Below are 72,089 nucleotides of genomic sequence, written 5' to 3' on the forward strand. Positions count from 1 at the left end.
TAACTGTTTTCTTAGCCTGATTATCCTTTTAAGAGGCATGAAAGGAGACCCATCAAGCCAACTCTTCTTGAAATTCTCTTTTGTTCTATGTGCATCTAAACATTTATGTGATAAATATAATGTTTGGCTTGAAAACAGACGTCAGCTTTCTGCCTGACATCCCTTTGTTAAATGCCACCACTTAAACCATCTCCACCTGTCCCTCCCATTTTTCCTTGTGTTCTTTACATCCATTACAGGGAAAAAGAATTTTAAGTGTTATCACCCTGACCTTGATCATATTTTCTCTGATCTTTTTAAGTGGGACATCAACACTTTTTCCTAGTGACCTGACTTAGCATCATGAAAGATTATTTTCTCATTTAATATCTTTTCTATGCTAAATGCAGGTGATTTCCATCTAAACTCTAGTTAAGTACATGAGTGCTGTACTGGAAATACAGCAGGCTCCAAATGAGTATTTGAGTGCATCTGAGTGCCTAAAAATACTAAAGGGACTTGCCTAATGGCATTCTTTCAGAAGTGAAACCTTCCAGTTTTTCAGCTGGTAATTTGTTGCAGACCGACCATTGAGGAACATACAAGGAGTGAACACAGTTACCATCTTCCAGGAGCATGAACAACTTCTCTAAGATTTATTTGAATGCTGTGTGGCGCACCAACCTTGGTTTGAATGAAGAAAGAGACATTTTAGAAGGATCTTTTTGGAAGAATAATTTTGGATTGAACGTAAGTAAAGAGGTGTTCTGGGTTGAGCTGCCTCCTATCCCATATATCCATCCCATATCTTGGATATGTTGTTATGTCTCGCAGCTGAATCCCGCCCTCTTGGGCAGGAGCCTGCAGTTCCTGCCTCCTTTTGGCTGCTTGGCTGCTTTTCGGCTCTTGCTTCAGCTAGCTCAGCTGCTTTTGCCTTCTTCGCTTCGCTTTGCCTCGCTCTGCTCTCCGGCTGCCCCTGCCGCCGTTTTTCTTCCCCCCGCTGCTTCTGTTTGTTTTTTTTCTCCTCCTTTCTTTCTCTCCCCCCCCCCCCCCCCCAAGGTTTGAACCGGCTCCGGACCTGACCTGACCTGACAAGTTGGAGAAGACCCGGGCCAGACAGAGACGCGTCAGCACCCTCCCCATCGACACAGTAACCCGTCCTTTCCCACTATTCGGTGTTGGGGAGTGTATTTTTGTCAATAAACCGGTTTTTCCACTTTCCTCCGAGGTATTTTCCTTCCCGAACCCAGGGCTGGGGGGCGGAAGGGGTGGTGGAGGTTTGGTTTAGGGGACTCCTTTTGGAGGTTCTTCCCTAATTTACTCCAAACCAGGACAAGAGGAAAGGCTTGGGTAAAGAAAAAGCAAAGAAATCTCCCCAAATAAACCCACTCACAAATGCAGGAAAGATTATTCAGCCACGTCCATTCTCTTTCCTTAAGATTATACCATATTTTCTTTGGAATATTATACCTTTATTTTATATTCTTTTGAACCCGTATTAAAGCAGTACCACTTTTTAACTCACTTGAAACTTTATTCTGAGCCAATTAAACTTGACTCCAAGTCAATTAAAAAGTGTGCCACACTTTTCATGTGACTGGAAAAACAAGTTTTATTTCCCATAATGTGCTGCATCTGTACTCTATAGAAAATGTGATGACTCATATCTTCAGATCTAATGTGTAAAATGCATTTTGATCTCCAAATCTGAGGTGAGAACAAAGCTGAGAACATTTGAACCTCAAACTACATCTTGCCTTTCCTGTGACACCACATTACTGCACAATGTCTCCACTCTTCTAAAATGAATTGTTACTTCAGTCCAAAAAGTCAAGAAGTTTCTTTCCTGTTTATTTTTTTTTTTTACTGCTTGATAACTAATTTATAAACAAGGCCAAAACTATATCCTGGTTTCCATCAAAAAGGTATTCAGAATTTTGTAGGGTTTTTTTTGAAATATACAAATTCCCTGTAGACATAATATTGTTCTTTTAACTCACTTCTTAATCCCATTTTATTGTAAAATGTATGAAAATAGTATGGAAGGTATGCCAAGTACAAGTAAGAAAAAATTAATAACTGTTCTGCCTGTACATAAAGAAATTAATGTTTTCCTCTGTCTTCTTTTCCATGGCTTTTACAATGACTTCTCTCATGGATTTCATGATGACTGCCCTTGGACACAAATCAGCTCACCCAAGCTATTTTTGCATTGATATTTACAGTGATTTTCTTACTCTATTTCCTTCACACTGTACTAATATTTTCCCATCACATGCATGGCTAAAATAGGAGCATAGGATCTCATTACACTTTATATTTCTCATTGTCTTTTACCCAAGTATCCCCCTCTGGCCACACAAAGTGAATCTAGTAATTTTCTGAACTGATTGCTCGCTGCCTTGTACCTTCAGGGACATTTACAGCAAAGTAACATGAGACTAAACTTACTGGAGCTTCAGGGCAGTCTTACATCTTCTTGTGTTTTCTAGCTCACTGCCTGAAGTTCAGAGTGCTGGGGAAAAAATAAGAAACAAAAAATATTATTTTCTCATTACACATTTTTATCTCAGCTGTGTATTCACTGCAAATCCTAACATTGATTGTAACACCCTTGTTCATTCCCATACAATGGAAAGTTTAATCATCTGGTGAATGAGACATTTCTGTTTCTTACAAGTTCTGCTTTTTTCTCAAAATCCCAAAGTGCTTCTATTCAAAGTTATTCTTCTATGTTTCCAATAAAGCTCTAAATTAATGTGTGTTTTTCCTCATATAATTTCCTTCAGACGGACAGAGCATGTCAAGAACCTGACAACTTCTTACAGAGAATTTACCTTTAACATAACAAAGTTTAGGATTAACTTCTGCAAAGAGTCTTCTGGAAGGTGAAAGCAGAGTCTTTGTTCAAAGTTTTTTCACTAAAACGTTTCCCTGCAGCCAGGCAGGATCTTTCATCCAGTGGGCTGTGTTTGTAAGGAAGTCTCTGGGAAAGAAAAGCAGGAGAGCACATTCCTCAGGCTGATGGACATTTGGATGTGAGGCAGGGAGTGCAGCCAGCCTTTAATTGTGCATTGTCAGCTGCACACCCAAGGTTCAGTGTCATCTGACATGAGTATCTTTAGAGGGTATCATCACAATATCTCAGTTAATTCACCAAAAGCATCAGTTGCTGTAGAAGAAGAGAAAGGTATTATAGAGGAAAGTCAGCACAAAGCTTTGTAGAGCTCGACACATCTGGAGTGTTCCCCGTCACAGAAAGGTGTGGAATTTCCTTTTGTGAGGACATTTTAAATTGAAACAACCTTTGAACACCTGATAGGGGGAAATTGCATTAGAACTGCCACTGGCAACACCAAAATGCCTCTAGATGCAGCTTTAAGCACTTTTGCTTCAGACTCAAAATGAAATCTCATGAAGTATGGAGATTAACAGCAGTAAATCAGCACAGCTGATGATCATCAGTAAGGGTGAAACCTGGGATTTTGAACATTAAATGCAGACAAAAAGGTTCTCTGCATGACAAATGCTAAAATACATTGCATTTATTTAGAAAGCTAATTGGAAACTTAGAAGCATTTGGTGCTGCCTCATGAAACATTCTCTGTAAGTTAAAACTGATGTGAAGGCTCCCCTCAACCTGCTATTTTTCAGACTTAGGTTCTTTTCACATTCTAAAATCATCCTTTTTTATTTAGGATTTTTATTCTTACTTTTTGAACTCATAGATTCGTAGATAGAAACACACATGGGAAAGGAAGTATTTATCAGGGCTTAATAAAGATGGATTATTTTTGTTGTTGTTGCATTCTTATGTTTTCAGGAGGAAGTCTTCTTTATTTTTCCCCCCAGAAACTTCCTTTTCCCCCTACTTTCCCTTCCAGTTTCTTTTCTTTAAAACTCTGCTCACATCTCTATTTGTCTGGTACAATAACCATTTCAGAGCATTTCCTGGAGACTCTAATGTGTCTCTTGGCTTATATCAGATTAACTTTCAGAAGGGTGAGTCAGGAATATAACAAGGAAGCCAAAATAAGGTTTGTTCAATGATATTTATTCAGGAACATAGTGAGACATAGTCACAACAGAGAGAGAAGAGGCTGCCTAGCCCTTTCATCCTTGCAGACTTTTGCACATCCAGGGAAGGTCAAATTGAGTTTGCAAGCTTTGGTTTCATTCTTTGTGGATGTTTGTCCTCATCACAAAATCCAAATGGAATTTAATTCAATTGAGTGGAAAGGCAGGAATAACAGACATCACAAGCCTCAGTTTAAATGTGTTGGCAGCAGTATCTGAGAACCTTGTAAGACATCTGCACTGGCCCTTAGCAAGATTTTACTGTCAGGCTTTCAGTCTATTCAAACCTAAAGCCTCATTAAATCAACAACTGAAACCACTTTCAAAGCTAGGAAAAAGAAAAAGATACATAATTCACTGCAACAATACTTCCTAAACAGCAGAGAATCACTAGGGAAATACAAATAAATAAATAAATAAACCAAGAAGCAAAATCTATTCTTAAAATTATATACTTAGAAGACAAACAAAGGAGAGGAAGAGGAAAGAGCACTAAAGAAATGCTGAATATACTCTCTCAAGAAAAGTACACAGACCAGACTGGCTTGTGGGAATTTTTATTACTTCTGAAATTAGAAACAGGGCACTGAGGTTGGGGAGAGGGGAGTGTCTCAAAGCAGCTGCAACTCATTTTAATTAAGGGCTAATTAGCAAGTAGAGCCTGCTGCAAGTGGGAGAAGTCGATGTCCCTATATAATACAGAGCAGCTCACAGAAGCATTTTTGAGTACTTAGGGATATTAGCAGAAGGGAGAAGAAAAGAGATGAAATGTAGAAGCTATTGTGTATTTCTGTAGGTGTTTTCTTTCCAGAAGTCTTTATTTCCTTAGAAATTCTTGTTCTGTTAGTAGATAAAGGTTAAAGATGAATATCTAAAGAAGTCAGGTATAGAAATCTAACTGCCTAAATCTCTGCTTGAAGTTTGAGATTTACTTTCCCCCCCTTTTTTTTTCCTTAGTTCCTGTGGTAGTTGATCAGGAAGTTGTAATTTTTTATGGTAGGGATTTTTTTAAATTTAGTTCAATAACTGAGAATGGTTGTAGGATTCTAATCCTGAGATATTTCTGTGTTGCCTGGGTATTTATGATCTTTACCTCCTTACAAAATATAAAATAGATCTATGCAAAATAAATATCCATTTTGATCTTCATTTATCTAAATCTATTCTCTTTCACATGTGAGGTCTTAATAGGTGCCTATGTGATATTTCCTGCTGTACAGAATTCCATTTATCAGGGCTATCAAAAAATTAACTAGGAGAGTTTCACTAGCTCATTTAGTTTTTTGAATTTTACCAGAGAATAATTAGCTACTTTTGTGAGCAATAACAGCAGAGGTATTCCCTGCCTAAAAATGACAGTGTGGTCTCATATTCTGAGTTCTGTGTGTATTTAGAAAGAGCGATTTACTGAGGTCTAGTTGTTCTTTATGATTCCACTTTTTTTTTTTTTTTTTTTTTTTTTAATTAGTGTGAGTGGTGCAGGTCAGAAAAGGCTGTATTATTAAACAGCAGTGAATCCCTAGAAGTGCTCAGGGCCAGGTGGGATGATGCTTTGGGCATCATGATCTAGTGGAAAGCATTCCTGCCTATGGCAGGGGGTTGGAAGGAAATTATCTTCCTTCCAACCCAAACCATTCTCTGATTTTACGAATAAGAATTTTTAACCTCAGTGTTATCCAGTCTATCTGCAGACCAACTGGATAAAGGGCAACAGCTCTGAGGGATTTCTTTCAATGGGAAAGATACTCCTGTATAAAACTTAAACCTCTCAGGTCTACGAATGGGTCTGCCAGTATTTAATAAGGTCTGGAACCAAGAGATGAAGATAAGGAGAGTTTTAATGACTGAAAAATGGCTGTTGTTGTGCTCACCTTGTTAACAAGTGAGGTGTCAGAATAGAACATGAAAATGATATCAATCTTTTAAATTTAAATTCCTTGGAAAAGCATGTAATTAGTGTTCTTTGAAGTCAAAATCAGGTGTATGAGCAAAAAGAAGGTGACTGCCAATGGGAAGTGTGGATTTAAGTCTAAGTTGTGGGTAAAATTTTTGGGGTTGTTTTCAGGATGCCATTTACCTTGACTTCATTAAAATTTCAGTATGTTCTTCCATAGCACCTTTTTTGTCTATAATCTAATGAAAAAACAATCCCCCAAGAACAGCAGAACAGGAACAACGACAAAAGAAAAACCCACCAAACAAAAATCCACAACCAAGTTAAGAAGAAAATTTCATATGCTATTTGGGTAAGAACATATTGCAGCTGAATGTGGGAATAGTGAAAATATGATGGGAAGAAGAATTCATATTAAACACTATGCTTTTATATATTCTACTCTCAAAAAATCAAGCAAAGACATATAGTAATAATCCATAGCATGATATATTTGCTCCTAGTTTGCAGGTGTCTTCTAAGTAATATTTCTTCTAAGTAATAATTTCTTCTTCCAATCAAGAAATAAGACTGCAGAATGAAGTGGCAACTACCATTTGGAATAACAGGATTCTTAATGTGGTGCCTACAAGTGAAATAAATCTGAAATCCAAATCTAAAGCAAGGGAAGTGGTATAGTAATTCAGATATAGTAGTTGTTGGCAGGTCCTGGCAGGACCTCAGAACCTGGAAAATTACTTTGTCATTGTTGTTTGTTTGTTTGCCTAGAAGGAAAAGAAGTTATTTTTTGAAGCTGTGAAACTGTCTGTTTAGATGTGCCTTCTCATTAACATGAAATTTCTTCAGTGTTGTAATGAAGAGTTGGCTTCTGGCTATGTTAAACTTAATTATAATTATTTTCCACATAACGCCTTTGTATCTGATGATTCTTGTCTTATCAAGCTGGATAGCAGATGCATAATCAAAAGGAAAAGTGCATCTAATGCTTAATTCATGGTAATTGGTTTGATTTTTTTATGATCTAAGTAAAATAACGTCTATAAGATAATGATTTTATTTTATTTTTTTGGTCCTGGTTTACTGTATTAATTAGGAAACATCAAATAACTATGAAAGCCTAATTTGGTTGACGCTTATTTACATAAATAACTTATTTGAATTGTTAGTTTGGGCAACCAAAATAAGAAATTTAGAATTGCATGTGACATTGTTGAATATGTGGAATATGATAATTTTCTCTGTGAAACAGTATTTGGAGATACCTCTCCTGCTTCTATTAGGGTGAAGCAAATTCATAGTGATGTTATGTATGGAAGTATATTTGCCAACATCAATAAGCTTGTTAAGATATAGTGATTAATCTTATTTGACTTTTTTTACTAGACTAACTATCAGGTCAATATCATAACCTCCTTTAAACTTTTACATAAAGTTTTCATCAATCTTAGTAACATTTGTCTAATGTGAATCACCAGCTGATGGGCAGTGTGGTCCAGATAATTTCCAAAACCTGGTCTGGGCGACTAAAGTGCAATTCAAGCACCCAGAAATGTGATGTTATTACTTCTAGAAAAAGAAGATTTTATTATTATTATTTTTCAGTTACTAGCAATTATTTTGTTTCCTTTATCTGGATTTGGGTATAGTCAAAACTATAAAATAGAGAAAACCACATTTTCCTGCTAGCTTGGTTGCCAATGTTTTAAATGAAAATTGGAACTCAACCTCTGCATCTACTTGCTGTTCTAGCACATAACTACAACAGAGGGTAGGTAAAACAGATCTGCTTTTTAGCTGCTTTTTCTTTATTAAGTAGCAGACAATGGATATTTCAGTATTTTTTTGTTCTCTTTTACACTGGTGAAGCAGCTTCCTTATGAAGAAATAATTTATTTTTTATGAGCAGTTTGTATAAGTGTGCTGCTCCTGAGGAACATCACTTGGATTATCATACAATAATAAAATTTATTTCTCATTATCTTGAAGTCTGTGAGCAGCCAAGTTGATGGTTCAAGAACTGGAAATACATGGTATGTGGAGCTTAACTCTGATGATTGATATGGCTTGGATATTGCTCCATTTCTAGAATTAGAAGTCTTTGAGCTGTGGTGAGACCTTCAGCACTGTTCTTTTGGTCATTGTATCTACAGAAAAAGCCTGGAAGTATCTTTATTACAGAAATATTGAATGACCGTTCAGTCTTGAACTTAAAAGAGGCTTCCTAGAGAGGTTTCTATCCTGCATAGAATTGCAGCTTAGAGTTACTGCCAAGCACTATTACTGGTTCAAAAGGGAAGGAAGCTCTATTCTGACAGTTCTGAGGAAAAAAGAGTTTGGGCATGTGGACAGAAGCTCTGTTAGGGCGCTTTGATTTGAGGTCAAACAGTCATTCTGGTCTAATTTGTTTGGAATTTTATGTTGCTTTGCAAAATGTCTGTTATTAAGTATATATCCACAACCATTCAGCAGCCAGACCTGCTTTTTGAAAGGGGTTCTTCAGGGGCAATGGGAACCTTGTGGGAACAGCCACTCAGTAATACAGTATTGTACTCATGAAAGTCTCACAAACCTCTTCTGAAGGGATGTTCAGATCTTTGCAGCTAGGTAGATCAAGAGAGTTAAACGTTACCAGCATGAAAAAGAAACAGCTTTTGTCTATGAAGCCTGGCTATGGACAGGAGACATTTTCTATATATTTCTAAGGATCCAACTTTGAATATTTGGAATAATAAGCAGCCACAAATGTTGGCAAAGGCATTTTGACTTCAAGCAGGTTTTATGGTGCTCATTGGCTGGATTTAGCTTTATCCAGTTCTAGCTTTTAAGCTGTTTTTTTCCCCCATCATCCTCAGTATGATTCAATTTCTTGTTTCACACACTTGGTGAGACCTTTAGAGATAAAATACAAAGGATTAAGTTCAGGCCAGGATTGAAGTGTAGGTGGTGCTATCTTCTGTAGGACTAAATCTAGAGAAGGGAAGTAGTGCATTTTTTCTGATTTATGGGACACACAGTGCATTAAAATGTTCTACAAAATATATTGCAGCATTTATTTACTCCTACTTTTATGCCATAGGATTTTAGTTATGCACAGCTTAGGAAATCACTTCTTAATTTGTATCTGCAAGCAATTATGTCAACATCTCACATAAACAATTTTATTACTAAGTATTAAAACGAGTATTTGGAAAAACAGTGAATATCTCCAATGTGTCTCTCAACTTATAATAGTTGCAAGTAATAATGGATAAAAAAGTTTCAATGTTAATTCTATATTTAGCAGTGTTATTTTGCAATATTTTTTGATATCAAATGTGGATATATTATGTCTCCAGCTGGACAGAAAAGTCAAAATCCAGCAAAAAAATATCCCAACTAGTAATAGTTTTAATTCCTTTTTTATGCTAATCAGTCACTTAATAAGAAGGCACTTTTGTGTTCAGTAAGCCACACTGAGTGGTGCCATATCCTGTTATTGAGCCAATGAGGATTTCTGACTCTTGTTAGTGTCTTAAATGGAATGACTTCTTCCTGTTTGGAATAATTGTAGTGCAACATTTGGCCTAAAGTATGGTCCCTGTTCTCAGAAATGAGGCTCCAAACCAACTTCCAGATTTAGTTCTGAGGGAAAATTATGATGGGAATTGCATTGGCCATGTAAAGGCCTTCCAGCAGCTTGTGAAAATGTTGAGTACAGATGTAAGTTTTAATTTGGTATTTGGTGTTGAAGGCAGGAATGGAGCTTGCAGTGACTCCAGATTAATCAGACTAGAACTGATTTCTCCAGATCTAAACAGCTGCTTCTAACCTCTGCAGAGATTTTTGAGCTCCTTTGGCATCAAAGTTGCCGTGATTGTCTCTGCCTGCATTTTACTCACTGTGTATTTGTGAGATCCTTTATACTTCAGAAGTTGTAGGAATGAAGCCTAAAGCAATGAAATATGTGGTTGTGCCTCTGAGTACATTGGAGGATACCTGGGTAAAATAAAACTTAATTGATGGCACAGCTAGGCTTAACGAATTGCCAGTTAATGTTAGAATGTACTCCTGGTGCAACATTGTCCATTCAAAGCAGACTTTCTTCTAACAGTGAAGCTCACTGAACTCAGTAGCATAAACAGAACTCTGTTTTCTAGAACAATTTTAGAACATTTGATGAGATCAGGTAAAATCGAAGCATACTTTTGATTTATAAAAACCGGACTCCAAATTTATCAGATTTTGAGGAATGAAACTGGAAGAATTCCAAGCTGGTACATGACTATCTGAGAAAAATCGGATTGCAGCTAAATTTTAGACTAAATTTTAGGGTAGCCTGGGGCTTTTTACAAGATATATGCCAAAAAAAGCCTTGCCTTTAGGTTTAATCACTTTGGAAATCTTTGTCTTTTCAAAGAAAGGCCAGGCAGAGGGTTTTAGTCACAGAAGATTAATGAATGCTATTGGCAATTTTAATATTAGTCCATTCTTCTTTCCTGTTGTCTGCAATAATGTCAGTTGCTCATGTTTTCAACCAGTAAAACACAAGCTAAAATTATGAGTTGCTAAATATAGATAACTTACCACATCATTTAGCTTGACAACTTGTTTGCAATGAAGACCCCAAAGCAAAATCCAAAATGTTAATTGGGGCAGAAATGAAACCTTGCAATAATTTTTGCTCATTGCTTCTTAATTACGAATTAATATCAGGTAGGAAATATGATTATAAAGCCCAACAATAAACAATATATGTCTGCTGTTACGTCTGAGGAGAGGTTTTTTTCTCTCTGGATCCTGTTTATGAGGCAAGGGTGACAATTTCCAGGTAAAACATTCTACAGCACAGGGATCTTTGTTAAGAAAAGTTAAATAAAATTGAACTCCCCCTTTATAAAGAGATTAAATCACTTTTTAGCAGTCTTAAGGAAAATAAATAATGCATGCTTTATAACTCTAGGTTGAATTTAACTGCCTTGAAATCAAGGTTATTTGTGAAGGGAATTCTTTATATATCTAGGAATTGGAATTCTAAGTAGGAACTATTTTGTTTATTTATGTGCTAACATAAGTACAAAAAGATATGGATTTACTCTCCATTAACTGAAAATAAGAGATGTCGAATTATATAAAATATATAAATAAATGAAATGGAATGTTTTATTTGTCTTGAGGATGCCCATGCATGTGTGCATGCAAACGGGGAATTGCAAATCTTTTGCAAGAAACATTGCAAAAATATATTCATTTGCATGTATTGAAATTAAAATTCATATGAATTTTAAGGTACCAGCTCAGAATTTTTTTGTATGTGTTACTAGAAAGGTGGGTTTTTTCCCCAAATATCCATGTTCCATGAAGTAATGATTGGGTAAATCACACAGGTAGAGGGGTGGGTTCCCAGGACTTTGCCTTCCAGTTCAGAAATTTAATGCTTAGATTATATAGTCATGATTTTTGCCTGATTAACCCAAACCCACTTTTATTTCTCGAAATGGTAGAGGTAAAACTAGTGATGATAGTGGTAGATTATTGTGGGGTCCCTAAAGGGATGTGCTCATCAGAGGGAATAATGGTGAAATACCAAGACATCCTGCATTAAATTATTTTGATACAGTGATACAAAAAATTATTCAGCATAACCAAAGTAAGACTTATTCAAGAGTTAAACAATCTTACTCTGCTGGTGGCCAGTTAGCCTAATGGCTGAGCATGGCACAGGTGGCAGATTAGCTTCCCCTGACCCTTTGTTGGAGGCGCATTAGCCAGAACACTTCTTACTTGGTTGTTTCTCTTCCTGGGAACATTTTCACTTATATTGCAGTTTTGCTTATGTCTGCTAGAGTCCTCATTACAATTAAACCTGCAGTAGACACTTCTACTGCAGCCTAGGTTTATTTCAGAAATATCCATTTTAAACTTTGTCTTATGGACTGGTTAGGCATTGACATTTTGTTCCCTTGGCAAACAGATTTTAATGAGTGAGAGGAGCTGCATGACAATAGTGGTTACCTGTGCAGGTACTCACCTGAATAATGGAAATCTCACAGGTTTATTAGCAGCTGCCAAACCTGGGAATGTGCCATCTTGGCTCCTTCATTTGTGCTTCTACAGCTGACAGAGTTGGTTAAAAGAATTATCTAAACCTCATTCTCTGTCAGTTCTCCTATAGATAAACCCCTATAACCAGTTATGCTTTAAGATTGGGATAGAAACTGCTTGACTGGTGTGTTTTTTAGGATCTTATGATGAGGAAAGTTAGCCCAGAGGAGTAGGTTTTTCTTTCTTGCAAGGCAGTACTATACTTATCATTTCTGTACAAAGAAAAAATACATCATCTTGGGGAGACTTTCAACCCTTCAGGGTCAGAGAATGGTGGTTAATGTAGTGACATGAACATCCTTAGTTATTATAGCAAAGGCACTAACACAGGATGTTATGGTAAGACAATTTGTAGTAAATAGCTTTGCTATAAAAGCACAGCCTTTTGCAATAAAAGCAAAGAGCGGAGATCAGGTGGAATTGTTCCATGTATTTGAAGTGTCAAATAGCTTTTTCTACCCATTTCTATAATAAAAGAACAAAAAAATTATTAATACAGTTGCTAACTAAAAATTCTAAACTACCTTTGGAGGCTGTACTTAAAAAGCTAAATGGGCTTTTCCATTCTGCCTATCTGGCATTTACACAGTGTTAAACCTAAATGTATAATTTTCACATTAACTGATGTTGTAGATCATGACATAGTTATGAGTGTAAATGCATCCCATGCATATAAACATGAGCTCTATTGTCAGCTAATTCCATAAGTATCTGCTTTGAATGCTAAGGGAATTGTCACTTCAACTGTAATGCAAGAATCTACCTGTCTGCTGAAAAATAAAACTGATCCATGCACAATGCATGAACAGGAAAAATCTAGTTTTTGTCCAGGGATGCAGTAGGCTGAAGGTTGTTATTTTGAGTTTTTATCAGGGAGCACAGAATTGGTAATATGGCCTTTTTTTTTTTTTTTTTTTTTTTAATGCAGAAATTTAAACTTTGAATAGGACTCAACTACTAAATAATGATTCATTAAAGGAGCAAGAGGAGAAACGGTAGGAAAATTAAAAGAGAAGAGGGAGTAGATATATGAGAAATTATTCCACGGCCTCTGAAGTGTTTTTGTCTTCATAGTAACAACACAGATAACTTAGACTCTGGTAGTTTCTGTCAATACTGTAATGCTGAAAAATATAGGCAGCCATTTGGGCCCAAGCTCTATTCTTACAATACAAGGTATTGAGAAGAATGAACTCCCTCCTTCTCACCAAAATTTTTTGAGGTGTTTTAAGTCACACACAACCAAATGGAGTTACTTTTAAAGAGCAAGTCTATCATTTCCAATATGCAACTTACAGAAGCCTGAAGAGCTAGCTTTGAGTTGTTAGCTGGACAGTTCATAAATTTAAAGATGTTCTTCAAGCCAAAGGGTACCTCATGATGATTTATCATTCTTTGCAGTTTGGCTCATGGAAATTCAACTAATGCTTCTTTATTAGGTCCAATAATTTTATCACTTACTGGTTCATGAGCTGAGTATGTGACATTGGGAAAACTTCAGATGCACAGTCACAGCAATTTGTTAAATAATTTGCTAGCACTTTCTGTAGCTGGGCACCTATTTGAACAACCTTCTGCATAGAAAAATGGAGATATGTGAAATTCTTTTTTTATCCCATTTGGGGAAAATTTTCTCAGGTATTTTAATATAACAAGAAGACATATGAAGGTTGGTATCAGCGCTGCTGTAAACTGTAATGACAGAATCCTTGAGTAGAAGTTTCCAGGGTCCTGGTATCCTTTTAACAGCAGGATAAATCTAGTTTGTGCACAGTTACCATGTGAATAGAGGACTTTTTAAGACATAAGAGATATTATGACTTGTGACTCAATTTTATTTACAAGATGGCTACAATTTTACCAGTTATGTATTTTGAATGCTGAAGAATTTATTTTAAAGATTAAGATTAACCACTTAGAGGACATTCAGTTCCATCACTGAACAATGACTCTACCAGCAGAGTATGTATAAACTCTGCTGATAGTTATTTAACTTGCATTCACAAGAAAAAACATATTAACGTGCAGTGACTGTGCCTCCAAGTTAGCCATTATTTGAATTCCACCTGCTCTGTGAGAAACCAAAACCATGAGCAGTTGCTGGGCCAGGAAATATGAAGAAAAAATATTTAATAATAAAAATGTTTAGAAAATTACTTATTTGTAATTTAACCCAATATTGACCTACTCTAGATAAAGCCACTTAGAGAACTGGGGGAAAAAAACAAACAAACAAACAAAAAAAAAAAAAAAAAAAAAAAAAAAAAAAAAAAGCAAAAAAGGGCAATAGGTACTGGTATTACCCTGTACTCTTCACCTCATGTAATTCTGACAGTCTTGAGGCAGATCTAAAAAATTCTAGGTTCCTATAAAGGGAGAAATACAAGATCTTGGGTTCTTTTCAGAGAAATGAGATTTAGTTGATCTCAGTTAATTGTAACTTTGTTGAATGCCAGCAAATTCTAATTGAATTTCCAAGTGTATTCTATCTCTCATGAAAATAGTGGCATGCTGGGGTAAGTAGGGATGGTGTTTCATCCTGTGCTTTCAGTTTTCAATGTCATACCTCTTCAGTCTCATTTTGGGGGTTCCTTTGCAAGTCTTTTTAAGCAAGACCTGGTGACATGACCAAAAGTATTTCCTCAACTTGCTGTTCTGGTTTCTGACTGGTACCAGTAGTGTGTGACAACAAACCGCTTAAATGTTGTGGTAACACCTGATGGATCTCCCTGTTGGAGGTCTCTGGTACCTTATAAACACCTGTCATGTTTAAAGGTAAAAATTAAGAAGTTAATGTTGGTTCTGCTACCTTCTGGGGTTGGAAATTCCATATTATTAATATAGAAAAGAAACTGCTAACCAGTTTACAACAAGGCTACCACCAAGATTTTGAAATAATCTCTTCCCTGGATTAAGACACTGTATTTCCAAATCTTGAATAGTCTTAACTGCGCAAATTTTCTCATGAGGTTGTTTTATGCAGAACCTACACAAGGATAAAAATGGGAAGAGGAGTGCGTGCTTCTTTATCAATGAACATGCTTAGTAATGTTTCATATTTCAAATGAGTTTGCAAAGCATTCAGAAAAATCTATTCCTGACATGAAAATACAGAGTTTTTTTCCTTATATTTTCCAGGCAGGATATGGTACTTTTCCACACAGTTACACTAAGGGAATGGCTTTAGTGTATCAGAGGAAATGTGCATCTAATCTTGTATTCTGTCACACAATACATGATTGATATGACCAATATTTGACAAATGGAATAAAAGATAGGAGAGGGAGAAATCAGCTATGATCCTTTTCTGGAATGTTTTCTCCCAGTTTGATGAAATTTCTGTTTAGAGTCCCTTTAACCAGCAGAAGTGCCTTTACTTAATAGCCCAGAGTGATTTATTTCTTTTATTATCTTCATCTTCATCAATTGCCTTTTCAATACTTCTAAAAGTTTGATACACTACTCCCTGTGGCAAGGTGTACTCTTTTAACTCTCCACTTTGAAAATGCATACTTATTTTGTACCTATCTGTTTTATATTTTATTCCATTGAAAGAGACAATGAACTACTTGTTATCTTTTTATCTTTTCTGTATCACTGATGGCATCTGTCATATACTTCTTCCCATTTTTTATTATTTTTTTCCAGGCTAAAAAGAGCTGGTCTATTATATACTCATCATGCTGATACCATCCTGTACCTTTGATCAGCCTTGTATTTCTACAAGGGCTTGAAGAGGTACTGAGAAGCTAAATGAAATTGCAGGGCAGTTGCAAAGCTGGATTTACAGGTCCCTCTAAAAGGTCCTGTTCTACAGTACAGATTGCTTTTGAAGCCATACATTATACCTCAAAATACCTTTGTATCAGCTGGAAGTGGCCAGAGCAGATTTTCTTTGAAATGATTATTAATATTACATTCTACTCCCAAAACTCATGAAACAAATAAAGCACAGGAAAAGAGGAAAGATATAAAGGAGAGTGGGATTATCTCCATCCTCATGTTGCTGAAGAATATTAACATATTAAAGGCAAAAGTTGTTTCAAGATCTGACACTGTTAGAAGAGTAAGGTAGCTGGATCTGTATATCTAATGTGATCTGTATATCTGAGGCCTAGTACCTCTAACATTTAAAGGAGTGGTAGGAGATTTTACCATTTGAACAGTCTAAAAGACACTTCAGACAAGAAAATGCTTTGAAATTTTTTATTTGCCTATCTGAAAACCACTTGTCTCACCAAGAAGGACGTGTTTTCTTCTTCCTTGTTTTGTATTTCCTGTGTTGATTCTCTCAAGCACCTGGTGTTTTTAAGGATTCTCTCTTTCAATTTTGCCTTGCAGATGGTAATCCTTTAGAGCAAAAGAAATGGACTCTTCTTTCCAAAAAAGGCATTTAAAAACAGTATAGGATTTATGTTTCTTGCCTGAAGTGACCTGAAGTTTCAAAAGCAGTGCTTGTGGTGTAGCCCTGGTTCTGAGAACAACTTTAAAGTCCTGTACATCTGAGCCTCTCTCCATATGCATTTCAAACTGCTTGAGCTGCAGCTGTCCACAAATTCCGTGTGTTTGTGTCAGGGTGTTTTTTGTGGTCTATCAAGAAAGAACTCTCTGTCTGCAAAAGATGGGTTATGTTGAGATAATATCCATATAGTTCTGAGGACACTCTCAAATGCATTCCACTTGTAAAATTTTAATATTTTCCCCCCTCATGGCAACTGCTGTGAGATCTGCTCTAGAAGAGACACAAGGGCCACTGCAGAGAAGCAGTGAAGGAAGGTTAGTTTGCTCTTAAACTGACTTTCTTACATCCAGAAATGCCATGGAGGTAAATGTAGATCTTCCATCCATGAAAGGACAGTTTTCATAGACGTTAAAGGTCAGCTGCCCATTGATCTCAGGATTTACTGATATACAAGAAAACCTAAGTTGGTCTTCTTGGCAGTCGCTGGCAGGAGTTACAGTGCTGGGCTATTGTTCATTTGGTAAGCCAATGGTGTCCTTGGAATTGTCATCTCATTTCAGCTGACACTTCTGGGAAGGAGAGCAAAAACTTCAGGGAAAAGAGCCAGGTCCTCAGCTGACACAAGAAGTCAAGCTTCAGTACTGCTGTACTTCAGTAGCCTTAGTTTAATCCTGCAGAAATAATCCTTTGGAGAAGGTGTAAAAATCCCAGGTACAAAGTTTCATAACTCATTTTCCTGTTGGATTACATGGTTTCTCACTAGTCTCAAATTAGAATTATGATAAAATCCTGAAGACATGATTTTCTACTGGGAGACAGCGTCCTGCTGTTTGAACAGTTTAAGTGGAGAATGATGGCTCTGGAAGAAAACATGCCTTTGGAAAAGGGATCTTACAAAATAAATATTTAGATATACATCATAATGGGTCAGTTAAAATGGACAAAGTTTGCTTGGATTAGTATCATGTCTGTGGCTTGGTATCAAGATCTTCTAATATGGCCTGTGAGGTTTCATCTTAAATTTCAAGGTCAAAGTATTCCCCAAATTTTGTAGAATTTGGGGATACAAAACATGCTAGCAAATCAGGGGCTTTTCAGATCCTACAGGCTTTCAGATATTTGGCAAGGACCATGCAATTTGAATGGAAAATGTTTTAAAATTATAATTCTGGAACTGTCTCAGTGACATGCACAAAGAAAATCCTGAGGAAAGATTTAAGCAGAGTTGTTCAGGTAACAAGACTTACATTGTGTGCCTCAAAATTACAGATGTAAAATATTTGCCATTCAGATGCTTTTTATCACACTTATTAAATATTTTCCGTGCCCATCTTACACTGTGCATACTGAATTCTCTCTAAGAACCTAGCAGAACTTTGGGATCATGAAGACAGGTTTTTTTTCTGTTGGGAAACCAACACTGCAAGAGCTTGATTAAAATACCTGGCAAAGAGGCTTTTCTTGTTTTATGCCACAACACACCTCAGATACAGAAAGTAATTAATTACGTGCAGGTAGACACCTCTCAAATACTTTCTCAGTGCTGATTTCCAGGAAAGAATCTTCCTGAGACATGAAGTAAATGAGATTAAAACAACAGAGCAAACTCTACATCTGATTTCAAAAGCATCTGTTAAATTGAAATAAAAAGCAGTGTAGGAATTAGATAGTAAGTAAATGTATTAAGCTGGTTGTGGTGTGCATATATGGACAGACTTATACTCCATGAGAGGATAACACACAGAATCTGTGCATTAGTACTCTGTACTTCTCATTCACATATTTTCTGAATATATTTAAAAACCTGGGCTTGACAGGCTTGTGTTTGATATCAAAACATAGTTAATCAGAAAGACTAGGGGGGTTTGACCATGTTTATTCCAGCAGGGTTTTTCCTACCTTCAGCTCCTAACATAAAGGAAAAGAGAAACTATTAATTTTTGTGGCAGATTGTCCTAGTCAGTGTTGCCATAGGAACTTTAAATTTCAGAATTCTTTGTCTTCTCCATCTAAGATTATTCACTTTCACTTTTGGCAAAGATGTTAGTTCTGGATTTAACAATAGGCTTTTGTTTGTAAGCCAATAAGGAAGGGTGCATAGAGTTTGTCTGTTTCTGACACCCTGAACTTCTAAAACTGCTGTATTGAACATGGCAGGGTGTGAATGAGCCAGCAACATAAACTGAAATATTGTTAAACTCAGTTTTTGCAGATATTCCCTTCAACACATTGATGAAGTGGTAAAGAGCAGACATTTATAAGATTTATAATAAAAACTCCTTCCTTGATTTATCTGCCTACACACAGCCTTTTCCACAATGGATCTGGTAGCACAGAGAACCACAGTGATGCATCCTGAAATCACTCAATGCATCCCAGACTTGAACTAATTTACTTAAAATAAAAGTCATTTGTTTCTATGAGAATGGAGTGAATCTACCTTACCAAAAAATCTGGCATACTCTTGCACTAAAATTTAATGGGATTTTTATATAGGAGAAAATATGACTTGGTAGCAACAACTGCAGTTCTAATAATCATTGTGCCTATCAATCACTGTCTGCTGCAATTGCTTGGATAAAAGGTTATCAGAAATAAATACAATCTCCTCCTGCCAAAAAAACCCAAAAAACCCCACCAAAACCCAAAAAACAACCAACCAGCCAACCAACCAACCAACCAAAAAAAAACAAACAAACAAAAAAAAAAACAACAACAACAACTATAAAATATTTATATTTTAAAAATCTCCAGCTGTCTCCAAAGCTAAATTCCAGATTAGCTGCAAGAGGACCTCCTGAGAGAAAAAAATTCCAACAAACCCCATATAAAACTTTCCAGATGTTGATGTTCTGCAGCCAAAATTAGCACTTGAAAAATCAGCTTCATCTTGCAGGATTTTTTTTTCTTGACCAGTTACCCTGAAATAAGTCCATCCATCAAAATGCAGTTTACCTGTTTCTAATGACAGTGTCTTAGAAAGCTGTTACTGTAGCTATTTTTCTCACTGTCTTGATGAACAGAGACTCCTAAATTAATGAGAATTTTTCCTTTTCCTTATAGAGGCTATTTCCTCCTGTGGTTTTGAAGACACTGATAAGCCACACCCAGAGAACTTGGGACAGTTTTGTTCTGTGCGGGTGTCCATCAAAATAAACACTACTGTCAATGTGATTTTATAACCCTTGAGAAAACTGAGAGAAAGCTGAATAATATATTAAGAATCTTCTGAGTGTGCAGGAAGAAATAGTTTAATACTCTGCATCCTCTCATTGAAGTATCTTTCTTCATATAAAACCAGAGAGTCTTTCAGGTTGGAAAAGATCTTTTAAATCATTGAGTCCATTAACCCAACACTGCCATGTTCACTAAAAAACTATGTCCTTAAATGCCACATATGTTCATACTGCTTTCCTTTAGGTTTACAGTTGTCTTTTGGAAACAGGAATGTCATTGAGATTGAAATTTTTGTTACAAAAACCTTTGATTTTTTTAAAGAAATTCAATGTTACTGCAAAATGCTTCAAATCCAGGTTGGCTTCATTTAAAAAAAAAAAAAAAAAACACAAAAACCATAAAATAAAAAAACAATCCCTCAAAAAACCCAAAAGATCCCCAAAAAAATCTATTTATACTCCTTTTCTTTGGTTTAATCTATTTGTATTCAAAATTGTAAATTACTTTTTTTAAACTTTGTATTAAAATGTTGGTATCAGTTTTATGTACCAATAAAAATAGATGGAAAGTCACAGGTAACTGCTGGCATTGACTGGAGCTCTCTGCAAGATACTGTGAAGTGGAGAATTCATGGAGAATTAAAAATTACCCATTTTACTGTTTCAGGGAGAATTAAAACTTTCTCACTTTGCCGTCCCAGGGTTGTGTCACTCTCTTTATCTTGAACTTATGAATTTGGATGAAGGAAATAACTGACTCCTTTATCGCAGCTTGAATTGGTTGGACTGAGTCTAAAAGAGCTCCTGCCATAATCCTCTCCTAGTTCAAGGTATTTTTAACCACCACAAGTGTGGGGTTTTGGGGACACGCCAACACTGTCTGGCAGTGCCTGAAAAACTCCCACCTCATTCCAGTGAGTTGGATTCATGGCATGGAGCCCTTAGCACAAGAAGCTGCTTCATGTGGTGACTGTGCAGCCAGCAAAGGGTTTACCCTTGGGGTTTGTGTTTGGGGTTTTTTGTTGTGTTTTTTTTTTTTTTTAATTCCTCCCCATAAAGCCCCTCTCCACTTATTGCTACGCTGTTGAAAAAGAGAAATAAGTTCAGGTGCATCTACCTGGCAAAACAACTGAACCCCTCTGCCTGAAATTATGGTTTGTTCCACCAAATATTAAATATATGTTCAAAACGGACCTGCTAACCAAGATATAAACTTCCACAGTCACAGTCAAATGAAAATTCTGAAAGGCATTAATCAAGAATTTTAGGATAATCACATTTAATTGTGTCTATGCAAGGTGTTCTACTCTGTCTCAGTACAAAATAAAAGTTGCATAAATGAATAATGAAATCACTTTTTATCTCAGAACATTTATGGAAGAAAGCTGTGTTAGTTTCTGATTGGCCTTCTGTGGGAGTGTTTAAGAATGGCTTAGTGAGAGAAGGACCTTCTCTGTACAGTGTATTTTATATCTGGTTACAGCCTGGAATAGATACAGATTGATGGGCATGCTTAGGGCTCTCCTGTGACCACATCTGGCACAGTTCTTTTGAGTTCTTCTTTGAAGTATGTATATGGATTTTTTTTCTTTAAAAAAATCCAAAACAACAACAGCAAAAACGAACCAACCAACCAACAACAAAACAAAACAAAATACAAAATCCAAACAAACAAAACAAAAATTTAAAAAACACCACTTCAAATCAAACAAAAAAAGATGAAAAATAAACCAAGAAGTCTGATTTATAGGAGTCTGATGCATGTTGCAGTCTTTGTAATTTAAACAATACATTTAATGTTTTTGTGTTTATGCTGCTGCAGAGAAAAAATATAGATACCCTGTGAAAGACAGATGCCCTCATGTTTTCTCTTCTCTTGGAAATTAATCAACATCCACTATCTCAGCCCCTTCTTTGCTAGTATGTTGGTCAGAACAGTTAATGAACCCACAGTAATGAGGATGATAACAGCAAACCTAATATCTGATACCTTCTAAGTATCCTTTTGAAAAAATTGTAGTTATCGACATCATTGTTTGAAGCCCTGTGGTAAAAACGACACAAATACAACTATTTTCTGTTAAGTCTGTCTGCTTCAAATTACTGGAGAACTCGCAAAGACCAAATACCAAGTCCTATTTCATGTTTTAATCACCATAAACTATAATGGGATTCATATCTGCAAACATTTATTGGGCTGTATCACAAGGATATTTTTAGCTACTTTGAAGGCTGTTAGTATGAAAAAAAATTTCAACAAAGGGAAAATGATAGTTGCTCCTAAATTAGATATTAATCTGGAAGAAACACTTAAGCTAAACGGTAAAGATAACTTTTCCGGAAATTTAAAATTAAAACTTCTAATGTGCAATTAAAGCAAAGAATCAAGTACTCCAGGGTTGTTTGGTTTTTGTTTTTTTCTGGTTTTATCTTTTGCTTGCTGAATTGTATGTTTTGAAAGTTAACCATTATGAAAGTAGAATGCCTGAGAAGTCCAATTGTATTATCCAGCATGAAGAGCCTCTTAAGTAAACAGGAATATAGCACAGAGAAGAGTAATAAACCCAGCTCTGCTGAGCACAGTATTCACTCATAAAAGGATGAAAGAGATCAGTGGGTCGAAAGATAATTTTTTACCGTGTTTCTTCAAAGTATTCCGAATCATGCAATTAGAAGAAGAAACAGACTAAGCACAGCCATTTTCACAGCCAGTTTCCCTGGACATTGCAGCAGAGATGTTTCTCAACAGATCCATTCTGTTACCTACAAGTTTTTAATTTTTTTTCCTATTTTTTCCCCATCATTTTTTCTTTTTTGACTATCACCCCCCCACCCCAAAAATTCTATTTAACCTGATAAGACTAAATAATCGAATGAAGGAAGGAGAGAATGAAAACAGAAAAAAGTCCTGTGATCTTTTAAAGTGAGTTCAAATATTTAGCATCAGAAAATAGTGAGGAGAGGAAGACCTCAAGAAAGGAAACATACAGAAAATGGAGCAAGAGAAAATACATATTCTCAATACAGCATGCTTCCACAGAATAAAGAATTAGGAGGGGGAGAAAATAATTGACTCTTACAGATGATGAGTTTTACATTTTCTGAAAGGTATCTAAAATTTAATTATTATTTTCTTTTATTCACTCTTTCATTACCACTGTGCCTTGAAAGGTGTCAAATCTCCTTTCAAAACTTGGCTTCAGATTTATTATACTCATGACCTGATCTTAATTAACATTTGCTTCACTTTTATTTTCCGTGTATTTTTACCTGTGTGCCAAAAGCTATAATTTCATGATAACCCAAAGTATCTATGAATCATTCATGAATATTTGATGAACGAGCAGTTATTCATCTTTATTTTCCTCCATTTGCTTCCCTGTCTCTTGCAACATTTTACCACAATAAAATTGAGAGGATCTTCTTGAATCTTCTAATTCCTCTACAACGTTTTGGAACAAAACTTAATTAGATGTAAATTCTAAAAAAAAAAAAAAAAAAAAAAAAAAAAAAGTTGGCAGGATTTCTCTTTTGAGTAAAGAGCGAAAATTTAAAGGTTTGTCCTAGAGCAACATAGGACAAATTTTCTTCTTATAGTCACAAAATCTGCCTGTGATATTTTGGTGGTGGCCAACATTTTTATGAGCTTTGCCAACAATCTTTAGTAGGCAAAGAATAATTTGAACTATACATGACATTAATCTAATTTAATACATTCCTGGAGAATTCACAGAGCCAAATTTTATGGTTCTTTACATTTCCATAATTTTCAACAGAACTGGAGCTCTTAAAGACCATATGTGTGTGTACATATATATGTATGTTTTTCCTCGGCTTTGCTTCATTGGTATTTCTACAGACATTTTAATCATCAGCTAAACTTTCTAGGAGTGTCTAGGTAGTTTCCTGAGTAGTAAAATATAGTATATATACTGAAAATTAAATAGCTGCATTGAATGATTTAGCTATATTTCATGTCTTGTTAGTCATCCAAAATACAGTAGCATTACTTTTCTGCTTGGTATTATAGCTCAATGGAATGACATTCTACTACCCAGCAGCATGAGAAAGAACCTGAGCCACCAAAAATATTGTCATGTGTCTTGGTTTAGATAGACAGGTATCTGCCAGGGAAGATTGGAGTCTGCCTTGGAATATAAGCCCCTCCCTTTCCAAATTATTATAAATTTGCAATTAAAAGGCTCTCAGGCAAAGATTTTTGGGAATAGGTTTAGCAGTCCTTTACTAGGGATATAAAACAAAATAGAAATATTGTAGTACAGAAGAATAAGCAAGCAAACAAACAAGCAAGAAATCCCAGAAAACCCTGAGAGAGTCAGAAATACAACCTGACACCTGGTTGGTCAGAGTGTTGGAAGCTGTCCAAAGTAAGATCTCCTGGAGTAGCAGATGTAGTTCTGTTGGAAGCAGAGATGGTCCTGTAGAAAAAGGGTCCAGTAATGGTGAGATAGGTCCGGTCTTCCTCCAGGAATTCAGTGGAAAACATGAATCACTGATGACACAGGTGGCTCCTTTTATTTGAGTGAAGATTGTTTGGCTCCTCCTGCAGGGCAGAGCATCTTACAATAGTATGATGTAATGTTTCATGTCATTGGTGAACTTTAATGGTCCATTAACAGAAGATATCCCCATGGGGGTAGTGGAACAGTGAACAGAGATAAGCAACACTGACCCATTTGAGAAACACTGACCCACCCAGTTCTTAACAGCTGGTTTGTTATCAGAGAAAGCAGTTAACCTCTCCCCAGCCAGGTTTCAGCCACTTCTTTGCTTGAGTTAAGTACTCTTAAGTACCAACACTTGATCCCCTTGGTAACTTATGAGGAAAAAATTCTTTAGAGTGAAAAATGGACAAACCCAACCCCCAACATCATGAAACTTTATGTTTCCGGCACCAGAAGGAGTCTGACTGTGTCACTCTGAGGTCAATTCAAGCCCACATGCCAAACCCCAAAACAGCAACCTTGAACATAAAAAATGTCTCTGTTAACCGTGAACGACTTATCCAGATCTGCTGAAAAATTTTCAGATCTGGGAAATGGACACACATGACACAAAAATAAGTGCAAATCTGTGTGTTACCGGTCCTAATACTACTCTAAATTTTTGCAGGGAATCTGCTGTTTATTGAGAGGAGCATAAATGAGACTAATAATTACCTTTGTCTCAATGTCACTGCTTTTATTTTGAGAATTGTTCAACTTCATCCATTTACAGCATCAATATTTCATAAAGATTGCCAGTTTGGAACTACTGCTGTCATTCATGTACGTGTTATATCCTTCTAGTCATGTTGATCTATTTGCAGGCTCAGGGCCTTCTTTTACGAATGTGAAGAGTATAATTATGAAGGATGTTATCTGGGTGAAAATGTGAGGCCTCCACATGTCAGATCATTTGCAAACAACACAAATTCAGAGCATCTGCCTCTTGAGTATTTTTGGAAAGGTATGGGGAACAACCAATTGATGATTAAGAGACCTCCCAATAGACAAACTAAACAAAAGGTAACAATTTATCCCAATGTTTTGGTTCAATGCTGATGAATTTTCTTAGCATCTGCTTAAGTGTTTGATTATTCTACAAGCCCATCTGTTTCTGGCTGATATGAAACTCTGTGTGATGGGGGAATTTTTAACAGCTTGCACACCTCATTTAGCAGAGAAGACATAAAATTAGTGCCCTGATCTGTTGAATTTTCTAAGGGTAAGCCCACTCTGATAACAGCATTAATCAATTCATTAGCTTCATATTTTGCCAGCTAGGACTTCATGGCAATGCTGTGGGGTTTGAATGTCCAAGTACCCCATCCAAGATCTGTTATGTTCCTCAGACAAGAAATTTGACTAAATGAGAGTTACGATTCAAATTAAATTTTCCTAGTCTGGCAGTACAACATGATACTGGATTAAAAAATGGAGAGGACATGCTTAGGATGTCTCCTAATTTTTTTTTTTTTGCTTGTTTTCATGAGGAACTCCAACACCAGATGTCTGCTGGTAATGCAATCCAGCAGAGGGGAAACAGTCTGGGATATTCCTGGAGGGTGTAGAACTTTCTGTTTTCAACCAGAGAAAGACTTGTGGGTGATCTGATAGTCAGAGGCCCTCTTGGGGCACATCAATCACAAAATTATAAGAGTTTGGGATTTCTGGAGAAATAAGGAGGGCTACCAGCAGAACTTCTGCCTCACATTTCCAGAGTGCAGTGTTCAGCCTGGTTGGAAGATTGGTTCAGAGACTCCCTTGGGAGGGACAGTCCCTGCTGAGACATTCCTGGAGGGCAAAGGAGTCCAGCAAGGCTGAACATTCTTCAAGAGGGAAATCTCAAAGGCTGTTCCCAGGAAAGGCCATGGATCAGATCACCTTGAGTGATATCACACTGCAGGTACAGGACAAACCCAGCATGGGCTTGGGAAAGGCAGGTCCTGCTGGCCACCCTGATCTGTGACAGGGTGCCTCACAGGGTGGAGTGAGGGAAAATCTGTGGATTTGGTCTACTTAGACTTTGGGAAAGCATTTCCCACAGTGTTCTCTTGGAGAAACTGGCTGCTCATGGCTTGGATGGGTGCAGAGTTTGCTGGTGAAAAACAGGCTGGATGGCCAGGCCCAGGGAGCAGTGGGGACTGGAGCCACATCCTCCTGGAAGAGTGTCACAGCTGCTGTTCTCCAGGGGAACAGCTCTGGCACCAGTTCTGCTTAATCTCTTCATTGTTAATCTGGATGAGGGCAGGAAGGTACCCTCAGTCAGTCTGGAGAGGACACCAAGCTGGGTGGGAGTGTGGATCTGCTGAAGGGCAGGAAGGCTCTGCAGGGATCTGGACAGGCTGGTTGGATGGACCAAGGCCAGTGGTCTTGATGCCTTGGGAAGGCTGACTTGGAACAGAAACTGGACAGAGCTAGAGAATAAAGTAGATATTTATTAAAAGGCTTTTAAGGACACACTTTAGGCAGTACAAGAGCCTGGCCAGGGCTACACCCATGGTGGACCCAAAACGATCACAAAATGGACAACCGATCACGAGGTCTCACACTTTTGTAAGTTTTGGTCCATTTGCATGTTGGGGTTTAATTGTCCAATTACACCTTCAGGTTGTGAAGTCCTAGCTTCCTTATTTTCTTTCTTCAACCAATTGTTGTTTCTGCTTTTGGGCCTGAAAGTTTCAAGTGCTGTGCCTGCACTTTGGCCAAAACAATGGCCTGCAGAACTCCAGGCCAGGGGCTGAGTGGCTGGAGCAGCTGCATGACAGAAAAGGATCTGGGGGTGCTGATGACAGTGGCTGAACATGATCCAAGATGTGCCCAGATAGCCAAGAAGGCCAATGCCCCCATGCCTGTCTCAGCAATAGTGTGGCCACAGGACCAGGGCAGTGATTGTCTCCCTATGCTGGGCACTGATAAGGCTGCACCTCAAATCCTGGTGCTCAGCTTTGGGCCCTGTTCTCTGGCAGAAGAGAGTTCAGCCACCATTCAGCCACCATGGGTCCAGAGAATGTACTTAGTGCTGTTTTATTTACTGTTGTAAAATAACTCTGAGAATTATACTACTGCACCATGCACTCATTCTACAGGCAAATTAATAAATCTTTCTATGTTCCAATATCCTCTCTGTAAAGTTAATGTCAGGGTACTGCTATTTTTATAAAATCTGTTAGAGGGTGCTGGGCGAGGGATTTTTGCTTTGCAAGAATGAATTTTCAGGGTGTATAGAAGGTGACAGCTAAACCTGAGATTCTCATGACCCCAGGCTAATGTGTATTTCATTACATACAGAAGTCGTGTTCCTGTGCTGCTGTCTCTATCAGCAGGAGAGCTTTGTTCATCTGTTCTATTTGTGCAGTTTCTACACAGGGGGTCCCATCTCAGGTGAAGCCCTTAGATAAGGCTTTAATGTGAAGAGAAAGAAAAAGATATAAACATTATTGGCAGGAGGTTCCTGTTGGGGCAGATTTCCTCCCACCTTATGGCAGTGGAAGGAAACTGCTTAAGATTTGCTTGTTCCTTTCTACAAAACTGCACTAAAATGCATCCTTTTCTTCAGGAACTCCTGCCCTATGGAGCATAAATGTGCCAAGGGGTCCATATGATTAGGATGAACTTTTCTACCTGCTCAGAGAGTGTATAAATAGTTGAGAAGAAATCAAGGGCTTGCTTCTAATATCAGGAAACTGGGCATATGCTGAGTTCACAAACTATCACTGGCAGGGTTTGAATTAGGGATGAGCTCAAAGCATTAAATCCTGATGGTGGACAGAAGCCTGTGAGCATCAGAGAGAACTGAGACATGGGGTTTTTTCTGGAGTCCTCTGTAAAGTAGAAATAGAGGTGTCAGCCCTATTTCCTTAAAGACTCAGCCCATATACTTAATCTTTACACTGCTCTAAACTTACTTTACAGTGCAAGTCATATTTTCACCTTGAGTAGAAAGGAAAATAATAATACATGGGAAGCTACAATTTTTCCTCTCTCCTAATATTTCTCATTACAGAGTGTATACTATTTAAGATCTCTGTCCAGAACACAGTGATATTTCCTATAGTAATGCATAATTCTGTTCATCTCTTTCTCATGGTGTGAACTCCATGATTTTTGTCGTACAGTCATCTGAAAACAGCCTTAATTTCCCTTCATTCATAGGTGTTAGATTTCAGATGTTCTCTCTCTCTATTTCCCCATCTCTGCTGAGGAATAGCCTAAGATTGAGCAGGAAGATGTTTGCTTTAAGTCTAGCATACTGATATTAAATTTCTACTTATGAAAAGAAAGATCAGTTTGCCCTTTTTTGGTACTTTTAAATGAATGAACAGACAAAGGAATATAGTCTCTATGCTGAGATGATGTAACTATTAAACACAACCTAGAAGTTTTTTGAAATTTGGCTTTTTCCTTGTGTACAAGAAAACATTCTAGTTAGTATGATCAGCCTGAATAAAACTAATTATATTCTTATTTGCTGTCCTATGTCACGTATGAATATTTGCCTTTTCCTATAATTACAAGACATAAAAAACATAAAGGTTGGATTAGTAATTAAGCTACTGGAAGCCAGTGTCTATTTTCTTATGTAAATGCAAATAAGTATGGATCTATCACCCTCAATCAGCAGAAGCACTGAGAGCCTTGAATAGCAAAAGGGCATTTCAAGACTTCTGTGTCTTTCAGACTGTAATTGTGATCATCTCATACAGGTAATTTTTTTTAATCCAATTGCTTTCTCTACTTCCTTAGAAACTTAGGGAACCTTTCCTTCCCTTGCAACAAAATCCTGAAGGCAATGATTGGAGATATTTTCTCTTCCTATCAGTAGCTGTTTGTTGTTTCAATGTTCAGCTGCACAAGTGAGTTCTCAAAGCAGAAAGAACATCCACTTCCTCTAAAATTGGGGAAATTTTCTTCGCATCATAAATTACAGAAAATTGAGAAATGCAATAATAAAACTATTGTGAGTTTAGCCCTTATACTTCTGAGTTCCTCCAATAACCTTAGAATTTGCAGGTATTCCCAAAGTTTTAGAACTTCCTAGATTTTAAGGCATTGCAATTTCTCCCTCAAAACCTGATGTTTTGTAATAAGGAAGGAAAAAACGGGATCAGGCAACTTAAGAAAGTGAATCCATTATAGGAGCATATCCTAAATATGACATGCATTTAAAAACCTTCTTCTCTACTTGCTAATGGCATCAACATTTGTGGATATGTTTGTTTCAGTGTGGTATGACTATAAATTATCACTGTTATGCATGAAGTTGAAATATTTTCAACAGCACAGAAAGTTCCTGAGTCAGTAAAGGCCAGATAGGTGTGTGAGATCTTTCACAGAGATCCAATAAAATCATTGATTACTATTTTTGAGATCACCAGGACTGCTGTGATCAACTACCATGTTTTTCTGTAAAGGACAGTTGAGAGAATACAGTGGTCTTTTTCAGGAAAAAGAGCAGACTGAAGGAATGCAATCTTCCAGTGCTCAGATTGGGTTTTTGTAAAGATCAATATAAATACCTACTCACTACATTGAAACAAATACCAGTGAGCTTCAGATTCTGCCCTAATATTAACAGAGATTAAACACTAGGCAAGCCTGTGCAAAAAATATTGCAGCATTCTTAACTGAAGTTTAAAAATAAAACATTTAGAAAAAGATTTGTCAGTGAAGATTTAGATCTAGTCGGTGCTGTTTGGTGGAGGGAGCTGACTTCTAATGGTGCCCTCATGTCCACCCACAGTTCTTTTCTGCAGATCACGTGTTTTTCTCTACTACATTAACCCTATTGATTCATGGTTGAACTAAAATAGAGGTTTTAGATATACTTAAGGTAAGTGTGGCATAACAGCAGATGAACATTCAACTGAGGAGACAAAGGTAATGAACAATAATAACGTAGCAAACATACATGGGAACTTAGAGTACACTTCAAATCATTACAGAAAAACTCTTTGGACTTTTACAGGTAATTCTTTGTGTAGCTGAAACTGAACAAACAAAACATAAAGACATTTAGAGAAGGTCTAGAAACCAAATTTGAAACTATAATAATATCATCACCTGTATCCCTGGCTTAGCTCTCTGTAGCACTGTTCCTTCTTCATTATCTCATCTCAAAAATTTATGGCACAAATGGAAGGGATCCAAAGAAGCCTGATAAAGTTCTTGAAGGCATAGGAAGAATGCTCAGTTTTGAGGTGATTAATGCAGGACCTTACAGAACTGTGCAGGTAATGAATGTCACAGAGAAGGTAAATGAAGAAGTCCTTGTTTACTTTTTCTCCTAATAAAGCCCAAGGATGTGTGTTTAAATAGAAAAGAAATCAGTATGAAACCATAACATGAGTTCTTGTATGTGACATAATCACACTGCTGAGCTCATTGATATGGTACTTAATGGAGGATCAAGCCCTAGAATTGTTGATTTACAAAAAAAGGTCTAATTTTTTTGCTAAAGGCAATCCCTACAGTACCAAAGATAGGCAATGAAACTATTGATATTTGCCAAACTTCAGGCAAATAAAAAAAGCACTTTATAGTTCGGTGTGTAATTATTCAGAACAATGTACTTTTTAGTCTAAGGCTTTGAGTCTTAATGATTTCTGTGTCTGCATGGTAGATCTCACCTGGTTGCATTTTTCTAAAAGTTTATTGAAGTTTTCAAAGCCAGACATCCAAATTCCTCTTTGTGGTTACTGGAAGGAGGCAACTCCAGAGCTAGGCTGTTAAATCTCTGCCCTCAACACTGGCTGAAACTTAAATAAATTGAACTGTATTTAAGTTATATTCAGGCCTGAAACACATGATAACAAACATCACAAGGAACCAGTTTGTTCAGTTTTAGGCAGCCCTGAAATTTGCTTACCTGACCTTCTCTGGATGAACCCAAAGTAACAGAAAAGTTGTCTTCAGCCAGAATTTCTTTGAGAAAACCTATTCTGCTACCCAGCAGTAAAATATATGCTCTTCAGATGATGTGACCAGCAACTGGAAGCATTATTTAGCAAACAGGATGTAACAGAACATTAAAAAATAAAAACTGCAGAACCAGCTGCTGAAAGTTCCCTCTTTGGAAACACAAAAGTGGAAGAAAGAATTGGTCATTTCCCAAACAGGGTCGTTCTGCTTGTAAAACTACATTTTTCAGCTTAAAGGCATTCTTTTGTAACTTTACTACTTCAGATGATTGAAAATGAAATATTCAGCAGGTTTCCTCTACATTCTTGAAATGCATGTTTCATAAATATTGCAACCCACTTTTTGAAGGATGAAGAAAAAGCGCCTGAACATGTACTGAAGTCTGCAGTTTGTAAATTCTTGGTTCCTGAAGTTTTGGTCTCTTTTCTACGTCACTAGCAATTACATCACCACCATCTGCTGATCAAATAGCAAACACCGAATTCCAGGATGGCAACATTATCTGTTATGAAGTTTCCCTGGTTACAAGAGAGTCTTTTTAATAGTTCTAACATCAAACATTAATAAATTGGACTGAAGAGGCTTTTGTGCTCATTTTTCCAATGCCACATGTCTGCCTCATGTTTCATTGCATGGGTTTTCTTAGCTGAAAGGGAGTTTCAAACATACATTTGCTTCAGCTGGGGAAGAGGAAGATACTTTACTCTTTCACACTTTAAATGTAATTTCTCATCTCAAGTGTAGGCAACCCTAAAAGGTAAGTTACCTGACATCAAATATTTTAGGAAGAGGGGAATTACCCTGTAGGGATGTCTGTGTCATCTTTGAACACAGAGACGACATATATGGCTAAAGATTTGCTACCATTTTTGTCTGTATGTCTAGTGCAGAGACTTCAATCTCAACAATAATGCATTTGAAGCCACTGAGGTACTCGTTGGTGTTCCTGATGACATAGACTCCAAATGGGGAATGAGTTTGGTCTTAGAGAGTGACAATTATTACACTTCCAAGGGAGAAACACAGTCTCAAATGGTCAATTCTATTTTCTGTGTACGTAGAAAATATTTTCTGTATTTACAGAGATGCTGGCAGCTCTGTCCTGGTGTATCAGAACAGTTGAGATTATGATGCTCTTTCTGCAGCACCAGTTTTGGGCTGTCTTTTGCTTTATATTGTCAACAGCTGCAATTGTGGTAGCAAAGGGAACGGTCTAATAGGAAGAAATACAGTATTTACTTAGGCAGAAGAAGGATTTCAAACTATTTCTTCCTATTAATTGGAGTATTATAGCAAGTGCCATGGTCTGACGTCTTGCCTTTTGAAATGCAGTCTGTTTCATAAGTCATCTTTGGAAAGGGCTTTCTGGAAGAAAATTTGGAACCAAAAAAGAGATTAGGACCTATTTCTTCCATTCTTTCTTTTGGTTGTCTTTAAGTGACCTCCCACGAAGTGACCTCTAAATTGATAAATTGAGTTACTGATCTCAAAAAGCAAAAAGCTTATTGATCCTATGCTGTTAGTGACTTTGTCAGTGAACTGAAAAAAGTCCCATATTGAAATTGATTCAATCTTATCAATAAAAATTCTACACATGAAAAAGCTTCTTTAGTACAGCATTTCTCAAAAAAATAATGTTCTAATTATAGCCTTACATATAGCTCTGGAAATGAGCAACTCTGTTACGAAAACAGACTTTGAGCCGCAACCAGTAAATAAAGCATTGATACATCTGTTATCAAGTTTTTAAAAAAAAAAAATAAAATAGTAGGGCATAATAAAACTGCAGCAAGTAATTTTCATTCCACATTTCAAGAATTGGTCCCAGGAGAAAATCACCAAGTTCAACATGGGCTGTGCAAGGTCCAGTGCCAGAGTGGGGGTAGTCCCCAGTAAAGAATGGGTGATGAGGGAATTGAGAGCAGCCCTGGCAAGAAGGACCTGGGGGTAGAGGTGGATGAAAACTGGACATAAACTGCTTTTGTGGGATCCCACCTGGAGCACTGTGTCCAGCTCTGGGGCCTCCAACAGCACAAAGACATTGCCCTGTTTGAGCAGAACCACAAAGATGCTCTGAGTGCTCGAGCACTTCTCCTGTGAAAATTAAGAAGCTGAGCTGTTCAGCCTGGGGAATAGAAGGCCCTGGGGACAACTCAGAGCAGTTTTGATGCCTAACCAAGATTTAAAAGGTCAAGAGGGACTTTTACCAGGGCCTCTAACAATAGGACAGGTGACAACTGTTTCAAACTTAAAAGAGGAAAATACAGATTTGACCTAAGGAAGAAATTCTTTACTCTGAGGGTAGTGAGACACTGAAACAAATTTTACATAGAAGTTATTCGTTCCCCTTCCCAGGGTGTGTTACTTGGGACAGGACTTGGAGCAAACTGGACTACTGAAAGATATCCTTGCCCATAACAGAGGGGCTGGACTAGATGACCTTTAAAGGTCTCTTCAGTCTCAAACCATTAATGATATTCAGTCCTGAATTAGTCAGAAATGATGATATGATAGGAAAATAAAATTGCCATTCTCTTTTATGATAAAATTCTATCTTCTAATGGAAAAAACATGAGGGTGCCAGTCTCTGGTTGCTGGACAAAAACAGTTTCCCACATTTCATAGTGTCTGGGTGGATTATTTTCCAACCTAGAGTCCTTTTGATCTGCTTTTCTGTGGGCATGTTAAACATCTGTGTGAATAATATATCTGTATTGATGTTTCATAAATACAAATGCGTTTTGTACTGCAGTGAAAAATATCTCACTGAGATGTTTAACACTTCATATTCTGCAGAAAACACATTGCCCAAAGACATTCACTGGGTGGGGGGGGGAGGGAAAAAAAAAAGAAGACCAAGTTTTCATGATACAAGACTTGTTAATAGAAAATAAAAATACTTTTTTTTCTCCTTAAGTTTTCTTCTAACAGAGTTATCCAGGATATTTTGTCATTCAGAGGACCTACTTGTATATCTTTTCGCTTCTTATTACCACTTGCTGTTTATTCTGGTTCCTAATGTCATTACTGTGTTCTGCCAGCCTTTTTTTTGGTCCACATTTTGTAATTCCTCTAATCTCTGGCAAATTTTTCTCAATGTTTTGCAGTTGTCTTAGAATAAGAGTATAGCCATTGTCAGAGCAGTTGGTTTTGCAGACTTTGTTTTGGGTTTATGTAGTTTCCTTTCTTGCATCCCCAGACAAACTGTGTTGCCCTTTCCTCTGACTCTTCTCTTGTCACTGTATTGGCTTCCAAGTAATGTGGAATTCTGGGATAACTGACACCCTGATGAATGACATTTACCAGGATGAACACAATGAAACTCAGCCTATAAACAAACAAATAAGGACAAACAACTCACTGTAGCTGTTTCTTGGATCACTTTAACCCATCCAGGAGCTTAAATCATGTGCTCAGAGTGGAGACATCAAGTTGAGCAGCAAAAAACGCACAACCAAAATAGACTGAAAATGTAAATCTCATGGTAGTTCTCTCACTCAGCACTGCACATCATGCCAGTGCACTTGCCAGGGGTGCTGAAGGTTCAGGCTCAGAAACCCACATTGTCCAGTTCTGAGTCAGCAATTTATCATCTCCTCTTCCAGCTCAGGCAGCATGGGAACCTGACCTTCATTCATCTAGGTCTTAGCACCCCTCACAGAGCCAATTCCTTTGCTGTTTGAGGCAGCAGCTCAAACGTGGCTCAAATGTGAACATGTGGCTGGTTTCCTGACTGGGGTATTTTCTCTGCTGCATTTGTAATGACATCCATCATATAGAGCCAGATGTGTTTAGAAAAGGTTGTCAGCATTTTGTCCTGGAGATGGCATCTTAGTGACAGGAGCACATCACTGAGAACTCTCAACACTGTTGTGCAGTGGGACTGTTTTCCTAACTCTCTACAGGGATTTTTCTGGGCCGAGAACAATTTGGTTGACTCAAGGAAATTCCTACATCAAAAAACCTTTTGATCTCTCAGCCTTGAAATCCCTGTCTGGGAATCTCCTAATTCTCTCTTCACAGGGTCAAGAAACCAGGGTTCTCACACTGTGATAAAGCAGTTGTGGCAGAATGATCAGTTCCAGGTGATAATGTATACTCTATTTTATCAATAAAAGAATGGGAGCAAACGCATTCTTAATATATCTTTTTTGGTTTGGTTTTGGAGTTTTTTAATTTACTGTAAAGAGATCTACAAGATACAAGCTCTGACTGGTTCTTGAACGCTAAAATGGCTCATGAATCCCCTCCACTTGCTTCCCACCTCTAATCTTTGATTATTTTATATAAACATCATCTCTAGATGGTTTGCAACAAGCTAAATCCCACAAGAACAGAGAAAAAAAATCAGGAGTATAATGTCTGGTTTGTTTATCGCAGCCCATCAACAGATCAAGAACTTGATTTCAAGCTTTACATAGTGCCAGGGTAGTTTTGGAGCTTGGTGATATTGTCTCCTCAGTATTCCATGTCAAACAGCTGTTTGGAATGCATTTCTTTCACTACGTCTTTCCACTGAAATATTTAAATTTATGATGATTTACATTTAATCAGGTTGGCTGATATTTGAGTGTATGAGTTTCTTGCTCTGTCACACTGGGTGAATAACTTTACTACAGATTTAGAGAATCTGGATAACTAAATCATTCATGTTGCCAAAGAAAAATAATAACAAAACAGCATACCATGAAAAACATATAATGCTACAACAGTAACCAAACAGTAACCAAACAAAAAACCCTTCCAAGATTCCCAAAACTCTGTATTTAGACAAAAAATGATTTTCAGATATTAGCCATAGAGAGATATAGTTGTAAATAGACATGTAAACATGTCAAAATCTCAAAAAAGAAAGTGGAAGTTACTCTCAAAGTCCCAATGTATTCTTTTCAAAGAAAATAATGTTTAAATGTTATTGAGAAATCACTTACAAATGTATGCAATACTTTCCACATTTTCTGCATAATCAGAGCTCTTTAAAATTTAATCAAACCACCACCTGCCTCAAAAATTCATCATAAAAGTATTTAAATTTTAAAACACAATTATCTGTCGAAAGCACTTGAGCACTTCCAAATCCATAATAAGAAATTGTTAAAAAAGTTCTGAGGATGCTTCAATTAACACAATTATTCAGCAAGTGAATGAATGAGCAATATTCCTTTCAGGAAACTAAAAGCAGTATCAGTACACTGTTTCTGAAAATATATCCATTTTGATCTCTGCCATATTTTGAGGCTGCATGTTCGTCCCCATGTGTTTTAAGGTCCTTTATTGCAGCCAAGCGACATATATTAAAGGATTTAAATGGTCTTCTTCAGGTCTAATTCCTGCAGCCATACATCAGTCCTGACTCTGCAAACTCAGTGCATTTCAACTGAAGCCAAACTTTACACTGGGCATTTGTCACTAAAAATATAAGCAATGATGGGTCCTGCTTAAAAGGTTCAAATATGTCAACCAGCAGCTTCTGAGGATGGCAGCCAATTTCACCCCTATTCTAACCATTCCAGGTAATCACTAAAGCACAAATGAGCCATATAGAGCTGCGATCCCACCCAGTGCAGGGATTGTCAAAGAAAAAATGGCTTATAGTCACTGCTGGGGAGATCATTCAGTCTTTCCACTCTCTGGGTATAGCCAGGTTATACCTTTGATGGTTTATCTGTAACTACAGATAATTCTACACTGCTTCACCTCACTGTGAAAACCTCTCCAACACAGTCAGCTTCAGAGAGCAGCAGATTTTTGTCACTGTTTTCAGGGTCTTAGTCAATAAAGACAAATACTGAAGGAGTATTTTCCTAGGGGACCAATTAGTTGCCATTCTAGGTTTTCCTTTTATTTTTTTTCCTGTGTCCAAAAATATCTGTGTGTTCTCTTTATCCTTAAAAATAATAGAAGGATGAGGGGCCATTGCTTTGCCTAAAACTTTAACTAAATATTGGTTTAAGGACCTTTTTTTTTCTTTTCTTTTCATATGGCAAGGATATGGTATGTGATGCTTAACATTTACTTTTTTCTGACAGACTTTAAGTGAACTTGGATATGTTACATGTAAACTAGAATTAATTGATCAAAACTGTCAGATCCACATAAAAAACAGTGAGAAATCAACTCAGTTACAGGGGTATAATGAAAAATTACATGCTACAATCTACATAATATATATTAGCTGCCAAGTCAATTACAACTAACATGAAGATACTCCTTGGGAAACTGGAAATCTTCTATTAAAAGTGAACCTGAAGATACAAACATTCAATGGGCAACAAAAATATGAAGTACTCCCAAATATTCAATGTAAATATTTATTTAACTTTATTTTCTCTTCCCTTGAGAATTGAGAGGCAAATCTCCTGCTGCACGAGTAAGTGAAGGAAATGAACTGTAGAGAAATACTAAATAACCTGGAGGTAACTTATGGAAAAATCTGAATACTGAGTACAGGGATTTTGCCTCTGTCAACAGCAGGGAGCCACTTCAGTTTCTAACACAGTACAAAAATGTTCTAATTTGCACAGTACATGGCTGCTGTGTTAACCTAGCAGTGTTATCAGAGCACTAGAGAAAAAACCTTTGGTGTGTCATGAGGCATGTGAATGAGCTGAAATTTTTGTATATGCAAATGAAAGCGCGTCTGTTAAAAAAAATCTAAAATACTTTTTTCATAAGCCCTTATTCTGTGTTTTTAAGCTTCAAACCAATATATATGCATTTTATCTGATGACAATGTTAATTGAAATATTAATTTATTTTTATAATTTTAAATTTAGTTTTTTAATTATGCTATTTATTTACTATTTATTACTGTTGTAATGTGCTGCTGTTATTAAGTGGCAGCACATTACAAGAGTTGCAGAATATTGTGGACATGTATTGCCACCTTGTCAGCAGGTTTGAGTGTAGGATGTGATGTTAGCTGCTCTGCTACAAAGCTGGCTGCAAGCTTTGCCCTGATTTAAACTCTCCTGAACTGCTGCCCAGAATTGAGCCAGAATTTTGCACATTAAAATCTGCATAAATCTTGCTTATACCGACAGCACAGCAATACTTTTATTGTACTTTACACAAGTGGAGTCATTCACACAGGTCCTGTGAGGCTTGAGCACCCGGAGAAGTCCATTAAAAATTAGTGTGTTTAGTCCACTTCTGTGTCCTTGATAGCCCTGCTGTGGTGGCACATAAAGGATTTGCTGTTAATTATCCAACTGCCTGCTAAAGGCTGCCTAATTCTGCAGAGACAAGGCTTCATGGCTGCATTAGGAACAAGCTGAGGGAGCTCCCTGCTCTCTCTTGGAGTGAGGACAGGGTTATATTTGGGCAAAGGCACATCAGCTCACATTAACACGGCAGTTTTGCTGCAGCAGGACCCTCGGAGAGCTGCTCAGGAGCTGGGAATGGCCCAGGGTTTCACGTCTGGCAGTCCCCAGCTGGGAGCTCATCCTCTCTGTCCCACACAAAATGATTATTTCGGTGACTTCTGATTCAAATCCAGGCTCTGTGCTTCTGCAATTGTAGCAGCAGCAGCTGATTTAGTCAGGAAAATGGAATTCCAGGTCTTTTTGACTGTCACATTTGCTCCAGATTTAATTTTAGAAATCCTGGCTGTCACAATTATCTCATCTTCCCTTTTTTACATTATTGAAATTTAGCAGTATATCTCTCTGAATTCATCAGATCTATTCAGAACTTGACAAAGGTTCACCAGATTCTTAGCAAATGTATCCTTCCATGCCCAAAAATGACTTACCTGCTGTACATGTATTTAAACCACTAGAACTTAAAACCAAACTTTCCTTCAGTTCACCTTGAATATGAAATAAACCTACAGACCTTTGAAAAAGAGAGAGAAAACTCTATGGATTTATCAGAATCTTCTAAAACTGAGAACTAGTCCAATTATATATTGTTTTCTCACCATGCCATTTATTTAAATTAATTTAATTAATTTTTGGCTAATTTAAGGACTGAAAACACAGATGAAAGTCAATAAGAATTAATCTCTCCCTAGAAATGGTTTTATGTTCCTATACAAGCAGTGATGTGAGTATTCCTTCTTACTATGAATATTCATAAGAACTGACTGTAAAACAAATATAAAATGTCTTTAGAAAACAGAGACTAAGATGAAGAATTTTAACATTTCATGTCTAAACTATTTCCTTATTCCTGACAGTTGATCTGTCCACAAAGACACTGAATGGAAGAGGCAATTACTGTATTTTAACACACAGGACAAACACTGTCCTAGGAGGAAATCTGACTTTACTGAGGTACAAATGGAACCACCCCTGTCATCTGAAGTTTCCTTCCAGAAAATAAACATTGTCAGCTCCAATTAGAGCTGGATTGTCACAAGTGTTCAGTTTGCTCATTGCTGAACATCCCGTTGGCTGCCCAGCTTTCCACTCAACTCCCAGCCTTGAATGAGCCCCTGAGGGTCCCTTTGGGGACTACAGTCGGTCACCCCAGCTAAAGAACCCTTGAATGATAATAATAGTAGTAGTAGTAATAATAATAATAGTAATAATAATAGTAATAACAGTAAGTTAAGCAATGAATTCTATGCGCTAGACATGAGAAAAACACAAAGAAAGAGGTCAGCTTGGCCATCTCACCAGCTAAGAAAATGTCTTCCTCTTTTTTATCATTCTCAGGGTTTTATTATTCTCAGGGGAGGTTCCTAGAGCTTTTTGGGTTTCTTTCTGCCTGTGAAAGAATCCACAGAAATTAGTGTGTGTGTTACATGCCGTTGAGATGTGAGAGTCATCAGGAAAGCCACACAGGTTTTGCAGAAAGAACTCTGCTGCCTGAATACCAAGGCACAGATTAATCAAACTAGATATTTTAGCAAGAGATAAATTAAATTTTTCCACTGGAAAAAAAGATGTATTAAGTATTTTCTTCGGGGAATTAAAGCCAAATCCTGATGAATTCCTTAAGAGGCCAGGTACCTCACCTGAGCATCAAATAAGTCAGATGGCCTGAAGAAGAAAGGGTCTGCTATCCACAAGGAAAAGTTTTTAACCACTATAATCTCTGCAAGTTGCTGCTTTTTAAACACAGCTTGATTAGTGGGAAAAGGGGCTGTTTCCCTGGCAACAGCATTTATTAGCATAAAGTAAATATAGTCGTTGTAGAAAATATTCTAGTGTGTGGAGACAGAAAGTAACTGAGAGGATGGATATTTAGAGCCAAACTATCCCTCCTATGACATCAGTGTAGTATATTCGGTTCTATTGTAACTTTGATTTTTCCTAAAGTATTCTCAGCTACACAATATCATGCTGTAACAGAGTCACTACTCTGCCAAAGTCAGAACTGTTTAAAACATAAAAACTGGGAAAAAAATCCAGTGAACAATTGTTCAGCAAGGAAGTTAAAGAATCAGACACATCATTTACAAAAGGAAAAAAATAATCAATTTTTAAATGGCTAAGCTGTCTGAAATCTTTGTAGCCATCTTTAAATGGCTAAACTGTCTGATCAATCACATCAATGACCCTAGTCTCAAATCTGATTTTTGTGCTGCACAAGCAGCACAGGGAAAGGAAACATTCACACTAAAGTCAAGGTCCAGCAACAAGTTTCTCCATGCCTTTCACAAAATAAATGGAGAATTCTGTTAAAGCAAGTCGGGAAGGAAGGATTCACATCTCTGATTTGTATAGGAAGCAGAAATCTGTTTAGAACATGCAAAGGCTACACACACAGAGAGAAATTACAGTGACTGTAGAAGGTTAAAGGACATGAGGAATGGGAGAATTAGCATAAAAATTAGGCTAATGGAGCAAGTGGACCCTCTTGTGTTTTTTTCCTGTGCAGAGTTTGGATCTCTGTGCAGCAGCTCTGCTTTCTGCTGTTTTGAAATATCCTGAGCACGCTGCTGCAGCCTCCTCTCACTGTGCAAAGCACACAAGTGCTGTGGTATGATGAGGAGGGGTTTAGGATCCATGGCAGGTGGTCACTGACTTGGCTGGGAATGGCACTTTGCCTCTCCATGCACTGTGGACAAAGGGCAGCTCTGCTTATAATTGCTATAATTAGAAAACTAAAGGTTAGCTTTAAGATACATTAATCAGAAAATACTGATGTGAAAAAAGGTACCTGGAGGATGGTTCTGAAGCTTCAGAGGAAAGCCTTGGTTGAAGAGATGTGAGTATTAACCCATCCTGTAATGACACACCTGGTATAGCAATGCCAGGTGAGCCAGACACAACATCCAGCAAGAATTTCCAGATCCCTAATCAATCATTACATTATACAGTGCTTGATCCCAAGACAGTTGTTTTCCAGAGGGAGATGGGTGAACACAGAGGTGTAGCTGATACTAAATAATCTTTTTTTTTTTTTTTTTTTTTTTTTTTTTTTTTTTTTTTTTTTTTTTTTTTTTTCCTAGTAATGCACATTTGTGGAGATGGGAAAAGGTTATTCCCTGCAGTGAGGGAGATCTCTCATGGCCTTGGATAACCTTGGATTTCTGCAGTGCAGGACTTGTAGAGCCCAGTGTAATATAGAGACTTCAGCCAAAGCCCAGTGTCATCCTCTCTGACAATGGGCATTAACTCTGGAGATAATGACAGGGAGAATTTAGGCAAATCAAAACTGACTGTAGGCACAGGCAAAGCTGGCAGCTGCAGAGGGCAAGGGATTGCTTGGGGTAGGGAAGGATAAAAGAGCTACACCCCTGTTGCCCAGCTGATCCACACCAGAGCTGAAGAGAGCCAAGCTGGAAGCAGCAGCTGCTGCTGGGGAGGGAATGGGGGGCAGCAGAACAGGGGCTGCACTGGAGAAGCTGCATGGATGCACCCCTGGAAGCAGCTGCTCTCTGTCCCAAACCCTGACTGCCTGCAAGGGGGTCAAAACTGATTTTAACACACACCTCTGAGAAATCCTGAGCCAGCTTTAAGTCAACAGGGGCTCAGAAAATGAAAAATTTTAAAAAAAAAAAAAAGTAGAATAAAAAATCACAAAAATGCTGCTTTTCTTCATGTTAAAAGCACTCAGGAGAAGAGGATGAATGTAGTCTTAAATAAGCTGGTATTCTGGGATGCAGGGAGAAGGATGGACTGCAAAGATCTTTTTCTGACTTAAAAAGTGAAATATGACCCTGGTGAGGCAGCACATTAATTTAGAAGTCACTATTTTGTTTTGCAGTTTTTCAGCTTTTCTTTATTTCATGCAGAAAGCTAAAGGAAATAAAGAATCATTTGTCTTGCCATTTCATCTCTGCTTCCAACTATGACATATTAAAATGGACTTCTCTTTCCATTTGAATAAAACTATTAGAAGGATAAAAAGGAACATTATTATTTCAAAGATAACTTTGCTGAATTAAAGCAGTGATACAGAGAAACTTTGTTGAAAACCCTTTTCTTTTTAACACAAATTTTGAATCTGAGACAGACAGGAGTTCTATACTTTTCTATAAAATTACTCAAAATTTAACCTAGTAATTAAGGTTACTTTGCTAAAATGAGTATTTGGGTATAAGCATTTAACTCTGAACAAATGTACAGAATTAGTTCTGCTTTAAAGGAATTAATTTCTGGTTTTTATCAGGTTTTTTTCATACTTTACTTGGTGCTGGGATTTTTGTCTTCTTCTTTGTTATGCAGTCAATATGCTTGAAAGGTTACTCCAAAGTATCATTACGCAGAAAAGGTTGCAAGATGTGTTCATAAGATATCTGTATTTTGGTAGCATATAATTAAGCTGATTGGAAGTATTGTTCTCAAACTTCAGCTCTCTGAGATGCAGCTTCACGGCTGTTAAATTTACTCCTGAAAAAATTGCTTTTAGATGAAGTGAATTCTTGTCTCAAAAGTTTTATACTGTCTATACCCTCCCCTGAGAAGGTCTTGGGATTAGGTAAAAGGACCAGATAAAAAGGGATTTTTTTAATAAATGAAATAGAAAACTAAGTTTTTATTTGATTTAATTTAGTTTCTTTAAATAATAAGCATTAGAATAAAATGGCAATCTAAAAATAAACAAGTGTTTTGAGCAGCCACATCATCTCAGCCCAAAGCACAGAGAGTATCTGTCTGAGTTAATTAAAGGACTTTGCTTCTGCCTAGCACATATAGGAGGGAGACATTATTCATCTCATCCCATACTGAAAGGCTGCTCAATTTTGGGCAGATGTTTGAAGCAAATCATAGCAGTCACTGCTGTCTGAGAACGCTCAGTCCCTCTCAGACAAGATTAAGCAGTGTTGTTTTGTGTCATTTACATATGTTACCGCTTCTTTCTCATTAAAAATGGGTCTTCAAAGGAGCTTAAGGTAAAAATATTCTCTCTGTTATGTCTCATGATCACATGAAACAGCTTGGATCCACAAAAAGACAACTCTTGGTGTTTCTGAGAGTTACTTTGTCGTCACTACTATTTTTTTTGTGATCTCAGAAGGGAATTTTGTTCCAAAGTGACAGAGTGGTTTGTTCTGTGTGTGGACTTAGAAACAGTCACAACATCCTCTCTTAAATCTGACTGGTGAAGTTCAATCCTGGCTTTGTGATTGCTGTTCATAGAATCAAGTATTATGTTCACATACCATATTTAATGTTTTCATCTATGAGTTGATTGCACGGTGTATCTTTCACTTTTACATCAGTAGTATTTCTGCTTAAACATTTATTTTCTGTAAGATACATGGAGTTGGAAAACCTTCAGCCTGGTTTCCTTAATACAAAAGGCCATGAAAGGGATTTGTTAAACTGAAAAGCAAAACTATTTCTACTACATCACTCCTGATAACTCCAATTTGAGGAGCTACAGAATGGTTTGGGTTGGAAGACACTGTAAGATCATCTGATTCCTCCCCCTGCCATGGGCAGGGACACCTTCCACCATCCCAGGTTGCTCCAAGCCCTGTCCAACCTGGCCTTGGACACCGCAGGGGTGGGGCATTTTTCCTTTGTCTACAATAATGTGTTAATTCCAGTTCTTTTAATGGGATTCTAAATGTGAAAATTTCATGGATAGGGTTGATGTGGTGACTCCATACCCTTGGTCATCCAGAGTTGCCTCAAGTTTTCCTGCTTTTCACTGTTTGCATTTTGTTCTCACGCAGCTTCAAGTAAACTATGTATATTTTTAGAATTGTTTAAATTCTTCTCCTCTGGGAGGAGAAAGATGATTGTGGTGATGTTCACCAACAAGGTCGAAGAGGTGGCTACCTGTGTAGCCAATCTTGGCCTGTTTGTAAAATTGTGTATATATGGAGTCAGAAAAATAAAGTAGAAGCTTTCCTGCTTGACCTCCTGCTGCCTGCCTCATCCTTTTGTGCTCCTAGCAGCAGCCACAAGTGTGACCCTCCGTCACAATCCAAGACCAAACTGATCTGCTGAAATGCCCACATTTTTGGAGCAGGACTATATATGGGAGCAGAAAGAACTGGAATAGCAGAATCTGCCACTTCAACTGAATTTTCCCTGATTATTGTATTTACACTCCAGCACATTTTCACTACCACTGGCAAAAGTATGAAGTTGAGGATTATTGAAGACTAATAATTTCCCCTCTGTAACCTAATGGCTGATGAATCTGTTATAAATAACTTTATCAATACCTGGAATTCAAGGTTCATATTCACTGACTGTATTAATAATCTCTAGTGGGACTGTTTGTCACCATCTATGGGAAAAATGTGGGTAGGGGTATTGATGTCTGATTGATCACTGCTTTCCTGTGGAATTAATCCCTTGTGAACATTTTATAATGCTTCTTCAAAACATACTCATCAACAGCCTTTTTGAATTTACACAGTGTAGGTTTTGAAATGATTATCAGCTCTTCAAAGGGAGGATTGAGTAAAAGTGAATTAATCCAATGTCAAACATAGTGCCTGAAAATCATGTGGCAGCATTTGTGCTTTGATGAGATACTTTAACCACAAACATATTTTGTTACCTCTAGATAGCACATAAACATAAGAAGAGTTAAAAGTCATTAACAAACACATTGTGTATTGATGTGAGCATGGTTTTTCCTCTGACAGAAGCTGTCACTGAAGCTTCTACACACAAAAACATCACTCAATAGTTTTATTTGAAAGAACATATGTGTGTGTTCACTTTGGCTTTGCCTCCTCTGTACTGAAATTTAGGTACTTGGTTCTTGTTACAAGTGACTTATATCACAACAGTATTAATATATTCAGGAAAATATACAATCAGGCATGAAAAGATAACATAAAAATTTCTAAGATATCTCTAAGTGTTATGAAAATAAACTGCTAAGATGACATGTTCAGATTTGTCTTTGTACAAATTCCCTAAATATCAAAGCAATTGGAGGCACATAACCTAAAATGTATTTATCTGCTTTAATTACCAAAGAAAGTGTTCATGGTGCAATTGAGGCATTAGAAATAGTCACAGATTTTAATGACATTGTAATGTGTTGAATATTAACAGGACAAAATCACAAATATTCTTCTTAGATGTCTCAGGAGAAGGATTCACTAAAATGCAGAAAATGATGGAGTGCGAACCTTTGGAGTTTTGCCTCCTGTAAATTTCCTGTGATCCATTAATACATGCTTTGCTACCAGGTCGTTTTTCTCTGTTGAGAGTACATTGAGAAGTACAATGGACTTACCAGGCCACAGGAATCCAATGATGATGCTTTTTCTAGAAGTCAACTAAATCCTGGGCACCACCTGGAATGAGAGATGGGTCCATGATGCCACAATTCTCTCTTGCAGGGGTTTTTCTGTCTTAGTTCCTTCCCATTTTACCTCCTGCCCAAATACAATTTGGTTGGCAAAGGCAATTCACCTAAACAATATTTTTGTGGACCACTGAGTGATGGGTAGCCTCTGAGTAAGAGGGTTGAAAAAAATTCAGCAACTTGTGCTTTGGCAGAAGAGAGGAAAGAAAGAAAAGAAAAAAAGAGGAGAGGAGAGGAGAGGAGAGGAGAGGAGAGGAGAGGAGAGGAGAGGAGAGGAGAGGAGAGGAGAGGAGAGGAGAGGAGAGGAGAGGAGAGGAGAGGAGAGGAGAGGAGAGGAGAGGAGAGGAGAGGAGAGGAGAGGAGAGGAGAGGAGAGGAGAGGAGAGGAGAGGAGAGGAGAGGAGAGGAGAGGAGAGGAGAGGAGAGGAGAGGAGAGGAGAGGAGAGGAGAGGAGAGTTGTTTTCAAGACCACAATTTTAACAATTAAGAAATAATGTGAATACTTTCCCAGTAATAATATAAAAGAAGATTTGAAGAATGAAACATATAATTAAAATCCTGCAACAACATAAACACCTGTATTTTCTGTCCACTATCTATATATATAAGAATACACAATTATTATTTCTATTACATTACTGATGAGAGACTTTTTCAAGAAAAATGAGATTTTGGGAAGAATAAACTCTCAAGTCAAGAATTTGTTCCTGCTTTCGTGACTCTTTTCTGACATTGCTGGCATGAAACATCTTGGTTTTCCATGGTGACAGGTGCTACATACAAAGTAATATCTACCAGTCCTCTGTAGGAAATCCAACTCATTCACAAGGTATTAAATGATTCCTCTGGAATAAGATACGTTCCAAAAAAATCTTTTATCACATCAGAGAAAGCACTCAGCTCCATAGATCAAAGAAACTAAAAAATTTTCCATAATTTATCTTCCAGTACTATGAGTGATAACTTCAGTGTTTGGCAAACCGCAGTGATTTACATCAAATTTAGCATTTATCTAAAATCACTTGGCAAGAAAGCAAAAATTCCAGCAAAGCATGCTCATCATTGAAACACAAACAGTAGCTGGTTGGGAAAGCAAAAGCTCAGAAAATGGTGATTGCCTCCATCATGCTCTGATTTTGCATTCACATGAATGACCCTGAGATGAGATTTGCTCTGCTTAACACACCCAGAGCCAGTGCTACCGGTGCTCACTGGCACAGCAACGTGGCAAACAAAACATTTCATAATATACACCCACTCTGCTTCCAGGCAGCAGGCAGTTGTCTGTAGCGTACTTGGAAACTTTTAATCTCCCTCTTTAAGGTAAAGATGCCCTTTCCCTTGTTTAAAATGAGCTGGCATGTAATTTGTTGTTCTGCTCATTAACCGAGGCAGCAGCCAATTCCTGTCATTTCAAATACATCTGAAACCAGTGAAGCTCAGATGGGATTGTTGTAGTTTGCTGGTGGCAGTTCTGCATTGCCCACTTATACTGGAGTTTACTTCTGAAATATTGATCCCACCCAAATGATTTTACACTAATTGCACACATTTCCATGTATATTTCTTATATTCAATTTATTGCCAAACTATAGTAGTTAATTTAAAGTTAGTGGTTGGTTTATTTGATTTATGCACACTCTAGTCTTTGCTTTCTCTTTTCCATCATATTGCAAAATAAATCACAGCATTACACAGTGTACGCTTTTGTCAGAGCAGCACTTGTTCTTATGTTCAACACTAAATAGTTATTTACTAAATCCTTGAAACAACAGATATGCCATTTGGCTCTACATTGTAAAATGATAGGTAAAACTTAAAAATAGAGAAATGTAAAAGATACAGAAGGATCAGTGGAAGGTAGAGGAAAGTGTTCTGGCTAAAAAAAGGCATAAGTAAAAAGTCAACTCAAAGATTCACTAAAAACATATTGTTATAGGGCGTGGAATCCTTGGGCAGGTGAGACGACCATATCAGTGTGAGGAGACCAAACAAGATGTAGTAATCATATCTGCAGTGGGATTAAACAAGATGATCTCTAATTGGTTTCATTTTGGGAAAGATTAATGTTCCCTGGTTTTTTTGTTTGTTTGTTTGTTTTGGGTTTTTTTGTTGTTGTTGTTGTTGTTGTTGTTGGTGGTGGTTTTTTTCCCTGTAATTCCACACAGTTTCAGATTTTCACCCTGAAAATTAATTTTTTGGGGGAGATTACACTGCTCTTCCCATACCAAACTAAAAATGTGGGAGATGGTAGAGTTTTGTGAAAAGAAAAACTCACAAATCAGTTTGTGACATAAACTGTGCTATTAAGTCAAACCAAAATACTTTGATCAATTTGGCAGAAAGTACTCACTTTCTGCCAAAAAATGAAATAGTTAGGGGTTATTTTATAATGTGATTACGGTGACATTTTCTCAAATGCTTTAGCTGTTTTCAACCTTTTAAATGGAAAATTTCCTTCTTCAATGCACATCATTCTAAGATAATTTCTGTCCAGTTCCAGAGGTAACCTTTTCTTTACAGGAATTGTGGCATATATAACCATGGTGAAAAAGAAATTACTTTCACAGCTATGCACACAACAGTTTCAAGAAGGCTGCATATTTCAGGATGTCAGTAATAAGTCCTGAAGCATCACAAAATAACCATTTGTGATGTAGTTTGGGTCAGCAGTGATGAAAAGTTATTGCCACTGGATTGTTTGATTGCCTGTGTGAGCTGAGTTGAGGGGATTGATCTAGCACAGAGTGGGCAGTGGTAAAGCATACTCCAAGACCAAGGAGTGCTTCTGAAAACAAGAGAGAAAGAATCCTCAGGGGACAGAGGGACAGACCCAGGGGAACAAGAATGGATAGGCCTTGTAAGATGTGGAAATGTATTTGGAATAACTACAGGGATAGTGATGATTACTTTGGGTCAGATCTCGGACCCTAAATCATATATACCATATATATTTACCATAAACTAAGTACCATAAACAAATAACGTGGTTGGGAGAGGAATTCAACGAGAATTTAAAAGTCCATGTTGGTGCTTGATCTAGAAAATACACATCCCAGTTGATGATTTTAGATTTAAAGGCCTGCTCTAATACTTCTGCATGAAGCCAAGTGCACACAAACTGCAGTGACATCGAGATATAAAGAATGACACCACAGCAACATTTATCACCAGATGTCTAACAGGAAAGGAAGGTCCCCTTCCTCCTGCTAAAAAAGGGAAGCAGTATGTCTGTCTGCATAATAAATAGTCTGATTGTAGATGTGGCACATCTTTTCAATCAAGGGAGGGTGGCCTCAAAGGCGGTTATTGATGGCATTCTGCAGATTGTTGTATCCCACTCAGGCCTTTCCCCGTGTGAACTGTTCTTTGCATATGTACAGTTCAGAAAAAACACCCTTGAATCAATAATAATATGAGACCTTTGAAATATATTCAGTGATCTCATTCCAAAGCTTTCCTTGGAATACAGATTTATTGCATTATACCATGGACAATTAAACATAGGATGATAGGCTTGTCCCCTCGTCTATTCAAATTATCTGACTGCAAATGTTTTCTTAGCAAATTGCATAAGGAAGATAAGCAACAATGGTTAATCTTACAAACTTTATGTCTTTTTTGTTTTCATATGTGAATAGATGTGCTCTGAGCTTCATTGTTTAGGCAACTGATTTCCTCCTTTCTATCTCTAATCTATAATCAACAGCTTGCAAACATCAAATGCAGAGGGTTTCACTTTGTATTCACTTCAGTGAAAAGTAAATGCAAAGTGCTTCTAGAGCAGAATATTACACCTTGCCTAAAAGTAAATAATTACTCAGAGAATCAAACCTTTGAATCACAATCTTTAACCTTGTGTGGCTGGGTTAAATATCAGAACATAATTTTTTAAAAAAATCAAGAAACAACACACCCAAAGATTTAACTCCAACTCCAGAAGAAGTAAAGTTCAGCTGAATAGTCACAAAACCATGAAGTGTTTTTGTCTCTGGCTGCAACTGGATCCGGCTGTGGTTATGGATGTGAGATAACTGGAGAGGCAGCAACTTCATATGAGTGTCCATTGAATCCCAGACATAATTCCAATGCAATCCTACCTGCATTGCTGGTAGACTACCCTCTGACTGTGATTGCAGGTATTGAGACAGACCTATGAGCTGACTGATCTGGGGAAGGGACTCAGCTGAAACTGTTTTATATAAAGAAAAAGAAAAAAAATAGAAAAAAAAAAAAGAAAGAAAGAAAAAAGAAGATAATAAGGAAAAATAATTCTAATAAGTATTGTGAACCCTCATTACTTAATACTAAACAAAAACTTCATACAGATTATGAGGGGCAAGAGTAGTGTAAACCATAATCACTTTCCTTCAGAGAAGTGCTGCTTGCTCTTCACAGTTCCTTCATTAGCCCTACATGCTGCTCAAAAAGCCTGAAATTGGACTTCTGGTGATTCCAGCTCTTCCCTCTTTCCCCAAGGAACAGGCTGAGTGTTGTAGGTGCTGAAGCAGGGACACAATTGTCCCCAACCTCTCCACCTAGAAGTCCTGATCATTCCTCGTTCTCCAGGCACCACACAGTCACATACTGAATTCCCTTTTATGAGTTTCATGGAGACTCTCATTCTGCAACTGCAGGATGAAGGTGGATGGAAGAAGCTGGCGGTGGAAGTCCATGGATGGATGGAAGAAGATGGAAGCAGACCCAGTTCCAACCTGGATTATAAGCTTGTGCAGGCTCTCCTGTATTTCATGACACGGAGCACATTTAATCCCAAGGTTCAAATGGGGAGAGGAGGATATAGGTGTTAACTTGGCTGGCCAGTACAAGGCTTTATATTCTGCTAGTGTGAGACTAATTTCATTGGAAAAAAATTATTTCATGCTACCACCTACTGATCCTCCTACCTGCCATTGATCAACTTTATGTTTTATGACACAAATCACTCTGTAACCTGCCAACAGCACCTTTTGTAGTCTGTCAAAAGCATTTTTTACTACAATTTTGATGTGCTTCCAGCTTTGCAATATTGTTTCCTTCACTCTTTCTATTTTTTTATAGGTTGCTTTTTTTTTAGAAAAACTTTTGTGCTTGTAAACCTATGAAATGCTGGCCTTGTCAGATCTGTGGAGAAAAACAGTTCTATACCTTGTCTCCTTTCACAAGAGTCATGCTAGATATATATAAAGCAGTGATATTCAGCACAAAGAAACACAAAAAAAGTGAAACCTGTCCTCTTCTCTTGACAGCAGGAATTTAGAAAGCAGAATACAGCAGAGAAATTCTGCCTGAGTGTTACAAACATGTAGATCTGACCTTTGTCTTTTAAAATGAAAAGGTAGCATTGCACTGTCAGCAAGAGGCAACCTATGATTTTTATGTGTGTGTAGTTAGATGGGAAGAACTTTCAAAAAAAAAACCAGAGTCTGGCAAATTCCTAGGCTGGTGTTACTTTTGAAAGCAAGCATTAAATTATTAAAAGGTAATGCACTCTTGCTCATAGATTAATACATATTTTCTCTATGGAAAAAAAGATTCCCCTTAGTCTCCCCTTTACATGAGACTTCAGAAACATGGAGAGATTGTAATCTCCAGGAGCAACTGATAACTTGGAAAACTCTTCCCTTATGATTGCAGCAATCAGCAATGGCCATGCTGCACCTAAAGGGTTGAGAAGGGAATCTTTTGGTGTTATGTCCAGTCTGCTATTTATTGTGACAGATGCTCTTTTTCTCAGCAGTTAATTTCCTATAAATGGCAGGTAAATCCAAGTAAAAGTATATTTGACAAATTTATTAGTTCTGAGGGTGAGGAAAAGATCAACTTTACAACATCAAGGCTGTGTGTTCCCATACAAATAAGGATTCAAAAATGTATGTGTGTTAATGCCTAAAGAAATATAGTTGTAATTTGTTCTTTCAGTCAGCCAGTGCTCAGTTACCCACCAGAGACAAAAAGGGAAGAGCAAAACTAGCTCCAGTATTTCTTGAATCCCTATAATCCCCTTATTTTCCTAACATGAAGCAGTATGAAGATTGCCTTCATCTCTACTCCTAAAGACTTCTTGGTTGTTGTTCTGGTAGTCAGTGTGAGCAAGATGCAAATGCATCTAGGTTGATAGATGAGTATTTTGGGTAATAACCTTAATTTGTGCTGGGCAATAACCTACCATGTGCTGAATCTTGGCTGGGTCTTATTATTTAAATCCCAGAAATGACCAGCTCTAGTAATTCTAGTAATTGTTCATGTTGCAAGATACAGTAAAAACTTTCTGAACTGAAAACTTCAGGCCAGCTAAAAGTTGAAACACTTTAATATTTTAGGACTGTAAGAGTAATTATTTGGAATTGCTTTGCCACACCCAAGAAATAAAAACTTTGTCACGCCAGTGGTTTTCTACCAGCAAAGGAAATCTCCTTTATTGATGTGTCATACTGCCCTCTGCCTGCAGTTTTTTATAGTATCATGTTTCATCTCTTGCAGCAATCAAAACAAACAGTATGGACTCAAGATAAGAGATTAATTCTTTTATTCTCCTTGTATCTAAGATGACATCCTGTGGTGAAATGTTATTCTGTGCATGTGGCTCTGAGCCATCCACAGGCAAAGGCTAAATTGCTCAAAGAGAAAACGTCCTTGCAAGGGTCAAAGGTCTTTTATGATTTTGCTTTGCCAGCACTGATAGTTTTAAATAGGTTATTAAGTCCTGAAAAGCTCATCTGGATGACAGCTCATACACATTTATGTTTGCTGATGATTTCTGAAAGGAACATGAGAGAGAATAACTTTGTTTCATTACCATATAACCTCCTTGAGAGAGAGCTCTCAGTCACTTTATAGCAGTAACAGTGATTAATTACAGCTATTGAGAAGATCAATCTGACAGTTAAAATAACATTTGTTTTTCATCCTTTAATATTTCCTTGTGAAGAATTCATCCCAGATATCAGACTAATGCCATGTATGTGTAATCTGCTCTCCCCTGGCAAATAGATGTGAAGGTCTACCTCACAACTCTTTGATGACTTTTATTGCCTTAATCCTTAAGAAAACCTCCAGCAAGATGAAAGGTCATGTTTCATTTTTCCTTTAAATTCACATATTTATCCTAGGTAGATTTAGAATTAAACTCAGCAAATCATGGCTGGGTTTTTGTTTTTGGTTTTTTTTTTGTTTGCTCGTTGTTGTTTTTGGTTTTTTTCCTTTGGTTTGTTTTGGGTTTTTGTTTGTTTGTTTTGGTGTGTTGGGTTTTGTTTTGTTTTTTTTTTTTTTTTTTTTTTTTTTTTTTTTTTTTTTACTATTACTCATTCCTTTGAACACAAAGGAGAACAGGATAAAACCAAAGAAAAGCAAACAATAATTTAGGAAGGATAACTAGATAAACTGCATTGCAGGTTGAAAAGACTGGGCCTTCTGAGGAAACTTTGCAAAATGTGAGCACCCACAGGTCTGCAGATCTGCTATTCCTGGAAGTCCCTGGCACTGCAGTAGTTTGAGCTGCATCTTTAATGTCAGCTCATCATGAAGAATTTCTGTCTTTGCACTGTGAAAATCCATATAACTATTTTGCAAAGGGGAAAATGTCAGAAAAGAAAACAATTCTGTGACAATTTCTTCTGGAATAGCAGAACGTCCATGTATTCCATGGGGAATGTCCTTGTTTAGTTCACTCAGTTTTAGGCAGTAAGTCTTTGCCATCCTCTACATTTTCCTCTTAGTTTGTTTCTGCAGCATTTCATTCTGCATGTTTATAAAGAATCCCAATGCATGCAGACTTTGTCCTGTACTTTGGATGAGAATTTTAAACACACAACTGACATCCCCATGTCACCAAAGGAGAGGAGAGGCTCCCAGTGGTCTCCTAGGACAAAGCACTGGGATGCCCTTTTCCACATTTTCCTACTCCAGTGTGTAGCTGAGAGCAAGGGAAAATCTGGCACAGTGTCAGTGTCCTGGCTGATTAGGCCTGAATTTTGTTCATCTGCACTCCAGTGATCCTGCTCTGATGTGAAAGTCCTCCTGGTAGGTAAAGGATTTGCTAGACCTGAAAGTTGCCTTCTACAACATTTCGAGGTGTTAACAGATTCCAGGTTAAACATGCTGTAATTGCAGATAATTTGGCAGCACTCTGAGCAGCAGGCAGAGTGTGACATGTTCAGGTGACAGACCGCTGGCAGGAAGTGGATTTAGAAAGGAGTTCCACAGCCCCAAAATTAGGAGGGTTTTTCATTTTCTCATCTGACATTTCAAAGTTCTAAAGTCTGGCAGAGTCTTCATTTGGGGTTTGGGTGAAAAGCTTGAAATTCCTCTAATAAGTAGCATTAAAAAGAAATGTTTTTTTTTTCTTTTTATTCTTCCCTCGTCCCAAGAGGAGTGTATTTTTTTTCCCACTTAATCCTTTAAAATCTTAATAAATAAGCACACAGATGTACACTGGTTTGACCTCAAAAGCAGATTTCTAAATGAGTGGTGTTCTAAAAAGAATCTTTAGCCAAAGTGAAGTAGTTCCCTTTTTTCAGATGGAAAATACATTACATCCCTGTAATCTAGCTCCTGCTAGATTTTCAGGCTGTGGGACATGGTTCAGAAAAGCTCTGGAAAGCTCTGAGTTGGACTAAGATTTAATGAGGCTTTAAATGAGTCTTAAGTTATTTGTGAATGGAGTTCAGAAGGCTACAGTCAAAGCATGATTTTCTGTTTCAGGATTTGTGTTTTCCTGCTATTTCTTGTTATTTGATCCTTTTTATGACCAAAGTGTCCTACATACTTTGGCTCATATACATTAAATCTTTTAATTCAGAATTCAAGGATTTAACGGAAATTTAAGTGGAATTTAGCCAGACTATTCAGCAATTTGAAGGATTAAGTCTTTTTTTATATAGCCTACTTCTCTGTATTACAGCACTACCACTTATTTCCTTTCCTTTTTTTTTTTTTTTTAATTTTTATTTTTAACACTAATATTCTGGAAGGATGATGTGAAAAATTGAATGTTTGGTAGCCAAGTTTCTGTTCCAGCAGATGCCTGCATCTAATAAATTTTCTTTATTAATTTACAAAAAGAAAAATGTGGGATTTCAATGCTTTTTATTCTTCTGAATTTCCCAAGCCACTTACCTGTGTTTTGACATCAAACAACTCAAGTTTTTCTTGCTTCTGAGAGCTACAAACTCAAATGCTTTTAGAGACATCAAAGCAGAAACTCGGTTTTCAGTGAATTATTCCTCCACAGCACAGCCCTAGAACCCTTAGCCAATATTTATACATTCCTTATTTGGCAAATAAAATACCATAAACTTCAAGAAGATTTAGCAGGACATTGAGGATGGCAAAAAAAAACCATGATAAAATAATAATGATAAGAGGTTGGCAAATCCATGCTTTCATTGAGACAAATAAGCATAAAGAATTGTACTCACAAAAAGTCTGGTAAGCACAACTGTGAAGGATAGGAGAACCACAAGGCCAAGTAACTTAATGTTTGTGTGAGGCACAAATCCTTGTACAGCCCTTCTCCTCACTTGCTTTGGTAAGAAATCTGTGCAGAAACTGTCTCCAGCCCCTGGGCTGTGCAGTGCAGGGTGCTCCATAAAACAGAGTTGAGTCCAGATTATTTTGCCTAAGGAATTCAAGACAGAGGCTCCACATCTTCAATTTGCACCAGGGCCAGAGTCACTGCTGTGAGAGCAGGGTGCCATCATCAACATGAAGGCTTTTGGCTGAAGACCAGTGAGAATTCTGGTTATCATGGACTTGACAGGATCTCAGAAATGTCAAAATGATAGACCAAGACATTCAGAGACATGTGAGTACTCAATATCTTCACAGATCTGGATACTTAGGGCGCACTCATAAATGAACAAGTGACAGTGAATTACCAGCTTCAAGCTTCCTTGCATTTTTAACATTTCCCCTCACGTGCAAAGCCATTAACATTGCTCTTTTTGTGGCTTCTCCACAGCTCAGCAGTGAGAACAGGGGCACATATCACATATCTCGGAAGAAGTATTCTGGGAGAACGGCTCTTTTAACTCAGGAACCCACAGGCAAAAATATTGTCACATTGGAAAAACAGCCAAGGAAACCTGTTATCAATAACACTGATAATCCAAATAATCTGTGGATGGAAGATCTGAAAAAAAAAAAAAACAAAAACAAAACACAAACAAACAAACAAAAAAAACCAAACACAACCGTAGTTGGGAGAAAAGGAAAGTGGATTTAAGGTACTTTAATGAAAGTTTCTAGGGATAAATTGTAGTGATAAAGTACTGATTTTTTTTCTTGCTTTTTTTTTTTTCTTGCTACTAGACAAAAACAGCACCATGATTCTTTTTAATAGGTTTTAGAAACATCTGTTATGATACCAAACAAAAAGGTACTTAATCTTAAATGACACAGTCTTTTTCATTTAGAATGCAGTTTGCAAAATTAATACCAATCTCATACAGAACAATATGCCACCTTTACCTTATTTATTACAGACATATTGTCATTATCAGCTATGCTGAATCAAGGTGACATCATATGGGACATAATGATTGCTTGCTGCATGAAGTACTCAAAGTATCTTCCTTTATCTTATTGTAAACTCAGAGAAAAGCTCTCTGTCTTTCCTCTCTTCTCCTTTTCTCTTTCATTATGTCATGGAGGTGATGACCACCACGTGAGATGGTAGCTGAACATGACACATTTAGTGTTTGTTATTTTTATTCCTAAAAGACATTTGGACCACAGGACCAAATAAAAGCTTTTAGCTAACTCTGGTTTGCTCACAGAAAATATCCATAAGGTATGGTATCCAGCAACTAGAAAGATCAGGACACTTTATTTTCTGAGGTTTGGAAAGATTCATTTCGCTCAACCCAAGACATTTGCAGAAGCAGTTTTGAGTTATTGATCCCTCATTGCTGTCTAGTGGCTCCTCCAGTGCTGTACATCTCACTCCCTTCTCTTCATTTTCTTTCCTCAAGCAATAACATCTAAAGTTAAAAATAAGCCCAAGCCAGCAATATCTTTCCTTGTATCAAAACCTTCTCATTTTCAAGACTAATATAATTACTTTCTGTCCACTCAGTAACAACAGGATCTGCATTAAAATATCAATATTAGTTAAAATGTTATTCCAAGTGATGTAAAATATTTTGTGAATTAAATTCCTTCTAAACTTCCCCAGTGTGTGTTCTGGGCAGTCCATAAAAATTTATTTTGCTCCCTGAACCTCATTTTTATGGATTCATGGAAATAGACTTGCTAATGAAATAAATACATAAATTGGCTTTTGATGTTCAAGATATAATTGGTTTACAGGCATATTTTTTGTTTATTCAGAGACTCTCAATTGTGTAAGTTAAAGCCATGGCATAGAAAAAGTTATAAAGGAGTTGTTGAGAGGTTTGCAACACTGTCCTTGTGCTCTCTTAGTTGTACTACCTTCTGAAATATCTGATACCTAAACACTTCTGAAAGCATCTCCCTCTCAGAAAGAAAAGAATATGGTGTTTGAAAGTAGTTCTAAAGGACAGGGATGGAAAAGAAACAGCAAGAGGACCTTTCACATATAAGTATATTTTTTATTATATGTGTCAATGTGTGTATATATTTCTCATGCCCTTTTTGCTTTGTGCAAGGTACTCTTACTGGTTTATAAACACATATATGTCAGTACATATATATGAATGCATTTAGAAAGAGCAGAAGGCCTGCACTGTGCTCCATGTGTCTTTGCTATTACAAAGTGACTGGTACATTATATTTATTAAAAATCAATATGTCTTTTACAGATACATCCCCAAGCCATTGCTGTCTTAATGTTCTGCCTCTAAAGAACAAGACTCTCCCATTCAGCCAAAATGCAATTTTCTAGCTTGAACTCTTGAATTCAATTTGTTTTTAAAGAGAAGTCATCCATAACTGTAATAGATATGGTGGCAGTTTCTTTAAAATGAAAGAAAAAAGTCTGTTCTGTAGATTTAAGATTAAAAAATTAGAGGAGTGTGGGAGTTGTGCACAGTGCACACAAGCTTATTCTGTTTATTTAATTTCTAAATAGGTGATGGTTTAATGTAGCACAACTAACTTAAGTGCCCAGAACTGATACAATCCTGAACCTTGCACAGATTACATCATCATTTATAACAATAGGTGGAAGGACCTCCGCTTCGCCCTTGGGAGCTTGTTTGATCAAATATTAGTGCAGCATAAAGGGAGCAATGGTGCTCTCAAGCCTTGGAGAGCTGTTCACTGGGTACAGTTCAGAACTCATTTTTGGATGAGTCTGACATCTTCTATATTCTTCTACCGGGGGGTGTTCAGGCTGAACATCAGGAAGAATTTCCTCATGGAGAGGGTTGCTAAGCATTAGAATGGGCTTCCCAGAGAGGTGGAAGAGCCACCAGCCCTTGGAGGTGTTTAAGAAATGACTGGATGTGGCATTCAGTGCCATGGTTTAGCTGGGGTATTTGGTGAAAGGTTGGACTCGATGATCTTGGAGTTCTTTCCCAACCAAAATGATTCTGTGATTCTGTGACATGGCGTTGGTCCATTTAATGCAATTTCATAAAATGGCCAGTAACAGATACCTGAAGACAAGTGTAAGAACTTGTAAAAAGTTCTCTGTAAGTTCAGAGTAATTCTGCAGAGATATTTCCCAAAAGACACCAATTTCCAGCAGCCTGTGTGGCAAAGACATCCTCTGATAGATTTTTCTGCCATGACTTTTTAATTCTTTTTCTTTAATACAATCACTCAGCATCCAAATACTTTGGGACAAAGAGTTTCTCAGCTTACATGTATTTAGACATCTGCATATTAAATTAAGGTCTCATTATGCTAAATCTGTCAGATTTTAAATGGCATTTTCATTATCATCTTGAAGCTCAGGCAGGCAAATTCTTAGGGTTCAGTCATAAAGAAACTTTCTTAAAGTAGGAATTGCAGTCTCTTAAAATGTTCAGCCTTGATAGGTGGAATTGATTCTGGGAAGAGCAATTTCACATGCAACTGGGTTAGTAGCTCACTCGTCCCAGTTTACCCAACAACTTCAGTTTGTTATTCAGTTTGTTGTATGGGAAAAAGTTTCCCAGCACAGCAGGAGTCCGACTGGCAAATGGGGCTCTTCCAGGCTGTCACAAGTTGAGTAATAAAAGTCTGACTGAGTAATTGTTGCCCAGCCTCTGTGCTAAAAACCCCCAGTATGCCCTTTGTCAGACTGGAAATTGGATTGCAGGCCTTGGAATTAAAGAAGTAGTTGGAAGAAGATAAATGTTAAGTATTATTTCCAATTATCAAAGCTTTCTCTACTGCTCTATTCTTACACAGCACTCCAACTTCTAATTTCTGGTGGATCTCTGTTTATCAGGTCACAGAGCAGTCTAGAAAGGCAGGAATGTTACGGCACTTGTGCAAAGTTATTGGAAGTTGACACAAATGAGCTCAAGCAAGAGACACATTGAGGGAAAACAGTTGAGGAAATGTTGCACCAGTCCACACAACTCTTTGCAAATATATATACAAACTCACTAGGGGTAATTTTATCTGTACTGCTATTATAAAAACGGGGGGAATACTGTCTAGGAACTTTCCAGTGCCAAAATACAGGGACTTGTTTAGTTCTTTGTCCAGCTTTTTGTCCTGACTGGAAGTTTTCATTGTCATGCAATAGAATTACAAATTCAACAAAAAGTCATTACCCCTGTGACCCAATGAAAAAATACATCTTTGGGTCCATGAGAAGATGACAAAGGAAAACACCAAAAAAATTGTCCTCCAACCTACAGACTGCTAATAAAATATACAGCAAAAGAAACTTTTGTGCCAGAGGGTTCTTTCCAGTAGTCTAAGCATCTACAGTAAATTCCCTACATGCTGTTCAGTTAAGTTCAAATCATCTGAATTATTGAATATGACAGAGAAAACCATCCTCATCTTGAAAAGAGCTACACACTCCTAGGGGCTGTGGAATTCAGGGAACAAAAGTAGTGCCAGGCCCTCCTGGTGCCATCCCACTGATGTCAACAAGCTTCCATCAGCATATCTGACAGCAGAATTTTACTCCTCATTTTTATGTGAAAGAAGCCTTTATGGTAGGATTAAGAAACCAGACCATGGCATGCTGAATTTAAATTTGTCAATCCCCTAAGAACTGACAGTAGACAAAAGAGTAATATGTGTATATAAATGAAAACCTGTGTTTTAACCTTAAAATTGTTTCTATATAATTTTAAAAAACCCTATATTATGTCATCTAAAAAACATACTTGCATTTAAGTAAAAATTTAACAAGTGTCTTAAGGCAAAAATAAAACTAAAATAAAAAAGATATGTCTAGATGTAACTATCACACAGATGGAAAATATACTGAATATTCAGAGTTCAGTGTATTATGAAACCTTCACTGTACTGAGTGTTTCAGGTGTAGCTTTGTGTGAATGACACAGTATTCAGCCGCAGACAAAGAGAATTAGCTGAGATCAGAGACCAAGAGCAATGATCATTGAATAGATGCTTACAGAGCACATGAATAAGTGTTTCATCCAGCCCACCTCTGGGAGTTTTCAGCCTTGATAGAAAAGGCAGACGGGAACACCCAGGAGATCTGTCTCAGACCGGCTTTACAGCCACTGTCTGCTCACCGTGATCCCAGATCCCTTGTGGTAAACTCAAACACACCTGCTGACAGTCCTCCCTGACATTGCCAGCTTCTTCCCTGGGATCGAGCCAATCATTTTACACTGAAAATTTTCAGGAATAATTCCCACTGGAGTTCAGCATGTAGGAAATTCCAGGATTCACTCTCAATAGTCTGTCTGAGTGCAGCCACCCTGTTTTGAAGGGGAAAGAAGTTGGCTGCAGAGGCAGTGAACACTTTTTAAAATTGGTTCCTGATACCAAGGAATGCTTCTGATGAAATCTAATTGTTTAAATGTTTTCATAAGTGCCTATTTTCCACTGATTCCATCCCTACATTAAGAACGTGTAAGACAGTTATAAATTGCAGAATGAAGGACCATGACAGCTCCTGTTTGGGATCTCATCTGAAGGTTGATCTTTGCAACCCTTAACAAGCACGATACATCTTCACACTGCATACAAAGTGCACAGTTTTGTGACATCAAGGAATAGGCCACCAACAGATGCAAAGGTGACCTTTTTTTTTTTTTTTTTAAAGTATTTAAATGAGGGTCCTAAGACTGAAAATGCTCATAAATTTAGCATTATGGTAACAGTGATCTACCAATCACCTCCTTAGAGAACAGAGAACTAGTCAGGTCAAGCAGTTTTTAATATTGTTGTCACCAGAGATTAATGGAAAGTCAGAGTGTTGGGTTTTAGACCCCAAGAAAAATGTTTATATTGACATGTTTACCCTTGCCTTTCCCTAAGGAAGGTGCATATAACTGTGCTCCTGATGTAGATATTTAATGGAATGTGTGCACTGAACTTTCTTCCCCAAAGTTAATAAAGGTGAAGAGCAACCTGTAACTGATTTCCATGCTGTAAATACAACTAGTACTTTTAGCTAATTTCTAGACTTGATTTTTACTGTTTTCTCCTTTTTATATACTGCTTAATATGCGTAAAATTTTTTGCATGCATGAGCCTCATTGAGACATAAAATCAAGATATTGGTCATTTACCATTATTAACAATTCTATGCTAATCTCAAAGAATAATTTCTTCTTTTTTTTTCCCTTAAAAAAAATAAATCCAGCATGATTAATTGCACCCTAAGAACCCTGCCGGCTATGTAAATTATTTCTGCTTGATGCCTCTTCCCAAGAATTGTTCAGTGTCCAGTCTTGCTCTGCATTTGTAGAGAGCAGCTGAATCCTACTCCAGGTTGTCCTGCAAGAAAAACAAACAGCAAAACCAACAAAAAAGTGAACTTTTTTTGATATACAATTTGCCTAATCAATTAGTATTTTTCCTAGATTAATGAACTAATTTTTGCAAAATCCTGTCAGATATGTGTCTATCAATTTAGTGTGAGAATTTAAGAGGAGTATTGCATTCAGTAATCTCAAACCAGGTCAGAATTTCTATAAACAAAAAAACAAATGCCTGACCCAAAGCTACCAAGAACACAAGAAACTGTATCACACTGATTACAAGCTTGAGCTGAAAAAACCTTCTAAATCTGAAACTGAGCCTGCTTTATAATGTTCAAATTTATGCCATAGCCTCAGTTCCTAAAAAATGAAAACTGCACTGAAAAACTGCTTTAGGATGCACTATCAACACATTATGGATGTTCTAGATTTTCCAAGAGAAATGTCTAAATATAGTCAATCCCCTCTACACAATCAGGATAAAAGGGATCTTTTTTCACTTGAGTCCACCTGATTTTAATTTTTCCAAGAGAGGATATTTTAAGGGCTCTTTTGGAATGTATTCTCTCTCCTTTGGTTTTTATTGGCAGAAATCCTCAAATTGTTTTTTCAGAAGGTAATTATCTTTTCCATGAAGAGTCTGTTAATTATTGTGAAATGTCAGCTGTATTTGAGATGGTTGTAAGATCTTCTATTTTACTCATTCAAGGCAGGATTGTCTTTTGTTCTTCACTTAGCACAGAAGCTGCTAAGCTCACTACAAAAGCAGAAGGTGTTGGAATGATTTTATGTTTAAAGTGACATATTTTCATCAATTTTGAATGAATGTAGACATTGAATTAAAGACAGACATATCTTCTAGAGCCATGGATATCCAGAACTCTTCCTGATAAAACAATTAAAATAAAAACCTAAAATGTTTTCAATAATAAAGTATATGCAGGAAAACATAAAGAGAGGAGGAGGAAATGTCATAAATTTTCCCAAGGATGTACATATCATTAAACTTTATTAAAAAAAAAATTAACCAGTTATTAGGACCTCAGTGCTTTCTTATAAAACATAAAGGTTTTGATGTCATCAGACTGAAAATTGGTGACTGACTTTTACTTAAGCATAAGAACACTTTCTTGTGTGATGCATTTAATTTTACCAGAGATTTCAAGTGTGTTTTGTAAATTATACCAAATATTGGTGAATGGAATATAAAACAACCAACAAAAGCACCCAAATTTGGATGTATACTAGGTGGAAACAATTATGACTACTATCTTATGATGAAAGATTTGAAAATATACTGGATCTAAGGATTTCTTTAAGTGAAACAAAATTTTCTTCAATATTTCATTGGTAATTCTATTTTTAATGACAATGTCAGTGCAAGTTCTGTATCATTTTTTTTTATTTGATACATAGAATGATGAATTCTTTTGGAAAAGAAGCAATTAGTAATAAACAGCTTGCATCCCATAGTGTGATGCATCAATTTAAGGCAGACATAGTTTCTGAACACATTTTTTAACTGAGAAAAATTTCTCTCTCCCATATGTACTCCTTAGACATATTTGAAATGCTAAATCATCTAAAATTTATTGTAAAAATTAAAAAGATAATAATATTACCAAAGGTATTATTTAGGAAATTCAGGAGTTGATCCCTTTTTATGATTTTCACTCTTTTTGTGTTGTACATGACTTAAAAATCTATTGCTGTGCAATAATTAAAAAAAAATATATCAATGGCATCACATTACATTTATTTTTAAACACTAAAGAACACCATTATTCTGTTAGGTTTGGTGCGAAGGTTTTGATCATCCCAAAATGTCTCCTCTTGAGTCTGAGCACATTCTTTCTCTGTGATGTTTCCTCTGTTTGCTTTTTATTCTCAGATTGGCTTTACAAGCCATTTTTCAAATCTGGGAGCCTGTTCTGGAAATTTGGTGAGCAATCTACCTGAAGGAGGAACACAACCAACATAAATTTTGATTTTTGACAAAGAATTGTAGACCCATGGAATAATTCATGATGGAGAGGACCTCAAGAGCTGTCTAATCCAGCATTCTGCACAAAGTCAGCTCAGCTCTGAGGTCAGGCCAAGTTTCTTAGGTCTTCTTTTAGTCAGGATTGAGAGTGGAGGTTGCAAAAGCTCCTTGGACAACCTGGACCTGGACACGACGGTTCACACAGCAAAAAGATCTATTCCTTGTGTCTAGCCTACCAGCAGACACTGCTGATGGGTCTGATGTGTGTCTCTTCACTGACTCAACCTCTGTCAGATCCCCCACATGTTCCCCTTCTTCAGGCTTAACAAATCCAGTTTCCTCAGTTTCACCTTGTGGGCCACATGCTTCAGCCACCACAATATTATTGAAATATTTCTGAAATGAACACGTCAGGGAGATCTCTTCAGAGCTCATTGTGATCTTTTTTTAACATTGAAAGATGCATTGTTCTACCCACGGGTGATGTTAGTGTGAATAATACGGAGATGATAACCATCTCCTCTTGTAGATGTTTGAGTGCATCTCATCTCTGAATTCTAAGATCAAGTCTTACTCTACATTGCTCTAGGATTTTCTGGGAGACTCCTTATTTGAGACTGCAAATTCAGTGCACAGAAAGTAAATTTATAAGTATTGCTTTTATGGGGAAAAGTGTTCTGGTGTTCACAGCAATTATAGTAATTTCCCTCACTTTACCCTCTTTTAGATTAAATAACCCCTCACTTACAGTTCATGACCCTGCGTGTTCTAAACTGACTTATACTTCTCTCATCGCACTGAGAATGTGTCCACCTTCCCCCTAAAAAAACATGCTTATGCTAAAAGTTTCCTTTCCTGAGCTGACTATTCTGCCAGCCATAGAAAATTGATGTTTGGGGCAGCTCTGATTGCTCATCTCCCCACTCTGGTGTGTTGGTAAAATATTACCAGCAAATATTGCTTTTACATGCCCCTTAAAAACACAAAAGGTACATGGAAAAATTCACCCACTGATCCAATGAATTGAACCTTTCATCCTTTGAGCAAATATAATTGAATTGGCTGTTATGGTGGTTGTTTTCAATTATTGCCTCAGAATTTACTGGCTTGTCTTCCTGCTAGAGACCTTGAGAGTTAGGCAGGGAATTCTATCAGTGACTGCCTTTAAGAAAACTGTTGTGCTAGCTAGCCTTGGTTAAATTGTAATATTTAAAGTAATTGGAGTTTAAAGCGCACCTTGGCCCATTGCCATGGCTGAGCAGCAGCTGAAGCAGCAGTCAGGATGCTCCACACAGCCTAAAATGATGGTAGGTAACTATATTCCAGCTATTGCCTCTTATCTCTGATCAATAGACTCCATAAGGTCTGGAAAGTTGTTTGTCCCATCCCAAGGTGATATCTCAAGATGTGACTTCCTTACTTGTATTGGTGATAAAGCCTTACCACCACAGGGTGGGGTAGAGAGGGAAAAAAATAGAGAAAGGTTATGGCAGGGAAGTTTCAGGGGATTTGTGGCAAGCAAACATTGTGTAGAGTTGGACTTGGCACAAATAACGGGCCTCTGATTTTGGTACCTCCATGGGAATCCATTTAGAAACCCCTGCTGGATAAACTTTGCTAGAGATAGTTGAGGAGCTACAGAAGCTCAGCACAAGTTAGCACCTGAATGCAGTTTTTAACCTCTGCTGCACAATCCACTCTCTGTAATATTTTGGGTATTTAAGCCAACTAATTTAAAGCTAGCCTGGGCATCTTGCAGGCCCCAGTCACACACCTGAGCACAGGACAGACAAACATTTTACAGAAAGCACTTGTTTCGTCCTGCTTTTGCTGCTGATGGCAAGACTGGAGGAGAAATCCAGCCTATGCACCCAGAGCAGGCTGTGACCTTCACTGAGAGGAGACGCTGTGAGGGAAGCAGGGTGTGAAATTGGAGCTACCTGCTGTGATTTTGCAAAATTAAAATGAGATGAGCAGCCAGTGTTCCCAGCCAGCTTCTTGCAGATCAAAGCTGGGCTGCTCTGTTCCAGCAGCTGACAGGCACAGGGTGCTGGAACAGACTCATGAGCTGACATTGCTTTCCTGAGAAATGCCATCCCCTTGCAAAGCTGCTGCCCTTGATTAAAAGGGACCAGAGGGTCATACTCCTCTCTCTGCTGAAAGTTTATCACACAGGCAGATGCTCAAGCAAAACTTCTGAGGGATTTGCCTCATCTAACATTCATCTCCTGCCAAATGTCCACTTTGATGTGCCACCTGAGTTGGCATGTGCTGAAGTCAGAATTGCTTTTCTCTTTCCTTTTCTTCTTTTCTCTTTCTTTTTTTTTTCTTTTTTCTTTTTTCTTTTTTTCTTTCTTTTTTTTTTTAATTCTTTTCCCTTCCCTTCCCTTCCCTTCCCTTCCCTTCCCTTCCCTTCCCTTCCCTTCCCTTCCCTTCCCTTCCCTTCCCTTCCCTTCCCTTCCCTTCCCTTCCCTTCCCTTCCCTTCCCTTCCCTTCCCTTCCCTTCCCTTCCCTTCCCTTCCCTTCCCTTCCCTTCCCTTCCCTTCTTTTTTATTTCTCTTTTAATTATTTTTTTAATCACCATACTGTGCTCACTTGATTATTTCATAAGCCTTCTTTTAAACACATTTTAATCTCTCTGGCTCCCTGGAATTTTCCTGGCCTTCCCCTCAGTATACCCCTGAGACCCAGAGTGTGACACGCACTGATGTGAAAGCAACTAAAAGAGCAAGGTCTGGTTCTTGTCAGATGACTGATATATGACTCTGCCCAAACCATCTGCACAAAGTACAAGATCCCCACACAAATTCCAGAAGGACTAAAAAGGGTAAAGTGAAGTTAAACCAAATTTTAAATACGTTGTCTCTCTGAATTTGGTCCCCTGCTATCTTTGTGCACAAGAAGGTAGAGGCAGGCCCAGGGTGGTTCATGGCATTTTCTGAGTCACTCTTTGCATTCTTTGCTAACCTGCTGCAAGCTGATTTTAGCCCTGTGCACGGTGTGTGAAGAAAATGAGGATTCCTCAGAAGTGCTCAACAATATAAATCAATTAAAAATGATGAATTTGTAATGTGTGATGGTACAAATCCATGTGGTGTTAAATCTTTGTGTAACTAATAGGGTAAATGCATGTGAGTTCTCCAAGTGTCTCTCACTGCCACGCCAACAGTATGTGATTAATTCTATGCTAACAGACTATAATGATTTTTGAGTTACCACTGGAAGATATATTCCTAGATTAGATATTATATAGACATTAAGTCTCACTCTGTTTTACCCAAATACACATGCCATTTTCAGCTCTATCTCCATACCCAAAAATGTTACTTCAATATACTACACAAGCATCACCTGTAATTAAAATGAAAATGGTGGCAAAATTGACACAAAGTAGTTTTTTTTTTTCATTTTCTAAGAAGCAATAAATTGTCATTTCTGGCTTGCAAATGATTGATAAATCCAAATCAGTAATAAAATAATCATTACTAGTCTACACATCATTAGAAATTCATACTTGTAAAGTTATTACTTGATTGCTACAACAGTCCTTCCCTGTGAAGGTGGTGAGGCCCTGGCACAGGGTGCCCAGAGAAGCTGTGGCTGCCCCTGGATCTCTGGAAGTGTCCAAGGCCAGGCTGGATGGGTCTTGGAGCACCCTGGCCTAATGGAAAATGTCTCTTCCACAGGGAGCTGGGTGATCTTCAAGATCCTTTCCTTCCAACCCAACCCTTCTATTATTCACAAAAGAGTAAAGTCTTTTAACTTGGTTCATTCCAGCTATAGATAAGAGCAATTAATTTTTCCACCCAATGGCTGACAATTAACAAAGAGTTTTGTTGCAGTGTGTTTATTTCCTCCTGAGAAAGCCAGGAAATTCCTCATTCTTGCAGGGTTTTTGAATCTTGCTGAAGTCCTGCCTACAGTCCCAGGTCCCTGTCCCTTATTTTACCTCCCCTGCAGAGACTGAGGATCCAGGAGGTAGCCAGGAAGGATGCCCAACACACAGAACTTTGGTCACAGCCAGGGCTCTGCTTCATCAGCAACAGTTACATGAGGAAAATGTGAGTAAAGATTTAAAAAAAAAAAAATCTAGTTTTCTTCTCACCTTTAGGGACAAACCAGACATCACAGATGGATGCTGCAGCCAGCCAGGTATGAAAAGTATATGGTGAGAGCAACTCCCATCACTTATCTTCTGAGCACTGATGCTTTCCGAGCAATTACAACTCACATCCTTCGTCAGCCAGGCATGTGCCCTAACCACTAGACAGAGTCATGATTCTTTTCGCTCCTTCCCTGTAGCCTGATGAATCTTTAATTCTTTCATTAAAACTGGAGCAGCTTCAGCAAGAAGACTTGTCATGGCCTCCCATTTTGGTGACTAAATTTATTTCCATTAATCTGCTGCTAGCAGCTTTTTACTGCTCGTGGCTTTGCTCGCTTGAAGAAGTTTTTGCTGACATGATTGTGTTGGCTGTTCATTTGCCAGGCTGTCCTTGGGTACTGGCACCTGATCTGTTGACCAATTTCATCAAGCTTGAAAGAAGGATAGAACTTTTGCAGATAATTGAGTACTGAAAAGCATTATAAAGATGGACAGGGAGATAGAGAGGGAAAGATTAATCAGTTTGGCAAAAAGAAGAGGAGACAGAACTCAAGCATCAGCCTTTCCACTTAGCAGTGGGATTATTTCATGTTGCAACCAGGCTGCAGCTGTGCCTTTGCTTCACCTTGTGCAATGGTATGACACTCATTGGTGGTAAGAGTAACACAGTGATTTTCAAATTCCAGCAGTTTAGGTTCTGCTCCTTCTGATGAAAGTAGCTCCTTTCCTTCAGAAATGCATGCCCCAGGAAGTTAAATGAGATGATATCATTGGTTCTTTTTTGTCTGCTACTTCTGTCTTGTTCTTACAATGTTTATATGAAGTAATGATAATTTCACTTTTTAACATTACTGATAGCAACAGTGATTAAGTAAATGTTATGTTATCACTATGACCTGTGAAAAAGTTATATAAGGAGATTATTTAAGTGTAGTTATGAACTTTAAAGAAGAGACGAGGAAATGTGAATGCCCTGCTGGAAGGGAAATCCATCCATGTAAACCAGGAGGAAACACACAGAAATAAAAAACCTTGAGCAATCTGGTCTAGTCCCGTCCCACGACAGGATGGTTGGAATCAGATGATCTTTAAGGTCTCTTCCAACCCAAACTATTCTATTATTCTATGATTTTATGATTATTTGGAAGGAAATAAACAAGTGTTTCCCAAGCAATTTTTTTTCAAAGATCCTTAGACTCCACAACTGAACATGGCAGAGTTTTGGAAATGTACATCTTGCATAATGAGAAAGAAAACAGGAAACTATGAAAAGCAAAATAGAAGCTAGGCCCATTCAAATTTTAATGAGTTTAGTTCATTGTGGGTATGAAATCACTAACTAAATGCATGATGTGTTCAATTTGCTCTATTTTGTAATAGAGGGAAAGCAGAAGGTTCCAAGGCTTCTCTGGCTGCTGGTCCTGCCATTTAATGATAAGACTATCATAATTAGCTCATCTCTTTGAGGGAGGAAGACACTTGCACAGGTTTCTTATTCAGAGCCAGTGGTTACAGATGTAGCACCAGACCATGGGCCAGCAAGGAGCATGTCTTAGGTTGCAATGCAAGATGTAACCAGAGGTATGTATTCTGTTACCAGCTGTTCAAACCAGGTGGGGCAGTGTTCTTATCTCTTCCACCACCCATCCTCCCTCCAGGGAATATCTGGTGTTAATGGGCCATCGAGGCTCATTGCATGACTGATACAATTACATCATCCCATTGGGAGATGCTCCACCCAGGAGGAGAGCCCAGAATTCCTACCTGGATAAAACCTGAGATTCAGAACACCAGCACAGCCTGTTTGCACTGGATTCCCAGAGGAAGACCAGACCCATCCCACCACCACTGGACCCTTCTACAGGATCATCTCTGCTCCAACAGAACCACATCTGTCACTCCAAGAGGACTTGACCAACAGGGTGTCAGGTTGTACTCTGATTCTGTCAGTGGTTTATTGGGGTTTTTTGTACTACTACATTTTAATTTTAATTTTCCTGGTAAAGACCTGTTATTCCTGTCTCCATATCTCTGCTGGGAAGCCCCTTAATTTTAAAATTATAATAATTTGGAGGGAGGGGGTTTACATTCTCCATTCCAAGGGAGGCTCCTGCCTTCCTTAGCAGACACCTGTCTTTCTAAACCAAGACAGGGAGAACATGATAGGTGGAGAAGGGATTCTGAGCCATGGAATAGGAAGATAATTACAATTTCATAGAGCAAATGTGTGACAACAGTAAGGAAAGAAGCAAAAGAAAGTTGTTCAGGAAATCCTGGGAAATAGGAAGAAAAAAAGTGGGATTTTTGCCTGTACAACCAATTAAACCATGTTATATGGGGCAACCTTTAGGGTAAAGACCATATCTTCCATTATGTGTCTAAATATTAAGAAATGATATATCAGAGAAAAGTAACACTCAAAAATATTAGCAAGGCCATGGAAATGTAGGCTTGACTTTTATATTAGACTAATAGGCTAAATTCCCAATTGGGTACATTGTTAACATACATTTAAAAGAACAGAACTAAAAGTCATGTGTTTAACTAAGACACAGTGGAAAAGAGTTTTAAAAAATCTTGTAGACAAAAGTTATTTCTCACACCCCAGAGGTCTTGTCTAATACATCAATAGCCAAAAACCCCCAACCAACCCAAACTCTTCCACAACCAAACAATCAAACAAAATTCAAAATCTTTTGTGGTTAAAGCACAGCTGGAATTAAAAAAACCAAGTACTTACTTGAGGGCATTTAAAAAAAAGCATAAGGAATAAGAGATAGAATTACAACTCTTTCAAGATTAGAGAAAAAAAGCTCAGTTTTCACAGTTGTCACTAAAGGAATCTGTGCAAGACTCGTGTAGTTTGAAATATTCATGAGTGATCCAAAAAAGGGAACAAGTAGAGAAGTGACAAAATTTGCAGATGACAGAAAATGATTCAGGACATTTTAAACTGAAAGGCATGCAAGAAATTGCAGCAGGTTTTCCTGATGCTGGGTGATAAAGAGCTACAATTGCTGATGGAAGACAGTTCTTGTTAAATGCAAAGGGGTAAACACAGGACAAAAATTTTCACTGTACATAAACAGAGGCAACTGCAAAATTAACTTTTGCCAGTCTGAAAAGGATCAAAGACTCACTGGTTTTGGTCTTTCAGATATCCTGCTCAGTAGTAAAGAGCTTTCATGAAGGCAAATAGAACACTGCTGTCAAAAATGATAGAAGATAAAACACAAAAAACATAAAGAGAAAAAATTTAAGAGAAATACTTAAGTTTGTGCCTGTTTAGAAATTCTTTTCTCAACTTGGAAAAGGTGATAGTATCAAAAAATAGACAGGTAAGAGGAAAGTCATTAAAAACTTCTCTATGAACTATTTTAAGCAATTTTGCAAATTTAAGCAAGAACTTTGAGGCTTTTAAGATGAGAAAAGTGAAGGAGAATATGACAGAGACCAAGAAAATCATGAGATGTATAGAGAAAGAGAATGAAGAATGGTCAGGAGAAAATTCTTGTATTATTTACTTTTGAAAACAGAAAAGAAAAACCCAAGTAAGCTGCTCTGAAACTGGTAGAAATATTCCGTTTTTTCACCCAGTAAATGATTAGACAGTGGAATTCAATGGGGTTTTCAGATGGTCAGAAACTAAACTGGTTCAAAATCAGACAAATTTGTGGGAGAGAACTCTTTGTGGCAATTGCTGTAAATCCACCCTGCAGCAGAGGTTGCAAAGGATGAGAGAAGGTGGGGGGCTGGAGGGACACAGCACTCTGCACACTGCTTTGGAGTTTTGAGCAGGTGTTTTATGTAACACCTTAGGACCACAAGCATAATTGCAGGTTTCAGCTATTTCGCCGCTTGATTTAGACAGCAGCATCACAGATTTCCTGAAATGCTGCCCCATTTCTTTAAAGGAATAGCTTTCTGCACAGTTATTCATTTGTTTGTTTGCTTATTTGAGGTGTGTGAAAACAGGCTTTAAGTGTCAAAGAGACACAGAGGATGCTTTCCAAATTCATTAACACCATGCACCAAATTCTGCTTCTCTTGTGTCAATGGCCTGGAACTGAAAGTAAACCCGTTTGGGGTAAGTAATTTTCTTTCTGTTTCAATAGCTTGATTAGATATGTTAAATTCTAAAAAGCTCCACTGGAAAAAAAAAAAAAAAAAGAAAAAAAAAAAAGAAAAAAAAAAAAGAAAAGTATTCTGCTGTATCTCCTGCTATCTATTTTATCTATCCAAATATATATTTATTTCATGGACCCCTGAAAAGCTTTTAAAATTATAGTGATGAGTCCTGCAGCTTTCCCTGGCCTGCCCTTTCTGACTGCTTGGGTAGACATTAATCCTGGATTTCAGGAAGTAGTAATTCCCGTATTTTGAAAGCAGACTGAAGGTAA

Source organism: Sylvia atricapilla, chromosome 4, assembly GCF_009819655.1.
Source record: "Sylvia atricapilla isolate bSylAtr1 chromosome 4, bSylAtr1.pri, whole genome shotgun sequence".
NCBI lineage: Eukaryota > Metazoa > Chordata > Aves > Passeriformes > Sylviidae > Sylvia > Sylvia atricapilla.